The 61,355-nt window shown below is 33.3% G+C and overlaps 1 protein-coding gene across 1 annotated transcript; it reads left to right on the top strand.

Moving 5' to 3' along the window:
• Positions 1-18,908: 18,908 nt before the first annotated feature.
• LOC118070155 (uncharacterized) lies at positions 18,909-40,538 on the top strand. The gene is made up of 3 exons (XM_035088587.1): positions 18,909-19,031; positions 38,817-39,021; positions 39,136-40,538. The coding sequence occupies exons 1-3, from the start codon at positions 18,909-18,911 to the stop codon at positions 40,536-40,538; spliced, it is 1,731 nt and encodes a 576-aa protein (XP_034944478.1).
• Positions 40,539-61,355: the final 20,817 nt, after the last annotated feature.

Here is a 61,355-nt window from a genome sequence, read left to right as displayed (position 1 = left end):
AAATAATGATTTATACGTACTTTATTTTAACGTTTACTCCATTTTGTTACATCCAATAGGGTGTGTTTTCTAGTCTCGTGTTCTTTACACATGTAATCGAGAAAAGTGTAAAAAATGTAAGGAAAAAAATCCTTAATTCTTATTAACTTCTCTTTAGGAAGTTATTGAAATTGGGTCGATTGGTGAAATTTGAATTTTCATCATATCTCCACGTTTCATGATATTTGCAATATAGTGACCGATTTTTAGAATGATGTGTGTGTACGTACGTACGTATGTATGTACGTTTGTATGGACGTCAGCATTTTTTTCGTTTAAGATATCTTAAAAACGGATTGAGATATCAACTTCAACTAAAATTTATTCGGAAGATGTTATTATTAAGAAGAACTAAAAGCAATTTAAACGGATTCGGTTGAGCGGTCTTTTTTATAACAAAAAAAGTAAAAATAAATATATGAGAAGATTAACTATCTAAAATACATTTAAGCGAAAGAATAACAATTTTATTTGAAAATAAAGTCAGTATTAACTAGACATTATTGTTCACAACTAAATATAACTTTTACCAAACATGCATTGTTTACAACATTATGAATTTGTTATAAACAATTAAAAATTGTATTTTTTTGATTAACTAATGCATATATCACACTGATTTGGATGTTTTCAACAAAATAATATCATCAATGGTGAAATATGACTCGTAAAAATTACACATTGTTTATAATAATACGAATTTGTTGTAAACAATTAAAAATTGTATTTATTAATTAAGTAATGTGTATATCACATGGATTCGGATGCTTTCAATAAACATTAATGATAAATATTTAAAGTTCGTCGTGTTAGCACAAAGTGTTCTTAGACCTATTTATTGTATACAAATTTATAATGTATATGAAAATATTTCAATGTCAATTGCATGAAATATTTAAACTGTAATCAAAGTACTATTTTTTTTTCTCACATATAAGAACTCAGTGTCGTGAGTATATAAAGTACGATAGTTTGTTTAAATTATCGGATAGCGCACAAACACCAATGATTACTAAGATGAATTGAAATTAAAATTAACTCCTTTAAAAATATATCCAACTTAAAAAAAAAATAATGAGAAGAAAATATTGACAAATCACTTTTGTGAAAGAAGTTAATATTAACAGGTACAGTGAGACCTAAAAAAATGGAGAATATCTATACAAAATTAATTTCTATTAGAAGTATATATATATATATATATATCTCTTTTAAAATATTTTAAAAGCTCTATCAGTTAAGTTTTACCATACTCATAACGCGTAACTTGTAAAAATCTATATATCATGGAATCAGATATGGTAGGTTAATAAAAGATGTAATCGAGTATTATATGGCTTAAATTTAATATCATCGATACTATTTTAGTCCATCTTTCCACTTTTTTGCATTCATGACGTAATGATGAAAAAAAGAAACCCGATGAAAACATGTCTATTTATATTAGAACGTTTTTGAATAATTTGAAAATATACGTTCACAACCTGTAGTGAAAAAATTATTTTCAACTTCAATCAAATCATTATGGAATACATACATAAGTTGTATTTTTATATTTTCGTACTTCGTCATTCAGCCAGCCATCGTTATGACCATATAGCCTCAGTAAACCTGCTGTTGATATTTTTTCATTGACTGATGTTTGATAAGTGGAACCTCAAAAAATCGTTGAACAACATATTCTATAAATCAATATATCATTATATATCATCATAAGAATAAATTGACCATTTCAAATAATATATTAAAAAATATTTGTATGTCACCATCTAATGACTATTAGATTAACGACAGTTTTATAAGTTGCTGACGTTGCTTGACGATTAGTATGTTTATAGCAACGAGGGGAGAGTTTGTTTACATCTAGTTTTTAACTGAGACTTGAATTGATCGGACACCTTCTCTCTAATTTGTTGCTGCGTTTTCGGACTCTATAAGGTCATGCTGTAAAAACAATTTATCCAAATTGTCATTAGTGTCTATTATCGGCGCGGAAAGAATTGGCCCCTCACTTTAGAGGGGCATAAAAGAAAAAATAATGCCCATGAAAAATTGGACTCAGATTAAAAATATAGGTTGAGCAATTCTACGTTACCTGCTAAAATTTGACTTTAATCGGTTAAAAAGTTCACCCGCTACCTAATTTTAAAAGTCGAAAAAGGGCGTTTTTGATGTAGAAAATTTTTTAGGGCCAATATAAACGACCATAATGAGGTCAAAATTTGTCCAATCGAGTTGAAAATTTTTTGTAGTTTCCGGGAACGTTTCTCTCAAATTGCCGAATTAATTATTCAAAGAAACATTTATCAACGCTATCTCAACAACAAAACAAAATAATAAAATGATTCAAACGGGAAGATACAGAAGAAAGAAATCACATTATAATCCGCAATTGGAAATATAAGGACAAAAAAAATTCGCGAAAATATAAGACTTTTTAAAAACGCTATAGGTGTTTATAACACCGATTAACGTTAAGGCTTAACGGTCGTAAACCCATTCTTTGCGTATATGTACACAGAGGAGGATTAAAAGATGAAAAAAATTTTACGTGCGTGCAACCAGAAAACATGTGCAGATAGAAAAGCGTAGAACGTGAGAAACTTTCAGAGAGGCAAGAAATAACTAAAAGGACCAATAACGAATAATTCCAAGATCGGAACACTCGAGCGTCACAAATTCAAAATTCATAAGACCTTTATCTATAGAAATTAAGAAATAAAAATTGATCTACATATGGGATATACTTCAATGAATAATATGAAGCCATTTTTATTGAGCATCAACTTGCTCCTTAGGGTCCCAGAGCATGATTTCTGGGTCTATGAAAATTCATAACAGCTTTATTTATGAAGATAAAGGAGTAAAAATTTATCTGCGAGTTAATTTTATCTTAAAAATTTTCTACATTAAAAACGCCCTGTTTCGACTTTTAAAATTAGGTAGTGGGTGAACTTTTTAACCGACTAAAGTCAAATTTTAGCAGGCAACGTAGAATTGCTCAACCTATATTTTGAATCTGAGTCCAATTTTTCATGGGCAATATTTTTTCTTTTATGCCCCTCCAATTCTTTCCGCGCCGATAATAGATTATCCTAAAAATTACATATTACATTAACTTTAATTCTAACAATTAAAATTTCGTGTATTTTATCAATATTTTTTTGAAATATCAGTGCTCTGCAGTGGTCTGGGTGCGACCCGAAAGGTCCACACGACCAACTTTCCAGTGGAAAAAATGAAAAAACAATTTGAATAGAACCCGTTTCCATTTTTTATAACAAATGGAATTGTTATAAGCGGAATGAGTCTGTTTTTATTCATTTGATATGGTTAGTTACTTTATTTCAGTAAAAGAAAAAATTGTCCGTTAGAAGAATTCGAATGTACCTCATAGATCCTTTTTTTTCATTATTTACAACAAAATTTCATTGTTATACACGAAAAAAGTATGTTTTCATTTATGTCATACGGTTGGTAACATTTTTTTAGTTAACGAAAAAATTATGCGTTAAAAATACTCTTATACATCGAAAGGGTCCCTATTTTTATTGTTTATAACAATTTAAAACTTATTGTTTAAATATTACTATGATCAATAATCACTTGTTAGTAACAATGTTCAATTGTTATGAACACAATTCCATATTATTGACAATTATTATTGACTATTATAGCGTCTTTAATGCTGTTTTCTCAATCCTGACACGAGTTTAAAATTCTTTCATTCCTGATTTTTTTTTTTAAAATTGTTTTTTTCGATGAAATATCGTCACCATATTTTCATACAAGTATTCTAATCATTTAATATTCATATTTTTTTTAAGATTTCGAAATTTTTTCTAAAAAATGGTATAATTTATAAATTGAGAAATTCAGGTCATTTTCCATTTTTGCTAGTTTTTTGGTTCTGCAAAAAAAAATGGCTGGACCGGTTTTGCTGAAAATCTAATCAATTCTAAGTTACATAATTACGTGTCGAATGCAATTGGTCCTACATCGATATGATTGTTTGTTCTCGAGATAATCGAGGCGAAAAATAATTTTGAACGCACATACGTATATACGCACACACGCACATACGTCCACTGGAAAACGATCGTATTCGACTCTGGGGACCTTAAAACGTGGAGATATGTCACAATTCGTGATTCGCAAAATCGGACCCATTACTATAACTTCCCACTGGGAAGTTAATATATTTTACCCTATTTATGCCATCAAATTTGAGTTTCCAGCACACGTTCGTTGGAAAGCTAACTGGTGAACCCATCATTTTGTAATGAACCCTGCTTGAACATTCCTATTGAAAAAGACTAAATGGTATAGGCTTGTTCAGAATTTGAATAGGAAACATCAGATTTAGATGGGAGAGGTTGAGAAATTTTTGGCACCCGAAAAAAGTCTAATAGGATTATGCAAATCTGAATAAGGATGAAAATGGTGATCGTAAAACCTATAGGATTCCGAACTTTCTTATTCACACAACTGAATAGGACTATGAGGATTCTAACAGGTAGTCAGCAGTTCTATTGGTAACGGAGAGTTTCTACGGGAAATAATAAAAGATATTTGAATAAGAAACTAAGTAATTGAATAGGATAATGTGACTTAGAAATTTTTTTTACTATCTATTGAACCTCGTAGGATTCTGCATTATTCAATAGGTTGGACATCTCCAACATCCAATAGGAGATGAATAGATCTCAATAGGGAAACACGACTTAGAAATTATTTCGATAATTGATCATACCTCCATAGGATTTTGCACTTTTTGAATGGTTCGACTTCTCTTATATCTAATAGGATATGAATAGCTGTCAATAGGGAAATACGACTTGATAAATTTTTTCATCATACATCAAACCTCAATAGGATGTTGGAGAAGTCAAACCTATTAAACAATGCAGAATATTATTGAGGTTCGATGGATAATAAAAAGAAATAGGTCTGAGTACACTTCGTCTGCGCTAACACAACGTACTTCCCGTTAGTGATTGTTTATAACAAATTTGAATAGTTATAAACAATGCGCAATTTTTAAGAGTCACATATCATCATTGATAACTTTTTTTTCCGAAAACATTCGAATCCATGAAAATATACGCATTATTTAATCGATAAATACAATTTTCAATTGTTTATAACAAATTTTAATTGTTGTAAACAATGCGTAATTGTTAAGAGTCATATCTCATCATAAATAATATTTTTTGGACTACAACATCCGAATTCATGTGATTTACGCATGAGTTAATTCATTAATACGATTTTCAATTGTTTATTACGAATTTGAATAGTTGTAAACAATGCGTGATTGTTAAAGGTAGTATTTGGTTGTAAAAAATAATGTATAGTCAATATCGATTTAATATTTCAATGAAATTGTTATTGTTTGGTATAAAAGTATTTTTGATAGCTAATTTTTTTATCTATTTGTTCTGACTTCGAGTCGACCGGACGAGAAAACTAAAACCTAGTGGACTGTAATGATACGAGCAGAACAAAGAAAAAGGTTGGATGCTAGAAGGTTCCTTAAAAATAGTTTATTAACACCAACTTGTATAGGTTTTATAGATTTTATTAACCAATAACACTTAACTTAACCAATAGAAATTAATAATCACTAAATTTATGTGAGTTGACTGTACATTAATTGTTCATACACTTATGAATTGTCTGATGGTTATTTTTTCACCAAAAAAAGTCTCATACAGTGAATAGCAACAGGCACACTATACACCTGAGTTGTTCGAGTGTGTGATGTATGTGTGACTGTCCGTGAGGCACTATGGCGTCGACGCCAGTTCAGCTTCGCGCCCAAAGACACTACAACTGACTTTACTGGACCACTGGCACTGATGAGATTGATTATGATGATTCACTTATGTTCGTGAGAGTTGTCCGAGTCTAATTGACCATATTTGGTACTACCAAAGGTGAGCTGACTGCACAAAACCGCGATTTGACTGCGAACAATTATACAGAGATGACCGCGTGATTTGCCTGGAGCTAACTGACGCCACAAGTGCTCGGCCGCGTGCTTGTTGGCGTCACTAGGGCCGTAGAGTTGCCTTCTGGGCCATGAGGGGACTACTTCCCGATGATTGGTCCAGTGAGTTGACTGACACGCCGGTGGACAAGTCCGGCATTAACAGTTTTCAAATATTCTGAGACTTGCTGACTTGGGGCCCTCCAAGTCAGAACACTATTTATTAGTTTTATTGTAATGAAAAAAAACAGCTTGACCGAATCCGTTTGAATTTCTTTCAGATCTTCTTCATAATAATGTATTTCGAATAAATTTTGGTGAGGGTTGATATCTCGATCCTTTCTTAAGATATCAGAAATGGAAAGAATGCTGACGTCCATACAAACGTACATACATACGTACGCACGGAAAAGTCAAACCTATTAAATAATGCAGAATCGTATTGAGGTTTGATTAATTATCGAAATAATTTCTAAGTCGTGTTTTCCTTTCGAATCTATTAATTTTCTACAGAAATTGTTTTAATGGTCTCCTTTTAAATAATATAGAATCCTATCATGGGACATTGGAATAAATATATAATTTCTGAGTTGCATTTTAACTGTTATATCTTCATAAATCACAATTTTTTTTCTGCTTTAAAATCTAAAATCCTATTGAGAAGTTGAATAGGATTCAGCGTACACTCGGCGTCATTAATGCCTGGTCCATCAAAAACTTTGATACCATCCGAGCAATTATCGATGGTGTAGTTTTTTTTTCAAACAGAGATTCTACATCTAAATTAATTTAGAAAGTCTATGATTTAATACCCTTCCAAATAGTCCCTATAACAATAGAATATCCCTACTGAAAAATTTTTTAACCTTAATTTAAATAATAATAATAAATTTAAATAATGATAACTTTAATTCAATTATAAACTTAAGTTTATAATCACTATAATTAAACTAATATTAATGATCACGATTATTTTATAACTGAAGAAGTAAGTTTAAATTATAATTATTATTATTTAAATTTATTATTATTATTTAAATTAAGGTTAAAAAATTTTTCAGTAGGGATATTCTATTGTTATAGGGACTATCTGGAAGGGTATTAAATCATAGACTTTCTAAATTAATTTAGATGTAGAATCTCTGTTTGAAAAAAAAACTACTCCATCGATAATTGCTCGGATGGTATCAAAGTTTTTGATGGACCAGGCATTAATTACGCTGAGTGTACCCCAATAGGAGATCTGAACAGGATTCAAGCGATTTTTGTGGGAAAAAAAAACTATAATAGGATTCAGCGTATTTCAATAGGACAACTTTTTTGTTTAGTAGGAAAATCTAGACTAGCGGTAGGTACTCGGCGCCAAGTGCACATACACCTTTTCTCTCTCTCTCTCTCTCTCTCTCTCTCTCTCTCTGTTTCTCACTAGCATGCTCTTTCCCCCATAAGCGCCGAGGCTATCGACTACTCTATTCACGAAAAATTTTGTGTGACGTCATCAACGCATCTTTATATGCAAATATCTTTATAATTACTACATATTATGCTTTCATATTTAATAGGTAGTTATCTCATATCATAAGCCTTCGATTGAACGTTAAACGAGAATTTTCGTTGATTATTTGACAGAGTTATAAATAAGCAACGCCCCTAACAACGATATTTCTGCTATTCGAGATTTTTTCGCTCACTGTTTTACTCTACTTCATCGAGCGTTCTATCATGTGTTATCTCTTACTGAATGTGTCTTTTGTCACTCACTTTCACGTTGGGGTTCCTACAGTGCCCTCTTTCTTGCCTTTCGTATTGTTATCACTCTCTTTTACGTTTGATTTAGATAAATTTTTTTAGGAATTATTGATAGAAAAAAGTTTCAAACAATTAAATAAAGAAATAATTGTTTGTTGAATGAATGAAATGAATGAATCATAAATTCCAATATCGAGAAATTACAATTAATGGATTAGAAAACGATAATGGAAGAAGTTGTTTTGCAAATGCTACGGTGCAATCAATTATTAATTATATTTTGACATCAAATCTTCTTAGATATTTGACTAATACCTCTAAATCTCCTTTAAAACAATTATTGTTCATGTATATAAATAATCACAGTGACCTGAGTACTGAGTTCCATCCTGCTAGAAGATATTGGGAATCATTTTAATACTGATGGAGAAACAGACCCTCTATTATTATTTGATTCGTTATGTATAAAATATTATGAAATCCAATAACTATTGACTAATTATTTACAATATGTGGATCGATGCAATACTTGCGGTTATGTCGATTCGTACGCAGAAGAAACTATCCGATTATCGTTTCCGATTTCTTCAAGTATAACTAATATTAACAGTTTATTGAGAAACGCTTACTCTCATTGGCAAAAAGAAAAAAGTACTTGTCCAAAATGTAGTCAGGAAACTGAATGTCAACGTAAAATTACAATGTCTTTTACTGCGCTATTTGTTATTATTTCCTTAAATCCAGACGACTCCTGGTGCAGAGACCAGTACAAGAAAACTTACAACTTTTCTGTGATCTTCGACTCATCAGTTAACTCATCAGTGAACTCTATGTGAAATTTCAGTGGACTCAATACTGTACAGACAATTCAAAGACTTTGTTTTTCAGTGAACTCATCTCATATAATTATCAAACAGACTCTCTTCTCGCCATTTCTCTGTTACTGTTACTTTTGTAGTTAATAAAACGTTAATTGATACTGTTGAATAGTGTCAGCCAATTATTTACTCCGTTCAAAAGTCTCGACTGTTCTAACATTCAAATATCCTAAAACATACAGTCCACAAATTCCCGACTTCTCATTCAGCCGACTCAAAGTCAGAGCATCATTAATATATAAAAAAGTATTAAAAAAAATAACTTACCTGGAATAACAAAAAGAGATGAGTGGTGTATTCTGTTCGGATTCTTTGAGGCAAAATTCATAAGTCTGACAAATTTCAGTCTAAAATTGTCAACAAAAAGACCTGCTTCGCTTGGCTTTAAGTGCTATGGACCATTTTACGTTCTTTAGATTTTTTAGAAGTACAATCCCTTTTATATATTTCATGATGACGATAAGGCCTAATAAATTAATTTATAAAAAAAATTTACTGTAATATTTCAAAATAAAACACAAAAATATTATTCTTACTGCTAGGCTAACTACATAATAAATACTATCACGTACCGAAATTAAAAGCTACTACACTACATTAATATAACAAATGCTTTAAAAAATTCTAGCCATTTTTCATCAGCAGTCGATGCAATTTTCAACTCAACAGAGAGCATTTACATGTCTACTTACAGATTATATAATTTACAACTATGTTGACCGTAATTTTTTTTTATAATTTTCAATGTAAAGATTAAAACATTAAACATTTATATGATTGATTCTTTCTGCATTTATTAATTAATTAGATACATTTTATAGCCTTCAATAAATAAAAAGGAGACTATTTTCTTTGGCGGATTATTGATTTATTTATTTTTTTCTGTGAAAAAAGACATTGTGCTGATACGACTAAATTTTTCATAGGTGGGGGAAAACCAAGCATTCCCGAGTTTTTTAGTCAAACCACTCTTTTTTTGGTTCTACTACACACCTTCAGCTTAAGACTGGGCTGAAGTCACGGAGGCGACTGACTCCCCCTATCTAAATACATTGGATCATAGGTTTCTAATTTCTCCGAGAATTTATGTTTTTATTTAAAAAATTTGGCCAAATTAAAGCTTGCTTTATGATGGAAGGTCATGAAAAGAAATCGTAAATTATTTATTTTCTATTTAACTTCAGCTCCTCAATGGTGTCTAGCGCACTTCGTGCAACATTCCTAAACATAAAAAAAAATAATTTCAGGTGATGAAATTGGATTATTACGAAGAAATTAGAAACCTCTGATTTGAAATGATTATCGTTGGAAATTAGTTCAAAGAAATCCGGCAGATAGCAGCAGCACCATGATCACAGTTGATCCCAGTCATCCATATCGAAAAAATGCTCAATCCGTATCCAGAACTGATAGTGCCCTGCATTTTTGCGAGTAATTTGTGTATGGATGTGTACGGGTAATACATGTATGTGATGTAAATATAGTGTGTCACTTTACAATGCTCTATCCTTTGATGACTATTGCAGTTAAGACTGGGCTATACCGAAGAAGAGTTCCGAAGTTGACTTTGCGCCTTCGTGTTGGGTGGCGGAAGGCCGAAGCTCGATTTCAATCGAAATTAAGCACGTAACAGGAAAATTACTCAAAAAATAATAATTTTCAGGAATGCACTAAACAAAGGGCACCAAAAAATTTACAAATTCTTTAATCATCTGTTCCAAGCAAGACAGAGCATAAAGTGTAAACATTCATCTCCGTCATATTCATCAGAGAAAAGACTGCGAGTGCAGGCGCTTTACCGACAAGCTCTATGCCCACCCTCTGTACCCAAGCGAATAGCTCGTAACTTCACCACTTTAGCAGCTGCTAAGTAGAGCTGCCAACAATGAAAATATTTATGCATTCAGCGCCACCATGTCAAAGAGCGTGCTACTACTTTACCAGACCAGGATTCAGCGCGAAAGAAAGAACATCATTGTATTTGTGACATGTTGCAGTGTCGATTTTCATTTATTTTATTTTAATATTTGGGGTTTAATAAACGTTTTTTTAGTGTGGTGACCAGTGTAGGTAAGAAAATATTTCCATTGTTTTAGAAGTTATAATTACATATGTATGTATACACACTATAGACGAGTAACCCAATGATTTATTTAAATAATTACGAATTATGTTGATTAATTTATAACTATAATTAATTTATTCTTAATTGTATCTTGTTTTTAGAAATTAATACAAGTCCGACTCGACCCCGTCAATAGATAGAAACATTATCGGAAACAAAGCAACAGACCTTACTACAATAGCTTCAAGAAAATGATTGTTGGGGTGAAAATCGCGAAATTATTCAATGGAAACTCATCTGTGTTTCATATTAAAAAAATTTATAAACTTAGCAATTAGCCTTTGCTGTAAAATATCTCGAATATAAACCTTTGCAATTTTAATGGACTTCAGATAATTTTCAGGAGGTGGACAAATGGAATTAGCCTTCAATTGTGTTTAAGAAATTACATACAGTATAATTAAAACCTTAATAGAAGGTTTAAATAACCCTTATGATAATGATTCAGAATATAATATGAATAATGAACAGAATGAAAATCAACCACCAGCTGTTGATCCAGTTTTTGAAGTAAGGGATAAAGTATTTATTATAATGATGGATTATTACTTTTTCTTACAGTTCTTCTTGATTTTTTATGATTTCTATAATGAAATTTTATTTTAGCACCTCTTGAAATCCAACAGTATGACAAACTGGAACAAATGGACTCCTACCAAACTGAGAAGCCCTTTAGCTGAACCGCTGAAGAACATTATATCAAAGTCTCTTTCGAATGATCAATCCGAGCCAGTAGCGTCTACGTCAAGTGGAAAAACGTCTTAAAGTTACATGAATAATAAGTTACAAAATACTTTTTGATGTTATAGTCATTTTTTTCATTATTATTAACTCATTGCCTGACCAATATTCACTTGTTAATGTATTTTGTTGACTTTCCATAAGAAGAAAACCGTATACATCGATGAAAAACTTCTCAGTATGCGACTGTATCATGCCTAAAAAATGTAATGTTATCTCTTTGAATATAATACATCAATTTCTAATTGTGTACAATCTTTTACTACACCAGTAGATCATCAACCTTAAACGTAGCACTAGCAAAATCTCAACATATATCTTTAGAGTTTAATGGATCTATCGAATAATTATATAGACAACAAACAATTTTAATCTTGAAGAAAATTTATTGACATTTACTTCCGCAATTTTTCAATAAATTCGGATGCCCAAAACTCCGCACATACTTTCGAAATATTAATTGAAAAGTTTTGAAATTGATCTCGGTATTGCAGTAAGTGTTTTCATTTATAAACAAAGCCATGCAATACAAGATTATATTGAACTTTTCTTGACCAAGTTTCAAGCTTCCCTTCTGAACGTGTTGCAAAAAGACTATTTTTCAAGGTTCTGTAATCATAGACAGCATGTATATAAACATCGTCTTCTTTAATACAAACTTTTTTCTTATGTGTTGAAGCTACATGCTTCTGGAAGGCAATTTTAGTATTGAAATTCTCTAAATAAATTCTACATTTAAGGACTGTAGTTGTTTTCGAAATAATACTTCGATATTTAGTTGATCTTTGGATTTTTGGTGGAGTATTAGATGTAACATCAAGTACTATTTCTTCTACAATTCCAACGTCATCAACATCTTCATTTTCACTGATGTACTCTATTGCTTGTAAATCCATACTATGTGTTTTAATAAATGGTGACACTTCTTAAGCTTGTTCATCTTTTTTAACAGGATTATTAACTGAAAATTCTTATTAGAAAATTGTATTACCATTGTCAATAGCTATACATCGACGAGCTTGCAAATCTTCAACAGTCTTTGCAAGGTTATTCTCCTCATTTTTAATAGCTAGAAGTTCCCTCAGCATGCACTCTAGTTCTAATCCAACTTCTGTTGCATTTTTTTTATATTGACTGAAGAAACATTCCAAAACTTAAATTAATAAATTGAAATTTAACATTCATAATGCTAAATGAAAATAAGCAGATAAATCAAATAATTCTTCAGCCTAGTTTCCAATACTGCCGCTTCCCAACTCTGCCTGCTTAAAAATAAATAAAACAAATTATTCTGGAAGGAAAAATCCTGCAGCGGGGGAAAATCTCCAAAACAGGCCAAAATAATCTAAATTAACTAATAACGTCATTCTATACAATAAAAAATTCCTCAAAAACTAATCGTCCGTTAGTCAAATTGAAAATTTAAAAAATCTATGTTTTCATCTTCAATTTCCTTTCCTTCCTTCTTTCTCATCAGGAGAAACCGCTGGGAAGAACCAAAAGAACCCAAAGAGTAGGAAATGCCAAGAACTGGAAAGTCATGGAACTACCCGTGGAAAAACGGTTCAGATCTGATCAAATCTGATTTTTTCCTTAAATTTTCAATATAACAGTCTCATATACTGATCTGTCAATCTGAATCGAATCCATTCAATTAAGAATTAGGTGGAATGGTCACGATATCATGAGTCAATTCCCGCAAATTACCGACTCCATTCCTTCTTATTAAAATAAAATCCCGAACTCTCAAATAAATGAGTTCAAATATCATGAAAAACAAGCATTCAAGTCCACCTATGCGCAAGGATAGTTCATAAAATAGTTCATAGCGTGCTGCTCACGTCACTGTGCAACTAAATTAATGTAAACATTGGCTCACCAGTTACGCATACTACCACTGAAACCAGATGGATATACCATGGACATCTAGTCGCTCACTTGCGCTTCACTTTGTGCACCAATAAATCAAGAAAGTATGATTCCGTACAAGTGACGTCAACCGTGTTTATCTAGTACTCCACGAGAACGCTCCAGAACAGACAGTGTGGCATTGACTGCCAACAAGTGATGATCGAAGTAAGAGCCAACGTTCTCAGACTGGAAGTTACAAACCCTGAATTCAACAGAAAGGTAGGAATCCAAAAGATGCAACAATGATTTATTATCATCATAAACGGAGCGAGGCTAATCATCATCACTTAAAAACGATCAGTCAAGATTTCTGAAATTCAAAACCAACATCTTTGAGTAGATGTCAGATGCATAAAGACCTCAAATAACTAACTTCAGGCCATTCCTCACTTTTAAGAAAATGGAATCGAATCTAGGGATTTAATCTAAATAATCATGAAAGCTACGAACTATGATTGACCGACGAAGTTGAGACCGATTCAACCAAATATTAGAAATATGTTCTAATAGTATTATCATTGTTATTAGTATTAATAATAGTATTAGAGTGCCTATCTTTAATGCTAGAAATCCTCCATTTGTTCCAACGTTAATGACTGATACATAGCAACCTTACAATGGTACCAACTTCATAAATTTCAAAATTTTCGTTTTTTTCGGACGGATCACGAAAAAAATTATGGATAAAGTTTATATTGGTTGCAGGGCTTTAAATGTTTATGTAAATTCCACTCATTCATGTAGAACTGTTGATACTTTTTTTACAAGTTATCGTATGGGCTTGTTATATTTTTTATAATCTACACAAAAAAACACAAACAGATTAAAAAAAATTATATGCTAAAATGTTGATTTTTCATATTTTTGTACAATTAAAAATAATAACAACTTTTCTTAAAATTGCCGTTTCCGACATATCCATCGTTAGTGTCTCTTTATTAGTAATTATCGAAATAATGTAAATAAAAACATCTTAAATACTAATCAAGTATACAATATGAAGTATAACTTCAAAAAGTTGAAAATATGATCATTAGAAAAATGGTATCCTACTGAAATTTACTGTTGAAGAGAATTGAAATGGCGCGAGGGGCGGGGCGGGGGTAATCAAAAGCAGACCAAATGTGAAAATTTGTTATGAATTTTTGAACAACCTCATCAATCGACATTCTCTCTAATTTCATGTGTGTTTTGAATAATGATATAGGATGAGTAAAAATGCTGGGTTAACTCAATCATAGATGTACGAAAATTATTTAACACCGATAACTTTATTAAATAATAGGCAACAGTAATCACAGTTTAAAGTAAATGAGTGTGTGAGTTCACTTTAGTTCATAGAGACGATGAGCACTGATGTACAGTAGTGAATGAATGTTTGAATGCACTACGACGTGGGTTGTAAGGCCGCGTCATTAAGGATGAGTCCAGAATGTATGATTTAGTGAGTGGTATGAGTTTCTTAACACTAGATGAGTTCAGTGAGCTACAGAAGTTAATTGTTGAGGCACTATGTGATCTCGATGATTGCTTGAGTAGAATGAATGCACAAAAAATGAATGCTTGTACGACAGCTACGATCTAGCGTCGGTGAGCGCGGTTCAGCAACAACTCGTCGACAATCGAGTTTCATCGAGAAATTCGTGAAGCCTGCCCTTAGCACACATTTACCATTGATTCCCTTAAGAAAGTACCATTGATTCCATGCCATTTAGCAATGGAAATGAATGGACCTTTGCCAAGGATATTTTTTTCCATTAGTATCAACATTGGTATTACAATTGATAGTACCATTGGTATTACCATTGATAGTACCATTGGTCTACATTTGTAGTGACCCATTGGTTTTACCATTAATAGTACATTAGTCTTACGAGTGTTAGTACCATTGTTATACATGTATTTATATTATTATATAATAATATGATCATTATACGTGGTATTAACATGTTATCTGTCATGAAAGAACCGTTTATTATGCATTAATGTTCAGATTATTGCCAAATAGCTGATTCTATTTTTGAGTTTTATTTGTCGTAATGAATTTAAAATAGTGAATATTAATTGAAAAATTTGTATGAATATAATAATGAGCATGTTATTTAAGAGCTTTCTAAGAGCTGAATTACTGAATGATAGGCGTAGCTCTAGTTTAATTCTATTAGTAATAAATTTTTTTAAATCAGAAAAGTTGCTAGTCGTCTTTAACAAAGTATAAAACGTATAATCCAACTGTTCACAGAATATATAACATGTCGCTTACATCAATTGCAGTTAATTTTAAAATATTAATATTTTGTTCTTGTAAATACTAATAACGTAAAAATAATATTCCATTGCTCATGACATCATTTTTCTCCTTTTTGGTACTTTAAATTGACACCAAACTTCTTGTGCGACTCATATTTCATTTTCTTGGATTGTGGATTTTATTTTTTCCACGAGTTGCGTCAGGGGAATTTTCTGAACGTATTCTATAGAAAAAGTAGGTAAAGTATATAAGATCTTATAAATAATTCAAGGACAATTGAATATAAATATTGACTTTAAAAATACCTATAATTGCGTCCACTCTTTAAAGTCCAGTTTTTTTTTCTTTTAATTCAATCGGTCGCGCGTTTTTATGATATTTGGTATTTCACCGCTAAGAGATGACTCAGCCATCTCTTCGACTGAGACTATACGTCATTAATCAGTTACCAGCTTCGATGGTTTACTAACACAACATATTCAGTGTTTTCTTGCAATCAAAGTTCCACCAAAGTTATAAGTCCACTGTTTCCTATGTACATATAAAAGGAATATAATAAGAGTATTATTATCAACACAAAAAAGTACTAAATAAAAAACCATAAAACTTACATTTTCTGGCAGTAATTTTGTAGAGTATTGTTTAAAACTGCACATCTGTGATTACTATCTTCTTTTCATCGAAAGACTCATCTTGTGGCTCATCACCTAAGTCATTTATGTTTGATGCGGATATTTTCCACCTTTTCATTCTCATTTGTATTGTCACTATTTGCAGTATTACATAGATCATTATTATTAGATGAATTTCTTCTATCCTCAGAAGTTTCGATTACAAACCGCTATTCCTTCATGATCATTAATTTTAATCAATTTTTTTGCGTTTCGAGAAGTTCTATTATCTCGAGTCGCTGTGATTATCATTTGTGATAGTTCTTTTAATTTTTTATTAAAATTTTGCAGTATAAACTTTATCTGAGCTGTTTCTTCGACATCTGTCTGATAGCTGTAGAAAGAATAAATAGTATAGTTGTATTAAGGAAATCATAATATATTTTTATGAAATAAAATTACACATTCTAAATTATGATTTGAAATATTGTAAATAATAACTTACACTCCGAATGGTATATTATATCAAGAAGTCGTTTATTTTGATTTTTCAATAACCGGTTTTGTTTTTGCAAATGAAGTAATTATTTATTACTGAAGATTGGGTGATACATGGTTTTGAAACATTTTCAATTATATTATTTTCATTAACATTTTCCTTATTAGCCGACTCTTTCAGTAATGGTTGAACATGTTTTAACAATTCTACTTGAGCTCGTAGAACAGATTCATCTATTTTTGTTTTTTTGTTATATTTTATCACCAGAACTATCATTCAATCTTTTCTTTCTGGCTTCAAATCTCGAGCATCATTATTTTTTTTAGTGGTCTGATTGTTTGGTGTTTTTTCACTCTTAATGTTAGAACTTTCATTTTTGAATCACATTTTTTTGTTTGTTTTAACTTATTCGATTTATTTCGCAATGACGGTGTCATATTGGGTAAATGACTATTCTGACAATGCCGGTATAAAATAGGTTAAGCTTATCGAAATTGATGTTAAGTATTCCGAAAGATTAAAATTAACTAAATATAATCACTGATAATAAATTCTAAAAAATCATCATGTTATCAGTATAACATTACATGAATTTAGATAAGCATGAAAGTAACTCACTCAAAGCGTCTATTCAAGAAATATCAACGGTTAAGAAGATCTGCAGCTTGTTCAACCGTGGCGTTGGGACTCAAGCTTGAACTGCGCGTGAATTCACTGCGCATACCGGCAAAGACTACGTACGTCAACACAGTAGTATACTCAAAAACTTTGTAGCATAAAAAAAGTATTTACCAGTGTTAAAAGTTTACATCTATAAGTTTTGTGATAATTTTTGTAATTGTTTGTATGAACCCGGGGAATGATATCGAAGATTCCTGTTTGAAGATGCTCCTATTCCAAAAAGAACACGTGTTCGTCGTGAACAGGTTATGTCCACACAACTTCAAGTAAACAACATACAAAATAATGTAGAGATAATATCATTACAGAAGTAGAAATGAGTGAGTCTATCAGAAATTGTGAAGAAAAGGTAACTCAAGATCAATCCATGTAGGCGTTAATCACACAAACAGTTTTCGAGTGCTCAATAATGAAGACCATACTATCAATGGAATTCGTACAAATGACGTAAATAATTTGCTTAACACATCGATGAGGTAACAGAAATTTGCAGCAATTTATTAATTTGAAAAGTTTATACTCACTAACAATTGTTAGATACATTTACTTTTCTTATAGAGTAATAATGATGATCAAATACTGTATGAAGGAGCACAAATTACTCGAGCTGAAAGTGAAGCTCTTATAATGGCATTCGTTTGAATCAGTCAACATCTGAAAAAGGCTTAGAACTTCTTCTAAAACTAATTAACTGTCATATGCCAAATCCAGTATATACATCTGCTAAAAATTACCAACAAATTTCCAGTGCACTCTTCGAAACAAAATTTTTTTTGTATGGAATGTGAAGCAGGCTTGACTTTTAATGATCACTCTGAAATCATTTGTATGTGTGGAACGCGTAATGTTAAAAAACAATTAATTGATAAAACTAAATACTTTCTTACTCTGCCAATTGAGGAGAAATTAATAGATTATTGAACAATGAGGAACTACGTAAACAATTGAATATATCAAAAAATAATTCGAGTGATGTAACAACTGGTCGAATGTATCGAAATCTACAGGAACGTAACATTATTGGAAAGAACGATATTACTTTTCAGTTAAATACAGATGGAGTCAGTGTTTTTAGTCAACAAATGCTTCAATGTGGCCCAATTTTCTTATCTATAAACGAATTACCATTGTCAACTCGACGAGATATACTATATTAGCTGGATTGTATATTGGAAATAGTTCACCTAGAATGGATACATTTCTCACCCCAGTAATAGAAGAGTTAACAAAATTACATCAACTTGGAATTACAATAAAATTAAGAAATGACACCACTTTAAATATTAAAGTACATACAATTATTTCTCCTGTAGACTCCGTTGCCTGATGTAAAATGACATATTCCAAACAGTTCAATGGACGATATGGTTGCCTTTGATGTTTCAATGAAGAATGCAAATTTTTAAAGGAAAAGGACATTGTCGCATATATATGCCCTATGTTGGACAACTAAGAACAGCCAATGAATTAATGGAAGATGGAGCAGCAGCTATAATCGGAAGGAAAGAAAATGTTAGAGGAATCAAAGGTCTTTCACCACTACTTAAATTACCGGTATTTAATATAGTACGGTCTTTCACACCCGAATATATGCATGGGACTTAATTAGGAGTCACATGCATGTTTTTCGATTTATTTTTTGACTCCAATATTCTCAAAAACCTTGGTCATTACATGGATCATTACAAGAAATATCCATGAATGTAAAAAATATAAAACCTACATCTGAAATCACTAGACTTCCTGCTCCTATAGAAAAACGTGGCTTAAATAAAGCTTCAGATTGGAGAAGTTTATTATTATATTATTCTTTGGTTATTTTTCGAGGAGTTTGAAAAGACCATACTATGACCACTGGTTTTTTACTAGTCTATAGTTTCAGAATGTTGCTAAAGGATAAAATTTCTCTACGGATATAGATAAAGCAGAAAGATGTCTTCAAAAGTTTGTTTCTACTACTGGACTTCTTTATGGTGTAGAACACTTATCATTCAATTTACACATATTATTACATGTATCAGATTGTGTACGTGATTGGGGCGGCCTTTGGGCCACATCGACATTTTCTTTTGAACATTGCAATGGAATATTAACTAGATCTTTTAACGGTACACGTTCAGTGATTCCACAAATATGTGCTTCTATGAACGCACTGGCGTTTTAAATTATAAAAGTAAAAAAATATTTACTGAAAATACCTCTCAGCTTGCAAATGATTTATTTCATGATCTCCTGGAAAATCGAAAATTAGTAAGAAATTATTACCAAACTGGATATTTAACCATTTTAGGTGTAGGTCAGTTACATGAAATTAATGATGATCTTAAACATGCAATAGCTGCGGAATTACAGATTATCAACTCGACTAATTATGAAGTCTTTACATTTACACGTTTCATTTATAAAGGAATTGTTTATTGTGGTCAAGCATCTAGAAGATTGACAAAGAGGGATAATTCAGTGGTTTATTCGAAAAATAATCGATTTGTGGAAATCACCAGAATTATAGAGATTAGATTCGATAATGATCGATATCACTTTATTTGTGGAAAAGAATTAATTCCTTCATTTGAATTTGTTATAACAGGACGAATCCATAGGAGCCACATCATTAGATTTGTTTACAAACAGTAAAAGAAGGAGCAATAATATGTACTCTTATAAAAAATATTTCCCAAAAATATTTACGAATAACTTTGAATGAAGTTGCATATATCACACCTATAGCAAATACCTACGAAAGAGATTAAATATGTAATTTTTAAAATTCTAGTTCTTAATAAATAAATACTCATGCATTTTATAGTATGAAATGTATCTTTTCTTCAAAATAATGCTTTCCTTTTATGTTCAATATTTATTTATTTGAAACCAATGAAAAAATATTAATTAGTTTATCCATTGTATTTTCCTTTCAGTACCATTCATTCTAATGATAAAATTTCCATTTAAACTTTATCCTTTATGATATCCATTAGATTGTTAATGTCAAAAATTATCTTTGAGAATTTACCATTAAATTACTTTTGAAGTCAATGATAAATTCTATCATTAAACAATTCCCATTCTTTCTTCATTTATTCACCATTGACATTCAATGGAAATTATTATATGCCATTGATTACCAATAATGTATTAATGGCAAATGTTGCTAAGGGCGAAAGTCGGCGTCGTTGATGGGTCCTAATGGTCCGAGTGGGGTTAGCTATTCAGTAATCAATTACTGAACAATGTAAACGATTGAAATACTGAAATGGGTAATTTTTTTTGTTTTAAAAATTGCAATAATAAAAATTTTTTTTTATTTAATCTAAAATTCGATGAATTAATATTTAATAAAAACTAAATTATTCGTAAAAGTTTGTCTATATGAGTTTTTGTATTAACTGTTCAATTTCCAAGACCGTTTAAAAATGATTTTCGGAATGTTGGTAATAATGGCTTTGTTACTGTCAGTAATTATTACATTTTATCGATCGTTAATGATCGTAAAGTCATTAATCTTTTATCCACTATGTCGCTGCTATCGTAAAAATTCAGCGCACACATATTTTGAATCGATTATTTGACTGTTTGAGCGCTGTAATCAATTTTCACATTTGAGATAATGTTTGCGAGTGATATCTAATTAGAATGATAAGAAGGATATTCAATTGATTTCCTGACTGCAAGAGCGCTGCAACAGAAGTTAAGAATTTCAATAATAATTGTGTAGGCCATCTAATTAGATCACTAGAAAATATACTAATCAAAGAAAATTTCGCAATTAAAAACGTCCATGTTTCTCCGTCATAAACTTATTTCCTTTGTCATAAGTTGGAAGTACTTTGTTTTTTAAGTTGTAAAAATAAATTAAGCAATAGTTTTTATTAGTTTCGTGATTAATAAATATATATCAGTGTAATAATTAATAATGGTGTGTTCTAATTGTGAAATGACCGTTTAAGACACTTTTAATGTTCAATGACTTTAGACAAACAATACAATTTCTCATAATCATAGTGTGATGAAGTCAAAGGTATTTTGTGGAAGTTGTGGTAAATTATGTGGATTAAACTCTACGACTATGTTTTGGCAGTGCCGTAGAAAGAAAAAAGTGACTGTAAATAAACGTGCGAAACTTGAATAATGTAATTTCAAGTTGTCAGTTTGTACTCATACTCGGTTCCATATTCTTCGATGAGTTTTGAAAAAGTTTGTTCAATAATTACCCAATATTTATTCTTAAATCCATCCCACGCACAAATAAGTTTAAGATATCACCTAATACATAAAATGATTGGGCATCTTACATTAGGCTATATGTGAATAGTGGGTTTTTAAAAACTGTAGTGAGAAAATTGGTGGTCGGGGCAAAATTGTTGAAATTGATGAGGCTGAATTTGAACATAGGAAGTGAAATCGAAGTGGGCTTATTAGGAAAGATGGATTTTAGGAGGCATTAAGAGAGAGAAGGCCCCCGGGGTTGCATGGACGTTTCTGTCCTTAAGATATGTCGCGCAACAACGGGGACAGATTGAAGATTATTGTCCATAATCCGTCGTGCCCCACTTTCGTACTGCCCTATATGGTAGTCTGAATGTGGGCACGTCGAACACGCCGAGCGCGAGACGCGTTAGCGACCGCCGACCAAAGCGGATAAAGTTGGTACTACAGGAGGCCAAATTCCAACCCTGTGCCTGGGGCTGCAAAGTCAAAATATGACATGTAGGCCTAGGTACAACTGACCAATTGAGGTCGGACTCGTAGTGGTATGTTGTATGGCCTCGGACTCGTTACGTGTATCCCTGTGCCTGTTCTAGGTGCAGGTGTACGCGTCCCGGGAAATGCCATCGCAAAGAGAGTAGAGTTATCATTTCCCAGAGTTATGCCCAAAGGGGCGAGGTACTCAATTTTCGTCCTTCGGACGGGGGAAGCATGGCTATGGATTGGAGTAAAAAGTCCATTGTGGAAGTAATGAGAAGGAGAATTAAGTCAGGGACTACGATAATATCAGATTGCTGAAGGGCATATGATTGCTTGAATGATGAAGGTAATTGTCAATTTTCTGTTTTTAGTATTTTTCTGGATTTTTTGAAACAAAAATTTATTGATACGATTGTACTTACTGTTTTGTACAATTTATTAAATTTTTTATAAATATTTAGGGTTCAAACATTTAACATTGAACCACACTTATAATTTTGTTGACCCGGATAGTAGAGCTCATACTCAACACATTGAGAGAACCTGGAGAACAGCGCGAGCCAGTATTTTAAGATACGGCTGCAAGGAGGAGAATCTGTTAGGATATGTTGCAAAATTTATGTTTCAAGATTTTTTTCGGGGATAATATATGTAATCGATTCATTTGGTCATACCAGTCATCAAACTAGCCATTCTACCAATCAATTCAACTCCTGAAGCCCAACAGCAGAATCAACCAGAAGACAATCATCAACCAGTTGCTGATGGCGGGCGGCATGTTGAGAATTGATCAATTCTCAGTTTGAATTGCCAGCTGACAGGAACTTCGGCGGCCATCTTGGGACTGGGTCGATAACCAATCGACCAAATAATCAATATTTCTTAATCTAGTCACTCATTTGACTATTTTCCAGTGTCTCTTTTGACTAATGAAGTTCCTGTCACCATACTTTCTCTGTTCTCGTTCACTTGTACACGTCATACGAATTCTTTTCTAAAAAAATCTTGAAGTTTTGAGTCATCAGTCAAATTGTGAATCATCAGAAATATTCAGTTTCATTTTACGATAGAAATCAACTAACATTTCAAGACATTTCACAGTAAATTCACGAAAGTACAAGAAATTCATTTTGCATTCATTCCATTGATAGGCTAACGACACGTGCACAATCATATTCTTGCTTAACTTAAGAAGCGTACTGAGCTCGTGTGGGAGGTCAATAATACCGGACACACCGAGTTGAGCATTTTTTAGACATTCAATTAGAAATTCAGTAACCACAATTATAAATTGTTTAAAAAAAATCCTACCACTAATGTAGCTACACATAGGTATAAAGATGAGTTTTTTACACTGTTTGATTTCTTTGTTATTCTTCCGTCATTTATAGAAAAATGAATGACTTTTAAAATTCATTTTGGTATCCCAAAATTGCAATTGCCTAGAGTAGCGGTAGATACTCGGCGCCACGTCACTTGCACATTCTGCCCCTTATTTAACTATCGCCCCTCGTCAGAGTAGTGCGCTCTCACAGCTCATATTTTCAGTGCTGAGTATTACGCTACTCTGTGCTAAAAAGTTTGCGCGTGACGTCACGGCGCAATGTTTAGTTGTAAATATCTCGATAACTATTCACTATTACGAATAATTTTCAATTATGATTAATAATGACTGTTAGCTTCATTAAGATCCAAAATGAGATTCATTCATTGAGTATTAATCGAGATACAGATTAAGCTACGCCCCTACATGCCATCCAACGCGGACTCCTTTCTCGTGGCCACAATTTTTCTACGATATATATATATATGTTCTGTAAATATCATTCTCAGTTATAAATTGTTTCAAGTAAACATTAATTTACTTGCATATCGTACAAGTTTTTTCCTGTCTTTGATGAATTTTATGCTGGAATATATTATTTATGTTAAATTCTATTTTTTTACCAATTTGATATTTGATATCATGAAAAACGCATTTCTGTATTGTTAACAATTCGAATTTTTAAATTCCTAAACATATTTTTACAATACAATTAATTATCTGGCATAACTGCATGCAAAATTGCTATAGTTCTCTATTTTTTTTGGTGAATAACGTAAAATAATGTACTGAATGATATTTTTATTTAAATTATTTTTAAAATGATTTGTTTCAAAGATTTCATTAGTACAAAGCTTAAATCTTTTTTATTAAATTGATATTAGTCTTGTATAATCATCTACAACATTAAATCAATATAATTTTTATTTTACATAATTAAATATTTATTATTATTACTAATACACATTGATACAAACTAAACCTTCAAATATGCGGTTTATAATAATAACTAAATATTTATTTCGCCATTATCAAATATACCATTTGTTAACTATAAATAAATCTTATTATTCTGAATAATCTCTTTTCTCCACTAAAAAAAAACTAGTGATTGGTAGACATACCGACGGATATGATATGAGATAACGGACAAGAAATACTAAAGAGTTTTTCTTTAATTCTATTGACTTATTATTCTTCTATAAGTTGTTTACATTAACTATTTTAGTAATTTAAAAATAATATTATGATATATAATTTTACAATTCATAAATGTTATTATATACCGTTTTTTTTTTGTTTTTTAGATGAATATCAGTCATCGGTAAATGTTTTTAGTATGTGCTTGAACAATATGTTTAAAAATCTCATATTATATAAAAATCTATCGAATTGTAATTACTTATATTTTATCGTTCAGTTGACGATACCTGTCATCATGAAAATGACAATTGTTGCAAGAAATCCAACATGCTGAACAGCGCGCTATAAGATCGCGCATTGATGCATTTTTAGTTTATTATGAAACGGACTTGTGTAAATAAACTAATGAAATACTCTAGACCAGAATGAGATGTGCTTTGGTTCGAATTAGATCTGATGCGGACTGAAAAAATCTATGTAGTCTAAAAAAAAAATTTTTTGGTGAACTGTAAAATTAATTATTTTTACTCAACAGGGCATACATATAATTGTATCTACACAATTCGGTATAAATTTTGCTAATACTAAGTAGTAGGAAGGGTTATAAATTGCTCTCCGTTTTGAATACATCATATTCCACTCGATTAAATTATATCATATCATCATTTCTGAATTTTTTGTTAATTGTCAAAAAAAAAAGTTTTTTAATATAAGTGAAGCTTAGCTGATAGAAAACGCGTATTAATATTTGAGATTATATATTTTTATTTCGAGAATATATGAAACTTAAATAAAGAATGAATATTTTTCATTCTAGCAACTTGTGATCAAGAATAAAATAATTTCTGACATAGTAATATTATTTTTTCATGTTTTTAGTAATTGAGCAGATACTTTCTGATTTAATTTTCTTTCAAAAAAGACAATTCCACGATGATGACAAAATATTGATTATTATTTTTCAAATGCTTTGTCGATATTTTTATGGAAATTATGAATTTGTAATTATTTGCAATGTTCAATCGAAATAAAGCTTAGTCTTTTGGCACAATTTAGATTGCATAACATGTATGATTTTTATAGAAGATAATAACACGTTTTATCGTATAGTTAAATCTACCCGGATATTTCTTTTATTGTAAAAAATATAACATTAATAGAATATCGTATAAAATTGTGTAGGTAATTTTCAACATCAATTTCATTAAAATAGATTTGTTTTTTCTGAAAATATCGGATTTTTTTTATCGATTGTCATGACATCCTTGGATGATTTCTGTATCGATCTCAACTTCTGCTTTATTACAACAATGCAGCTATTAGAAATATAAATATTATTATACAAATATAAATGATGAACGGATGAAGATATCAAAAAATGGTGAGTATAAAAGGAAGAATAAACTGTAGTCAATCTATAGTGAATAACATTCCGAACTCCGTTCAAAAGTTGTAATCACAGCAGTTTGTTATCAATATGAAATTTTATTAACTATCTTTGGAATCATTTTAGCTCTCGCTGGCTTATTTCAGGAACAGTAAGTTAGAAGCTGATTTTTACGTATCTAAGAAATGAACTTTACTATTGAGTTTTAATTGTTGTTTAGACTGTTATTATCTGTTTTGTTTCTTTTTCAATTCATAATCATTGATGGATCGATGTATTTGTTCAGTCTATTCAACGATTAATAATAAGGGAGGCTATCCTGAAGTGCAACCGAATCCTTATGTTAAATCGATTAACGTAAAGATAAATGGAGAGTACAATGATACAGTGACAATTGAGACGCCCATTGATGAAGAGCTTCCGGATGATATGTTGTAGTCGAATTGTTCTTATAAACATTCATCAGTCATCAACAAAAACAATCTCAATTTCAAAATTTACTCTAGTATTCATCATTCTATGTTAATGCATACAAAATCCCCATATATAATTAATTTTATTATTAATTTGATATGTGTTTTTTTTATTCTTCACAGATGAATCTCAATGTCATATATAATGGTTCAAGCAATTCCAGCGTTGAAAGGTGAATTATGTGATCTATTTGATGATAAACATTTGCTCCAGACATGCTAGACACTGCAGTACCAAAAGATAAATTCAAGACATGTCCAGTCCTTCCGGTAAGATAAAAATGAATTAACTGCTATGGAAAGCCTTCAAAATATTTCATAATATATACTCTGTTTTTGTAGAACAAAATTATGCTTTTCTCAACTATACATTTCCACCAGAAAATTAGGCCCCGGTATACAGATGGAGACAAATTTATACTGAAGTGTATTGTTCACGCAGTGGTGATGATTCTAATGCTTTCTCCTCATATTCGTTCACATTTATCATTAGTTCCTGTTTACGTGTACTCGGCCGATGCATCTTCGCTCAATGGGTTTTAAAAAATTTCCTACGTCCAGAATCAGATACAAAAAAGGATCGCCTATTAAAAATCTAATTTTCATGATTGCACTTTATATTTGGACTCATAATAGTGATTCCATAACAATCTTCATACACGGTATCACTTAATACGTTTTAATAAAGATTTATCTCTGCATGCGGAAATTTCATTAATTTTATTTATTTGGATAAATAACATCTATGTATCTACGCAAATAACCCACGTCAGTACAATGGTAACATGTATGAAATACTGATACACATCGTAGCCTTTTCTACAAATGAAGGAGACTGCAAATCCAATTCATCTACAATCAACGCCCTTTCTGACGCATCGCGTTTCGAGACACAGAAGATCGTCTCTTCATCAGGCTTTAAACAATAATGCGTCTATAGAATTGTACAATATGTGATACATCTGCCATTTAATGATTGTACAGACATACGGGGACAGTTGTTTTGTAGAATGTTGACGTTTCTTAACGATTAGATTGAGTATCGCAACGAGGAAGAGTATATCTTATAGAAAGTGGAATAATCATAATATCAATAGAATAATATAATAATCATAGGTACCCAAGTTAGGGTAATTTTCTCCGCGGAAAATTACGCTCTCTGCAGAACACCTAGCTAGCGCTAACCAAGATCCTCGACCCAGGGTGGTACCAGATAGTGTAGATCTTTTGCACTCAACAATGCAGTCTAGGATGTTGGCTCGAGGCGTTACTCAGGACAGACGAACACCTGATCAATACGGAGTTATTAAGCCATGAGAAGAGCGCATCGAACAGATTGCACATTAGAGATCAAGACGGCTCGACAGGGTGCATCTCGTATTCCGAGTGTGATGCGATCACTGTAAATACTCACAGGCCCTAGATCGCCAAGAATTCGGCGTATCGTGGCGAGTATCAGACGTGACCATCACCCTGTGAATTCACGGCCGTGTTCGGATCCTAAAGGACAGGTACACATGGCCAAATAAGCTCGCTATGGCGTTAAATAAAGTCAGGAATGCTCGAAGGGGCACAAAAAACATGGGCTGCCCTGCGGCCAGATGCAATCCCAACCTCTGGTGGAAGAAATTGACCTCATCCACCAGCATCTGGCTCGTCTCTTGCTCAGAACATAGCTCGGCGGAGCGATACACCCATTCCTGGATGGCTCGTTGAAGGCGTAACTGTGCTGATCCCCAAAGTGGTGATCTGGACCACCCCGGAAACTACAGCGCCTATGCATGTCTAAATACTCTCTACACAATTGTTTTACAAAGATTTGACGAGAGTGATTTGACGCAATAGAACCGGTATGGAGACAGATAAACGAACACATCGTGGAGCAAGCGTGCTTGAACGTGTGACAAGTGAGAACAGAAAGGCATTGATACAACATCACACGGAGCTTCTCCTCTACGTGCTCGATGCTTTCAGTACACCCGCCAAATAGTGAGATGCATCGCACATATGATGCGCTCTGAGACACGTTATCACGTAACATCTGGTGCAAACAAGAGTGTCTACCAGAGCAGTGCCATTTATAGCGAGCGGCGTATTACCCGGGATATATACCCTGAGTCCTCTCCTCCCTTTGCATCTCACGCTGCCCTATCTGTCACTCTACGCGAACGCCTGGATCATTAGAAAGCCGGACAGAGTCTCGCAACGCGTACCAAAGTCACATCGATTATATATGGCTTGACTTGAAATGGTGTACGCGGCACGTCCTGAGAGACTGCGAACACGCCCTAGAGGTTGTTTCCGAGTATACCGAGTGCAATCGGCATGATGTTGGGTTGGAGCAAAGTGCGCAGTTGACCCACTTAGTAAAAGGAAAGATCGCCAGAACTGGAGTGATAATGTCGAGACTTATAGACGGAGCGAGCATAATAAACCATCTGGATGCTGGAGAGTCATACCGATATCGTGGACAGGCACAATCTCCTTTGCCGGACGTGTCTGGTCATCAAGATACTCTCCGCAGTGCGTATCCGACCAAAACAGGCATCTAGGAATGCCTGTAAAACTCGGCGACCAATTGTGTCTTTATTTTTAAGTCTGCCCATTATTCAGTTTCAAATGTTCTCTGTAACGAACTATAATCTATGGAACGTTTGAAAGATTTAAACAAATTGGGCCATAGTTTCATAGTTTTTTGGTGGTTTAAGATGAGTCACTATCGTTTTGGTACTTCAAAATTAACTGAAATTTTATAAGATCACTAGTACATGCGATAGTTCGGTAAAAACATAGATGAAAAAAGACGGCAGATCTCACTTGGCGGTTTACTTGATTCACTGTTTTTTTGCTCTTACCTGTATGTCCATTTATCACTAATTTTACATTGCAATGTGGACTGGCGCCAGTTTTACAGGCAGTCCTAGATGCCTGTTATTGTGCGGATTTCACTTCTTTTTGAAGTGAAACGTTCTTAACTTCTTCAGGCGCGTTGGAGCAATTTTTAAGTAGGGACAACTTGATAAGATTTCACATCACCAAATCCATCCGTGGTACTGCCATAGTACGTTGATAGAAATTATCTATAGTAAGCTGATGAATTGCAGCGTAGTTCTCTTGACTAACAGTAACCGTAGAGTATCTATACCTATAGATATATATATATCCATGCAAGCGGACGTTTGGTAACATTGTGCGACCAAAGTGAAGTTTGGTGACGAATATGAATCTTCGGTGACTGTCACCAACTTCCCTACACGATTAATAGGACGTATTGATGACAGTCATCAACTTCAAATAATTTTGAAATCTCTAAAAAAAGAAAGTAACAGTTGAAAATACAGATAAATGTCGATATACGGTTAACACCATATAATATAATAAGTGTCTGTTCTTCAAGAATCTAGGGAAGCAGAATAACTAGGAAAATTCAAAAGTGTTGCCGAATCGATCTTTTAGACAACCTCGGTGCACTGTCACCGAACTTCCCGATAAGTTTGAATCAATATAGAGAAAGTAGTAACAGACAGACGATAAATGTCGGATATACGGTTAAAACCATATAATATCATAAGTTCTGTTCTCAGCATCTAGGGAAGCAGAATAACTAAGGAAAAATCAAAATTTGTGCAGAAATCGATCTTTTAAAAGAACCTCGGGACTGTCAGCCGCATTCCAAATAATTGCTGAAATCTATAAGAGAGAGAAAGTACACAGAAAAATACGATAATATGTCGATATACGGTGAAAGAACCAGCTACATATACTGAGTTCTGTTCTTCATCAGAATCTAAAGGAGCAGAATAACTGAGGAAATATGTCAAATTTGTTACAAAAATAGATTTATCACAATTAGTTTTGTAATTTTGTTACTACTAACGGATATTGAGATTAAACGAATAGGAATTAGATATGGAATTTTTGTGACTGTCACATTTACATGATCGTGTGGTCACTGGGTAACTCCTCCAGGTAAGGAGCACTCTTACTGAGAATGAGAAGAAACATGATCGTAAAATCTCAATTCCTGTTCTTTACAACACATGTTGCATAGTTAGTATTACAAATAAGCAGATACATACACATATAGCAACCCACTCACTAAGTTATGTACACCAATATTATATCCAGGCAAAATAATTCAGTATCGCAGTGTCCATATAAATATGAACATAGTAGCGTAAGTTACATGATATCTGATGTATTTCATTTTGATTGATGCTATGTTACACTAGGAGAAACGGCTGGGCGACCTAACATAAACATAACATAAGCGTCACGTGTTCGTGACGTATCAAAGTACACATGTTTTTGGTCACGCGGACCATAATATAGCCGTCACATGTGTGCCGTTATACTACTATCATCAATGCTATGGAACTGATAACGTAAGATAGAGCTACAATCGTACATATCATAAAACTCACAGTTTGATATAATTGTTATGTCACCTATGTAAGTCAAAAAGTTACGTAACATTGTTACTTCCTGTTAGATCACATGTACCATTCCCGGTGTTCACTGGGTAACTCCTCCAGTTACAGGAGCACTCTTACTGATAATGAAAGGAACTGAACGTAAACTCACTGTCTGTTCTTTTACAACAAATAGATATGTAGCGAACAAAAGAAATATGTTGTTATACTATCCATTATACACTGTCGGATAACATTGTTTCAGTAAAAGTAAAAAATTTGCCTGGAAGCATCTTCAATATAGTGGATCAAGCCTGTTTATCAAGTGTTTAGTAACAATTGAAGGTTAGAAACAATTCACAGTGTACAAACAAGTAGCAGAAAACGCGCCCAGGAACAACGCGCGCGATCATATCTGTTAAATTTGGTCGCAATCGAATATAATTAAACCGTTTGGTTTGGGAGTATACCCTGACAGACAGATAGACACCAGAATTCATATCGTAGATATTTGATTTTCTATATACGTGCAAGTGGAGTTCGTACATGTCGTGCGATCAAGTGGAATTTGGAGACAGTCACCAAACTCCAAAAACATTTCTTCTTCCTCCAATAAATGATTTTTTTCAATAAGGTTACACGAAACACACGCGCGCTCTCCGAGCGCGCTGTCTCAAGACAACACGTTAAAATTGATTTAATTTTTATATTTTATTTAGTTCAAAAATTTAAAAATTTAAAAATTTTAGGTAGTTTCCTACTACAATAGGTGTATTTTCCCGGCTCTTTTAAAGACTTTGCAAGCAAGTTTTTATTTTTCGAATAGAAAAAAGTTCAACAAATAAGGTCTTATGAAAAGAGGGAAAATATGATTTTCAATAGACATTATTTTAAAGCCAACCACAAAATTTATAACAATTTTAGTAGTCTATGCTACATAGGTGGTTTTTCTGCTCTTTTAATGACTTTGGCCAAGCCGTTTTTTTTAGTTTTCGGAAATAGAAAGTTCAACAAAATAAGGTCTTTGAAAATCGTAGAAAAAATTATGATATTTACAATAAGACATTAGTTAAGCTAATCACAAAAGTTAATAACAATTTTGGATATTTATGATAATTTGTTTTTTTCTTTCAAGCATCTAAACATCATTTTATCCATGGAGTCCCAAATGAATCTATTAAAATCGATTGGCAACACGCGGGAACCGACTTTACTTGTTTTAATCATATGCGTTTGTTGTTAATTATTTCGACAAACACTTATTGTCTCATGGATCATTTAAAACTGTTCTTTACCAATAATTCCTAAAAAGAGTTTAATTTAAATCGATATACCAACACGCGGGAACTTTTTCGATTATTCAGAACATAGATGTCCTCTTGGTTAGGGCAAGAGAGAAGGAAATATTATGAGTGTCAACGTGAAAAGAGAGTGATAACAATTACGTAACGCAGAAGAGGGCAGCTGTAGGAGCCCAATTGAAAAAGTGACAAAAGACACATTCAGTAAGAGAGAACACATATGAGCGCTGCAATTGAACGTAGAGTGAAACAGCGAGCGAAAAAAATCTTGAATAGCAGAAATATCGCTGCGTAGGGGCGTGGCTTATTTTATAACTCCGTTAATAATTAATAAAAATTCGTTTAACGTTTAATTGGAAGCGCATGATATAAATAACTACCTATTAATACATATGAAATCGATGTAAGCAATATAAACGATATTTGCATATAAAGATGCAGTTAATGAACGTCACACAAATTTTCGGTGTAAGAGTAGTCGTAAGCCTCGGCGCTCAGGGGGAAAGAGCGCGCTAGTGAGAAAGAGAGAGATAAGGAAAAGGTGAATGTGCCACTGGCGCCGATATCTACCTTACCTAGACAAGTGCGACTTAGAGAAGATGGGGCCTGGAATTAATCGCCCTAACAAAGTCAAACCACGAACATGCTCGTGTCCCAAGTCCTTGCTATATAATAATACTCATTCGGAGGGTCATCAAATGGCTCCGAAAAGAGCTTAAGATCTGGACATATCAAAAACGAGGAAATTGATGACATGATAATCGAAGTCATCACCCCGTCTGCTGTCTAACGCCTATACTTTACCCGTGATCTGGGCGAGCGTGGAACTAGCGAGTTTGGAGTGGACAACATGACAGGTATAGCCATAGGAGCCGGCGTATGACGTCTATGAGAGCTCTGAATCCGCATTCTCAAGAGACCGAAGATTCATTATGCCTGCCAAGATGGTGTATGTATTCCACCACTCGCCTATCGGCGTGATGGTACGCACGAGCAACTCGAGGACACAAGAGGCGAGTTCCACGGTGATGTAGATGACGCGCTATTCCATGTATTATCGGCTTGGCCGATATTGCGCGCCTCAGCCTACATACACCGGCAATAACGCAGCTCTAGAGAGTGCTGTATTACCACCATTCGCACTGTTATGGATCAGGACGAGACACCAGTGCACGAGCCTCGATGTGCTGTGAAATTGAGTGCAGTCGTTGAGAACGGAGAGCAAAAATGCTCTGGAATGACCACTTACCCAATAAAGTCTCTACGCCTCAACGCATTGAACACAATAAGCCGGATATTACTCTTTCGACCATACCACGCAAGCACGTAATATTACATTGAGTTCGCAGCCCCGCCGAGACAAATATAACGGTGCCGAGAGAAGAGAGTAAACAGGACGCTACAGAGAGTCTCATGGAGGCTCCATGGAGAACCTGGCCTAGCCCGAACACACGGCGCACGTGATAGTCCGACGTGATATGGCGCCCTCGAGGATGAGGGATCGCTTTCCTGACAGAGCTTCGACAATACCTAGTCTTGCGGCGTAGCGGCATGAGATTCTCGCGCTCGTATGCAGAAAGCGGTCATCCTTGGTTCGTCCCGAATCCTGAGACGACTGGAAATAATGACGGACGGCTGCAGCGCCCAGGCGCACCCTCAAACCTGAGGGAGTTCGGTGCCGGCAGGATAAGCTCGTCTAGTCAGGCGCGAGGTGGGGTCGGAGCCCTGATCCCTGGCCGAGACACCTCTGACTAAATCGCAAGATGAGAGACTCAATATAAAGGTCTGGTGTGCCACTACGTTGTATGGATGGATAGTCTACCGATCGACACGCAATACCAAGATCATAGCATTAGAGAGGAGAACTAAAGACCCGCACGTAATCGATAGTACCTAACCTCTTGTACCTATCTAAAAGTGATTTCGGAATTTATAATTGATGATATCTTATAATTGTTTATTTATTTACGTTTAATTTTAATGTAGAAACATTTCATTAGCAAATGATCAAAGATTTAATTGTTTTTTCTTATTTTTCCTATGCCTTACCATTATTTATTATTAAAAACTTTTTTCAGATTTTTTCCATAACAATATCCTTCGAAAAAATTTTAGCTGAATTTCATATTTCTCAATCCGTTCTTGAGATATCGAAGTAAAAAAAAAATGCTGGAATACGTACATACATAAATACATGCGTACACATACGTATAAAATCTATTATAGATTTTTCTGAAAATTAGCTTGATGCTTGCAAATATCTTGAAATTTCGAGATATGATGGAAATTCGAATTTCACCAACCGACCCAATTTCAATAATTCTTTATGGAAAGTTTACAAGATCTATGCGAGTTATTTCAATGCGAATTTTTTTATTTTATTAAAAAAAATGTTACTAACATAAAATTTTTTTGTTTCTGTTGAGAATTAATTAATTCTCAGTTTGAATTTGCCAGCTGACAGGAACTTTCGGCGGCCATATGAGACTGGGTCGATAACAATCGACCCAATAATCAATAAATTCTTTATCTAGTCACTCATTGCTATTTTCGGTGTCCTTTTGACTAATGAAGTTCCTGTCGCTTTCTGCACGTCTCGTTCACGTGTACACGCATTCTGATTCATCTCACAATCTTACAAGTTTGAGTCATCATCAGTACTAGTGCATTGAAAACATCAGAGCCATCAGTTACAGTCTAAAACTAAATCAGAAATATTTCAAGATTTCAGTGTAATTCAAGACATTCATCAAGATTCATTTGCATTGCATTGATAGGCTAACGCCACGTGCACAATCACATTCTTGCTCAACTTGAGAAGCGTGTGAGCTCGGTGGGAGGTCAATATACCGAACACACCAGTTGAGTAGTTTTTTGAGACATTCAATTCAATCAAGAATTAAAATAGACATTCAGTGATTTTGAGCGACTTCAGTCTTCCTATGTTAACAAACTCAAATTTGTCAGTATACTTAGTGTACCTGTTAGTGCTTAAAATAAAGAACTTTATTTTTTATAAAACCTGACTCCGTTTGCCTGTTCCGCACAATCATCCCTATCCATACGGTAGGTTAATCACAAGTTGAGATTTTCTCAACATTTATGGTCCTTCGAGCCGGATCAGAGCTCTCGGTTGTGAAGTACTAAAATTTGGTGCACAAGTGAAGACGCAGACAATAAGTGTTAGTGCACAAAATGGCCGACAACAAAAGAGAGTGAGGACCAAGAGTCCAAGACCCAAAGCCTCAACCACAATCAGCGTGACTCCTGACGATGGCGTAGAGGAGTTTGGTAGTTCCACACTGATCACAAGAAGGAGCCAGATCTCCAGCCCACAACGGAGATCGAAAACTAAAGCACAATACAGACAACACACCATCAAATCCTGGTCTACCGATCAATTGACCTCAAGATCGAAGTCTCAAATGGCTCGGCTACGCTTAGCCAGTCATTCACTCAGCAAATCAAAGACCACAACAGACAATCACTAAAAGAAAGACTCTCGCTGGAGAAACAACTCACAGCGTTGCACGAGTCATTCAATTCAGAACATCAAGTGCTCGAGGAGGTTGGCCCACCATCTCAATTTCATCATCCGTACATGTGTGGATGATGTCTTTGATACATTCACACCAATCAGTCTCAGACTTCTTCATGATATCCGCTAAGTGCTTCCACGGAACCTCCAGCACAATCAACATCACCAGTGGTGCATCGACGTCGCACAAGCTTTAGCCCGACTTCCTAAGCTGTCAGTGCCCAAATTTTCATGGAACTAGTGCCTCCTGGTTGTCAGTCAGAGATCAATTCGAGTCCATGATAGCCAATCACCTGGTCTGGATGAGGTAATCAAATTCAATTATCTCAAATCAGCTCTTTTCAGGTCCAGCTCTTCTCTGGTAGAGAACCTCCTCACACGAAGATCATTCACTAAAGCATGTCGACACTCAAGTCCAGGTACGAGAATCGCAGAGGCTCATTAATGTTCACTGGAAAAACTCTTCAGCCAGTTTGCTGAGTCAAAAGAGCTCCACTACATCAGCCAAGATTCATCCTTACTCACATCGTAGACAATTCATTGGACTTACTCAAGCTATTAGGACAATCACTGAGAATTGGGATACAATTCTCATATTTCACATTCCTCAAACACATGATCAACACACTCGTGAGCTCTGGGAAACTCAGGATAATGATCTGAGCGGATACCTACTTACTCAGAGTTCCATGACTTCCTCTTGGCTCGGATTCGTAGTTGGAGAAACTGGAGCACGAATCAAATCAGACATCAACAACGCTCATCGCATTCAACTACAGTGAGCGTAGATTCATTTGATGACTGCTGCAATGGTGGTCACTTTTTATCGTAGTCTGCCCAGATACAGAGCGTGCCTCTGAGCAACGCCTGAGGACGGTAGACAACAAAAAACTTACAGGAATTGTCTTGGAAGACAAACACACCAGCCGCACCAATAACAACCGATGCAAGGAGTCAACTCAAACATCACACCATGTCTCATTCACTACTTTCAGACAATCATCACGCAACAACAATCAAGGCGTCTTCCAGGACACAATCATCACAACAGCATCATCAGACACTCAGCCTTCAACTTCACAGCAATGAGGAGGCGAAGCAGTCTTCGAAAATCAATCATCATCAACACAGACATTCAAGCTTGCTGATGGACTCTCTGGAGAGGTCAAACTGACTGATGACCTAGCACATGAGGTTTCGGGCCTCAGGAGGGTTGAGGTTCAGTTGAATGGTCCAAAGGACAAGTTCAGAAGCAGCAAATCATCTAGACATTCAAAGGTCAGAATGACCACAAGACAATCAATCAACATCCAACTAGTATGCTATCAGCACACAAAATCATCAATCAAGTGACGTTAAATCAACTCACTTAGTAGACAATCATCGACGGGAGCAATCTGCTCAGGTCAAAACAATTCCAAGTCATCTACATGATGATCATTCACGCTGTTAGCAACAGCAAAAGTCAAGCCAATTCACATTACAGGGAGTTACATTGCACGAGTGCTCATAGATCCTGGATCAGAGCTAACACTAATCACAACTCAATAGCCAATCTGCTACAACTGAAAAAACGCCATCAGACAATCACATAAGAGGATAGGAAGATCTAAATTCACTCAAAAAACAGGTGTAGTCTTCTGTGAGCTACAGTCTCTAACATTCAGTCATTCAATACACATTCGAGCTCACATAATGAAACTAGTTGACAGCATGACTTCAAAGGTGCCATGCAATTATTCTAAAATCATTGGACTCATTTCATGGATAAAACTGCAGATCCAACATCAATATTCCACAATCAATAGACATTCTACTTGGAGCTGACGTTATGGACAAATCATCAAACAACATATCATTTTCATCTCCAACAGCTTCGATAGCTCAACTTTCGATCTTGGTTGGCTAATTCTTGGTCCAGTAGCACCAAAATCATCAGTCAATCACTATTAATCATCATGCTACTACAATCAAGAACATGAAGACATTCAAGAGTTGCTAACAAAATTCTGGGTCTAAAAGAAGTTCCTATGTCAAATCAACATCAATTATCATCCTTGGACCAACAGTGTGAAGATTTCTTTAAATCAACACATTCTAGACAGTCATCAGGACGATACATTGTTTTGAATTCCACTCATTTATTCACCTGCAGCTCTTGTACTCCTATACAACTGCGTATCGATGCTTGAGGCGTCAGTTGAGGAGATCAACCAACGAGACTAAATACAACAATCTCTACAGACATTCATGAAGGATACGAAGGAGTTAATCAATGGTGCAAGGCGGGCGCGTCCCCCTTGCAAATGGCAATCAAATAGTCAATCACTTCTCCAAATAACGTCACAATCTTCAGTCATCAATAAAAAATCACCTTCGAAGACCGCACTACAAAGATTCTTGGACTTCAATGGAATCCAAGCTCAGACACATTCACATCAAAATCAGTCACCCATGAGTCAACATATTCAAAACGCCTCATTCTTTTAGAAGTAGCTCAAATTTATGATCCTTTGGGGTTTGTGTCACCAATCACAATCAGAGCTAAGATGCTCCTTCAAGAACTCTGGTTACACAACCTCAGCTAGGACGAACCAGTCCTACAATCAATCATCAATCGCTGGCTGATCATCAGAGAAGAATTTACTCAACTTCATGAGATCTCACTTCCACGATGGATTCACACAACCAGACATTCAACTGTCGAAATTCATGGATTCTCTGATGCTTCACAGCTTGCGATGGCTGCAGCAAATCTATCTCAAATTCAATTCACCGTCCACAGGGCCCAAAATCACACTCATCTGTGCGAAAACTAAAGTAGCACTAATCAAACAAATCACGATCCCCAGGCTAGAGTTAACTGCTGCGTTAATTCTAGCAAAACTCACAAAGCATGTTCGAGCTACACTTCACAGAGTGAACATACATTCAATTCACTTATGGATGGACTCTTCAATCACTCATTCATGGATCAATTCAAATGCAGGACGCTGAAAGGACTTTGTCAGGAACAGAGTAGTGCAAATTCAAGAACTAGTTGCGGACGCGCACTGGCACCACATTTCTGGCAAGGAAAATCCAGCGGACTGTGCTTCAAGAGGCATCACAGCCAATCAATTAAAAGATTACTCGCTGTGGTGGAGGGGACCCACCTGGTTAGCTGAAAATCAAGAAAACTGGCCAGTAAATTCACCACCAGCTGACGAGGCTTGTAACTTAAAAGCTCGTCCTGGAATTTCACTCATAGCAGCAATTCAAGATACAATAATGGGACTTGGTTAACAGATATTCTACGCTCAACAAGTTACTTAGAATCCCGCCTTAATCATTAAATTCACTTCAAAACTTCGACATTCACCAGTTACCAGTCCTTAAGCATCAATCACAACAGTTGACATCGAAAAAGCGAGAATCTTCTGGATAAAGTCTACTCAAGCAGCACATTTTCACCAAGAAATCAGGACTTTATCCAACAATCACCATCTTCCACCAAACCATTCATTCGACAGACTCACAGCATACGTTGACTCAGAAGGAGTTCTACGAGTAGGAGGACGACTTCAGCATGCTCAGTTGAGTCATGATTCAAAACATCAATCAATTTTACCTCGACATTCACCATTCACCACTCTTGTTATTAGACATTATCATTTAACCACACTACATGGTGGCACTCAACTTACACTCACAACAATTAGACAACATTACTGGATCATAGGTGGAAGAGCTCCAGTAAAGACATTCATTCTTCAGTGCATCGAATGTGCTCGACAAAGAGGCATAAGAGCACAACAACTCATGGGCCAATTGCCACAATCACGTATCACTCCTTCACGGCCATTCTCTCATACTGGCATAGACTATGCTGGGCCATTCATAATCAAAACATCATCAGGCAGAGGAGCCAAGACTAGAAAAGCTTGGGTCTGTGTATTTGTCTGCATGTCAACTTCTGCAGTTCATTTGGAAGCAGTTAGTGACTATTCAACTGAAGCATTCATTGCTGCCTACAGGAGATTCACCTCTAGACGAGGATTATGCCAGACAATCTATTCTGACTGTGGCAGAAATTTCATAGGAGCTGATATAGAACTCAAAAAATTATTCACACAATTCACCAGAGAGCATGAGGTCATCTCTAGATTCATCATCACCAACGGCAGTCAATGGTCATTCAACCCACCTGCAGCACCACACATCAGTGGCAAGTGGGAGTCAGTAGTGAAATCACTTAAATTTCATTCGACGAGAACAGTAAAAGAATCGCTCTTCACGTTTGAAGAGATCACCACACTACTGACACAAATAGAAGCCATTCTCAACTCAAGACCTCTAGAGCCAATCAGTGATGACCCAGAAGACATTCAAGCACTCACTCCTGGACACTTTCTTATTGGGTCAGCACTCAACACTGTTCCTGAACCATCAACCTCAGAACCTGCACATTCAATTCAAAATCGATGGTGGATGATTCAACGACAATCACAGCAGTTATGGTACAGGTGGTCACAATCTTACTTACAAAAATTACAAGCTATTTCTAAGTGGTTTTTCAGGAACAGAACAATTCAAGTTGGTGCATTAGCCTTGCTAACTGATGAAAGATTTCCCCCCACGAAATGGCCACTCGTGAGGATCATACAATTGCACCCAGGGCAAGACGGGCTGCCACGAGTAGCAACGGTGAAGACACCAACAACGACGTTGGTCAGACCAATCGTCAAGCTAGCTATTCTACCGATCAATCCAACTCCTGAAGCCCAGCAGCAGAATCAACCAGAAGACAATCATTAACCAGTTGCTTATGGCGGGCGGCATGTTGAGAATTAATTAATTCTCAGTTTGAATATGCCAGTTGACAGGAACTTCGGCGGCCATCTTGGGGCTGGGTCGATAACCAATCGACCGAACAATCAATAATTCTTAATTTAGTCAATCATTTGACTAATTTTCAGTGTCCCTGTTGACTAATGAAGTTCCTGTCGCCATTCTTTCACTGTTCTCGTTCACGTGTACACGCCATTCTTATTCATTCTTAACAAATCTCACAAGTTTGAGTCAATCATCAGTACTAGTGCTATTGTAAATCATCAGAAACATTCAGGTTTTATTCTAAATCTATAATCAAGTAATATTTCACGATATTTCATTGTATATTCAAGACATTTCATCAAATTTATTTTGCATTGCATTGATAAGCTAACGCCACGTGCACAATCACATTCTTGCTCAACTTGAGAAGCGTGCTGAGCTCGTGTGGAAGGTCAATAATACCGGACACACCAAGTTGAGTATTTTTTAGACATTCAATTCAGATTCAATAATTAAAAATAGACATTCAGTGATTTTGAGCGACATTTAGTCTTCCTAGCTAACAACACAAGTTTGTCAGTATACTTAGTGTACCTGTTAGTGCTTAAAATAAAGATACTTTATTTTTTATAACACCTGACTTCCGATTGCTCTGTTCCGGCACAATCATCCCTATCCTTAAACGGTTAGGTTAATTCACAAGTTGAGATTTTTTGATACGCGTTACTGCGTCTCGGGAGAGATTATTGTAACGACTGAAGATAGAATAAATCTTTTTTAGTTCTACGCGATGCTAGATACGCGGGCTGTCTTGACGGGTCTGTGGTCTTCGACGAAAAGCCTTGATAAGAGCTGTTTGGTCTACGAAGTGGCCGAGTGTAAACAGAGTCGCCGGAAGTAACCCTGCACCGGTTTGAATGTCAGCAGCCGACATAAACAACGACCTAACAAAATATTGCTTTGTAAGGATTGAGTCGTCATTTTATGTATGCGCGATTTCTGGTGAACTGGAAAGTTTCTCAAGCTGATTAAGCTGGGAAACTCCCAGTCCACAGAACAAAACGGAAAAAATGCGCACCGTCTGCAGTTTGGGGCCCTGGGCCCCGCCACAAGTCAAAAGGCTTGGGAAAGAGCTGACCATCGTCGACGGAAAAGAAAAATGCTGGTCAGCGGTCTAGATCCTATGCTAAAAGTAGAAGGAAAGAGGAAAGGGGGAAACAGAAAAAGAAATAAGGGACACGTGGTGAACGAATATTTAGTCGGATATAACAGATTCAAATAATTGGCGTTTAATGATTTTAGGACTTTTTTAATTTCATCATTGTCGTTATTTATGTCTGGCGCACATTTTTGTACAGGCCAGAAGGAGGGGGCTGTTTTTGATGATAATGCATGCTCTCATATAAAAAACGATCTCTGATTTCTCAGGACTCGCTTAGTAGTCTGTGAGAGTCACTGCCCTGATGATAATGTAGATGGTTCACTCGGTTTAGCTGCGGTTCAGGTCTTACACTCAGATGGGAACTCCTTATGTGTTCTCTATTGATAGAAGATTTCTGGATATAATACTTAAAAATTAAGCCACGTGTTATAACATTTTTTTTAACTAGCTACTTTTTCAGATTAAGTAAAAATTGATTGCAAAAAAAAGTTATCGTAAATTTTCATCTACAAAATGACTTTTTAAATTATTTCAAGAAAATTCGAAAAAGTATTTTTCTACACAATTCATCGAAAGTAACAAAAAAAAAGACTCAATCTTATAGATGACATTGCACTCCATTTGACTCAAACTTTTTTGGTGTTTCAAAATTTTTTTAAATGGTTATTCAAAAATGAGAATTTAGTTATTTTATTATAGAGTCATTTGGGACGTGTACATGGCGCAAAGTTTTACTTTCATCCGATGATGGCAGTTTTAGAAGGATACTTCGAACATTTGAAGAAAAATTCTGAATAAGATTTAGGCTATCATATGTTTATTAATATTTCGATTAAATATTTGATCTACAATTTCTTACGCATACTTATGTGATTTTTTTATTAAACAATTGATAAAAACAATTTTATGGTTTTGCGATTATGGCAAGTCAAATTTGGCGCACTTTAATAATTTCAAACATTTTTTGCATGTAGAATAATTTGAAAATATCAGATTTCCAAACAACAGTGAAGTGGCGCCGTTTTTTTTTACAGATATCGAACGATATTTGTTTTTGGCGGATTTCACTTACTTTTTTCAATAAGTTTTCATATTAGATTAGATAATATTGATTTTGAAAAAAACTAAAAACCTAAGATATCGCGGAATTGCCGTGGTCACTGATCTTTATATAAAAGATCAATAGATAACGAAAAATGTTTTTTAAAAATCTCTTTTCTTTCGTCGGTAACTTTAGTTCAATTAAAGCTCGTATTTACAGTGAAACAATTAAAATTTTTCGTGATGATCTCTAGTTCGATTGTTTATTACAAATTCTATTAGTTTAAATATAGACGTTTGTTCAAATTTATTTTTCATTTTTAGCAATGATTACAGCAAGGCAAGTTGATTTGAGAATAGTTGAGCGAAGTCGAAGTGATACCAATTTTTTCACACTGCAAATCCAAGTGTGTTATTCTTGTAGACACTTTTAACACGCTAAGCCTCTTCAATGTTAAATGCCGTGAAAAACTATAGATTTTTCACACACTATGAAATGTATAGAAAGTGTCTACAAATAATTTATTGTTTGTTTATGGATATTTTACATTGAATACGCTTTATGTGTGTTATTTTAACATGTTTGTGGAATCCTGGGATTTGCAGTGCACCAGGGTAAAGAAATTGAGTCTGACAAAAGATATAGGATGTATTGGTTTTTTGTTATTTATGCTACGATACGAGCTCATTCTCGCAAATTTGTCCGTGTGAATACAAACAGTATTCAAAGAGACTAGTACAAACAATAATAAATTAAAAGAATTGACGGACGGAGATTAGAAACCATTCGTTTTTTCAGCCAATGAATAGAATCTCTTATTTATTATAAATAATCGATATGGCATGATTGCGGTACATAAGATTGATTGATTAAATGAAGTTTTAAATAAGAATTGCGTCGTTCAGATGTCCCAATTCTAAGTACGTAATACTTTGTGATAACATAAAAGAAAAAGTAGTAAATTTGTGTGAATGAATTGGGTCAGTAAAAATTCGAATTTTAATGTAAGATTTGATATATGCTCATTTAGAGCGATTACAATCGTAATTAATAACATGTTCGATTACATTTATTCAACATAAGTAATAACTTTTTATCAGTTAAAAAAAGAAAAAAATCCCGTTGCAAGAATTCGAATTAATTGCATAAATTCCGTTTTTGATTATTTATAACAAATTCAGTCGTTATAAACAAATAGAGTCAATTACCATCCATGTAACATAGTTGGTAACTTTTTTTTAATTAAAGGAAAAAAAGTATTCATATTTTAAGATAATCTTCATATAAATAGCATTATTTGTATTTCTTATCAATATTAACGTAAGAAATACATAAACCATTCATTCGCTATATTTATACATTTGGAGTATACCTATGTATATCGTAGAAAAATTGTTGCCACGAGAAAAAGGTTCGCGTTAGATGGCATTTAGGTAAGACTGACAAAGAAGAGGCTAGAAATCGAGTTGAAATGTGCGAAAAACGGAATTAGGGGCGTGGCCTATTCTGTATCTCGATAAATACTCAATAAATGAAATTGATTTCGGAATCAAATGAAAGCTAATGACTATAATTGATCGTATATTAAAAATTATCTCGTACTATTAATTAGTTATCGAGATATTTACAATTAAAAATGGCGTCGTGACGTCACGCGTGATCTTTTCAGTATAGAGTAGCGTGTTATCGGCACTGTAAATATGAGCCGCGAGAGCGCGCTAGTTTGACGAGGGGGAATAGATGGATAAGGGGGGCAGAATGTGCAGGTGACGTTGCGCCGAGTATCTACCACTACTCTAGATGCCAACACAATAAAACTCAGACTACTTGAAAAATCCAGACGACTCCTGATGCAGAGACCAGTACAGAAAAACTTACAACTTTCCTGTGAACTTCGACTCTTCAGTCAACTCTTTGTGAAATTTCAATGAACACAAGATTGTACAGACAATTCAAAGTCTCTCCCATCGTTATTTTTCGGTTATTGTTACTTTAGTGTTCAATAAATCGTTAATTGTTACTGTTAAATAGTGTCAGCCGATTCATTTACACCGTCCAAAAGTCCCGACTGTTCTAGCATCCAAATATCCTCGAATATACAGTCCACAAATTTTCGACTTCTTATTCAGCCAACTCAAAGTCAGGACAACTAGACATTATTGTTCACAACTAAGAATAATTTTTATTAAACATGCATTGTTTATAACAATATGAATTGGTTACAACAATAAAAAATTGTATTTTTCGATTAAGTAATCTGTGTATGATAAGAATTCGGATGCTTTAAACAAACATTGAATGTAACTATCCATATTTTTTATGAACGATTACTAATTGAAAATTCATCGTGTTAGCACAGACAAAGTGTGCTCAGACCCATTTTTTTCAAAATATTATCATTATTATTAAGTTTTCAGTGAACAGTACCAATAAAATTATAGATTATTCGAAAAATTTTAGTCAAAAAGTGAAAAATATCAACCAGAAATCAATACAAATTAAAAAATTTTATATTAAAAAATAATGGAACATCGAAAAGTAAATTATGAGAGTTACTGATTGAGGAGCAATGAAAGATGAAAGTTTGAAAATTAGAGAATAATTTGATACTGAATGATAAAATTTTAAAATTACTAATTAATGAAAGATTAATAATTTGAGTTCTGAAATTTTAGATTACTTAATGAATGACTCATTTAAGCTCAAAAATTTTGAATTACTAAATAAACAGTGATATAAAAATCGATATCATAGCAAAAAAACATTGATTATGATTATCATTAATGATCACATATCGCGAATAACAATGAAACAGAGATGAATAACGTCAAGTTTTATTAATAACGATGAGGTATAGTCAATAACAATTAACTATTGTTAATAACAATTATCGTCGTGATTATCGACGTTTTTTTTAAAAACGCTCCTTTCCTAAGACTTGGATACCCAAATGCAAAAACGTAGCCGTGTCAGTAATTTTCTCTCATTTCTCGACTGAGTTAATTAGTCAGTAAAGAAATAAAGTTCACAAAAGAATTGATCACTTCTATAAAGGATTCGGGTGCTTCCTGATGTTCACTTTTCTTGAGCTGGACTTGTCGGTAAGTTATTTAATTACAAAATTGAAAGTCCACTACTGTAATCTGAGAATCTTCGTTAATTAAATATTTTCTCTTGATTTCAGGATTTTATAAAGATTTTCCAGATTATGAAGAAAAGAGTGAGTAGGCCTGTCACAGTCAAGCAAGCAGTTGCCTTGTTGAGGATGCTGGGGAAGATTTGTGACGCGATGCCAAAAGAGTTGCACGCAGAGGCGGATCACCTGCTGCAGTGATTAAGGGTCATGTAGAATCTATTCGGGAGAATCATGAGTAAGTGTACATTCTTTTGGATTTTTATAGTGGTTTAAAATAAGTTCGGTGTAGAGTTTGTAGGATTAAAATATTATAATATGTGCTTAGTTTGAAATAAGTTCAGTGTAAAATATTGTAATATGTGTTCATTTTTATTCAGTCTGTATAAACAAACCTAAGGTCAACTCTCATATGTTTTGCACATATTGAAGAACATATCCTGAAATTTTTTATCATTTGTAACTAACAATTGTCTCTGTTATTAATTCTCAAAAGTCAGTCGAAGAGCTCAATGCATATTGAAATATTTAAGAGTAGAAAATCTCTGACAAAATAAATATAAAAATTTAAACCTAATCCTCATTTGTTTTTTACATACAAAATAACATATCCTGCAATTTTCATCATTTTGAACTAACAATTGTTGTTGTTACTTTTTTTTAAAGGTCAGTATAAGAGCTTAATATGTACTGGATTATTTAAGAGTAGATAGACATTCAAATAACTTATATAGAAGTCTTAACTCAATCCTCATTTGTTTCTTACATACCAAAAAACGTCTCCTGCAATTCCTATCATTTCAAACTTATAGTTCTCTGTGTTCTTAATTTTTGAAAGTAAGTCTAAGAGCTCAATGCGTACTGGAATATATCAAAGATTCAAAATGCAATTCAACCCTGTTTTGACTTTTTTTTTTTGTTCGTTAAAGTTTGTATCTTTATTCTTTACTGTTCCAGCTTCAATTATTTTTTATATTTTACAATACAATTCAGCAACGAAAAATTCCAATGCTTATCTACTGTAATTCGTGGAAATTCAAAAGTAGAATGAAAGTTTTTTTTTAATTCGTTTAGAATTTTTTGTAAAGGGAGGAAATAATAAAGGCTCATTAAACTTTTACCGACTTTCAAGCAAGGCCCAGTCAATGACCTTTTGAGACATTCTTTTCGAAAAATCAGTTCCACCTACCGTAAGTATGGAGAGCAAGAATGAGAAGTTATTTCAAAATTTAAATAAGAAGGTGCAAATTTTCTTGTTTACTGCAATTTATCAAAAGTATTATTCAACGAATTTTTTTTTTTTTATTGATGTAATTGATAAAAGTTTTTACGATGTAAAATCTTCATTCCAAACATGTCAAAGCAGCAATTATTCCAAAATTCATAGTAAATAATGTAAAACCAAAAGATCCTTTTGAAAATGCCAAGTAAACATAGAAAACTCTTGAATCATTGATGATGGAATTAATTAGTTCATGTTGTAATAGTAACGGTCGTTATTTTCAGAACAGAACTGAATAAATTAAAAACTTTTTGATCAAATAAAATTTAAGCAGTAGTAAAGGAGAATAGTGACCAGTTACTCTATAATTATTACAAACTAGCTGTCACTTATTTATGTTCCCTAAAAATTTTTCGAATTTGTAAATAATTTTTTACATTTTTTATGAATAAATAAATTCTACGCACTTTTCTCGTGCGATTTGGTTTATTGTGAGTATTTTTGTATGTTTCTGCTCAACTAGAGTATTTTTAAGTTTTTTAACTTTTTTATTTTGCACGTTGCACCCGTATGTAATAATTAATTAATATATATTACGTACGTATGCATAAACAAAATAATATTTATAAAAAAAAAGATAAAAAATACTAGCGGGTAATTTCAAAGAATTTTGGCTTTTTTGTTCTCAACGACTGACTCAATTATCTAGTTAGTTTCATAGTTATCTATTAGTCTATTCCATAAGAATGCCGAATGTGGTAATACAGCACTCTTAGGGCGGCGTTATGCCTGTGAATGTAGACTAAGCGCGCTCATATCGGACAAAAGTAGAAAGACTATGAAAGTTCTACCACACTTTTTTTTTTTTAAAGTGCTGTGGTAGAACTCTCATAGCTGTGGACGCGAAAAGTGGGGGGCGAAGGTGTCTTTAAGGTTTTTGTGGAAAAAACGTCCTTCTATAATAATAAAAAAAAAAACCTCTAATCGTAAATATTTATAAGATTTTTTTAAAAAAATACAACTTTTTTTTTTTAAATTTTTTATTTGTATGTAAACATGTAAATAATTAAAATTTTTGAAATAAAACTTAAATATAAACATATAATTATACATTTTCTAAATTGATTTACGAATTTGTCGACTTAATGGTTTATATTCAACTATTCTATCATGTAAAATTAAACATTATGCAGTTGTACCCAGGGGAAACACTTAAGTAGCTTCAAATTCAAGGCGAACATCGACTGGCCCTGCTTTAATAGATTCATTTTCTCTCGAACAATCTATTACAATGAATGGTCTTCTTCTCATAAAATTTCCTTTATTTGAGTATGGTCTTTTGATGTTCTTACTATAATAGGATGAATAAAAAATCATATACATTTCATACAAAAGTGCATATTTACTATTTAAAATATTAATAGCAAAATCTTCTATTTTACAATGATCAGATATACCAGCGCGTTTTGATAATTAATTTTTACGTTCAGTTTGTAATAAAAATATAATATATCTTGGCTTCTCTAGTTAATTTGTTGTCTTCACAGACCAGATGTGTTTCGTTGTTATAGGTAAAGTTGGATATCCAAATAGCTTCCATGATATGAAGAGTATCGATATCGATGGATCTATACTGATGTAACTTAACATATCAGCTTTTTTTGAATCAGATATTGTAACATATGGCACCAACCATTCAATTTTATCAAGAGTAATTTTTACATTTTCTGCTGCTGTTGGTGCCGCATAAGCTATTCCAGTTTAATGTATTGCATTCGAGTCAGTGTTGGCTCTTATAAGTATTAGCTCATGTTTTTCAGTTAACAGTTAATTGTTTATAATCCTCAGCAAATACAAATAATAATTTTAATGGTATGATGACGTCAAAATTTCCATTGGAATCACATAGTTTTTTATTAAAAAGTACCATTCCACTGTTTTCCAAAGAATATTCTTGCTCCGGTGTAAATGATGGAAATCCCTTCATGAGTGTTGAAATGCCCACATTTTTACTACGATCACTTTCAACTCCATTCAATTCATATCTCATTTCTTCAAATAAGAAACAAGTAAACATTGTTGCAAGTGAAGATCTGTTTGATGTAGCACTCCCATTGTCTTTTGTAAATTTACCAGTGATATGAATTGAACTTTCACATGGTAAAATACATAAATCTTGATGTTGTACAGCTATACGCATCTCATCATTGTTTTTATATAATATTGAACCATGTGGCTGATGGGCGTGAATCTTATAGTGAGATATAGATTCATCTTGAACAATTTTTTTATCAATTTTTAACGCTATGGTCTCCATAGTATTAGGCACGACAAACTAGAATTAACTTTAACAATTTTTGAATTAATTCTAAACCAAGACTTTTTAGGAACTGAGGAGTCAATTGTTTCACTGTTCTCCTCTTCTTTTTCGTCTTTTTATGTTGAGATGTTGCTCGTTTGATTGTCTTTTTTAAAATATGTACATTTGCGCATGGTTGATGGTTATTATAACTTTGTTCTTCCAAATAACCACCATAAACTATTACCATCATATACTGTTTTAATGTTACCTTACTGTGACTGATTCGGATCGATTATTAATTAATTTTCCGTCTTGATCCACAACTCGTATCTGTAAATTATATATTTCCCTCACTGTGACTGGAAGATAAATGACTTTTGTAGGTGGTTCAAAAATTTTATATCCTGGTAGGACTGATGGAAGAAATGCATGGATTGTATATGCAAATTGATTATTTATGTATGAACCACTTGTAATATTACACTCTACACATATTGCATTAACACTCAATATTGATGTTGGTTTTTCTGATTTGTATACTTCTCCTGCTTTATAAATTTTTCGTTCGAATCCTAAAAATTCGCCGATAGAATCTTCAGATGTGAAGTCAATAGCTGATTTTTAACTATCTAATTCGGTGACAAGTGTACTTTTGTCAACTCCTAATAAAAGATTCAATTGAGGATCTATTGCAATAAGGAGTATGTAAATATCTTTAAGATCATAAGTACCAGTTAGAATTGTAATTGTACGCCATTCGTCTTTTATTTGATATCGAAATTTATTGTTATGATAATATATGTTTAGAATTGGAATAAATTTAAGAAAATTAACAAGTCCAAGAACATAATTTTTTGTTGGTGATAATTTAATTGGAAGAAAATATGAGATCTCCAATAATGATGAATATCCAGTAAGTGTTAATATCAAAAAATCACCCATAATGTTTACTGTATAATACTATTGAGAAAATCTCAACTTGTGAATTAACCTAACCGTTCAAGGATAGGGATGATTGTGCTGGAACAGAGCAAACGGAAGTCAGGTTTTATAAAAGAATGTAATATCTTTATTTTTGGCACCAACAATACACAAGGTGCACTGAATGACCTTTTATGTCTGAATACAAGAATTTTGAATGTCTTTAAAAAATCACAGAATGTAACTTTTGGGTACTGAATTTTTAATTGAATGTCTAAAAAATACTCACCTTGGTGTGTTCGGTATGATTGACCTCCTACACAAGCTCAGCATGCCGCTGAAGTTGAGCACGAATATGATTGTGCACGTGGTGTTAGCCTATCAATGCAATGCAAAATGAATTTAATGTATTTTCTTGAATTTACTATGAAATGTCTTGAAATATTAGTTGATTTTGATTGGAGAATGAAAATTGAATATTTCTGGTGATTCAGAATAGCACTGGCACTAATGATTGCCTAAAAAATTCAAGATTTGTCAGAAGAGAATTAGAATAGCGTGTACACGTGAACGAGAACAGTAAAAGAATGGCGACAGGAACTTCATTAGTCAAAAGGGACACTGAAAATTAGTCAAATGAGTGACTAGATTAAGAATTATTGATTATTTGGTATTGATTGGTAATCGACCCAGTCCCAAGATATCCGCCGAAGTTCCTGTCAGCTGGCAGATTCAAACTGAGAATTAATTAATTCTCAACATTTACTAATGAATATTTGCAATAACATGGGGCCAATTCGTCATATATTTCATCATCTCAGACCAGCTTAACAATGCATCTGAACATTAGACTGATTCATATTATCTCAAAATGCCAATTTGAGTGATAAAATATCACAGAAATAACTTTTTCCAATTACTTCCATTAACCCGATGACAGGATCCTTTGTAAGAATGGCTCGGAATGATAAATTACATAGTTAATTAGTCACAAGTTATGCTAACTAGTCATTAGTCCTTAATCTACTCAATAATACGTATTACTTATAACTATTTGCAATAACTTGGAACTAATTTGTCACATATTCTACCATCCTGTACAGCAAACAATAGATCTGTACATCAGATTAATGTATATCATTTGAAAATGCTAATTTAAGTGATAAAATATTACAGAACTAACTTTTCCTAATCACTTTCAACAACCTGATCTCAGAATTCCTTGTTAGAATGGCCTAGAATAATGCAAGAAAATAGTTCTAAGATATGCTAAGTACTCATTGGCCCTTAATCTACATGAGAATAATTGTTACCAATGACTATTCGCAATAACTCGGGACCAATTTGTTATATATTTTACTATCCTAGACTAGTTTAACAATGTATATCATTCAAAAATGCTGATTTGGAAATTAAATATCACAGATTCAACTCATTTCAATATCTAACAATAATCTGATCGAAAAATTCCTTGTGAAAATGGCTTAGAATGATGAAATATCCAATAAAATAGTCCCAAGGCATGCTAAGTAGTCATTGTCTCTGTAGTTTGAAAACCGAAAATTATTGATTGAGTTCATTTATTCAGAGCTCAAAGATAGATAGCGATCGAGCTACGCCGTAGGATGTGGTCAGGAGATGTGCACACACACAATAGACACTTTTCTTGAGCTTATTATCAGTTTTATTATGAAAATAAATTATTTATTACGTTAACAATTATTTTTTAACAATTTACGAGCTTAACTGAACTTTATTGAAACTGAATAAAATTTATCACGAGCTTGAAACGATTAAGATTTGCAAAATAGGAGCGAGCGATAATCGAGCGCGTTACTTGGGCGTCGCTTGAGCGTTAATGGCTGCAACCACGTTGTAGCCGGCATCGGAAGACCTAGCTCAATGATAGAGCAACTGTCGTTGGCTGGGTTGGAGAAGAAGAGCTAGGATTCGCCGTGCGCTGAAACAAGTGCTAGGATAGGGCGAGCGGATCGGGTGAGCTCGTCTGAGCACGAGCTGGGACGAAAACGAGTCCAACTGACAGGTTGCGATTAACTTCTTGCAACATACTCCCCATCTACCGCAACGTCCTTGCGGTACTTGTCCACTGGTAGATCAATGAGCTTGGTGATTAGTCGGGTTTGGTCTTTGACGTCTTGATTGAGACCACCCTCATGAGTGCATCTTGTCCAGGATGAACATCGATGACTCGAGCTAAGGGCAATTGAGCTGGAGGGAAGTTATCTCCAATGAGCAGAACTAGAGAGCCGACTGCAATGTCGTGAGCTGCTTTTCTTCACTTAGAGATTGAGAGATATAGTTGTAAGCACTCTTTGGACCACCGTTTCCAAAAGTGCTGGAGCTTTTTTTGAATCAACTCCCATAGAGCAAGTCGTGACTCAGGGAGATGAGTTAGAGCAGCTTCAGGAAGAACTCGTGGAGAAGTTCCATGAAGAACGTGAGCTGGAGTAAGAGCTCGTAGGTCGTTGGGATCATCATTAAGCGGCGAGAGCAGTCGAGAATTTAACACCGCCTCTATCTGAGCTAGTAGAGTTGTAAAGTCTTCATAGGTTAGTAAGGTTGTTTTTAAAATCCTTACTAGGTGAGTCTTCACCGACTTTACAGCAGCTTCCCACTTATCACCAAAGTGAGGAGCGCTGGGAGGTGAGTAGATCCATCTTGTCTCCACCTGAGCTAATGAGCTGACGAGCTGAGCGTTTTCTGATGAGCTTTGACAAAAGAGATCCTTTAGGAAGGAATCAGCTTCCTTGAAGTTGGTTCTACAGTTGCTTTAGAGCACTGAGCTTGCCCTTCGACGACTGACAAAGCGTCGGTAGGCTTTAATGAATGCTTCTGTGGAGTAGTCTGACACCAATTCCAAGTGAAAAGCTGAGGTCACGAAGCAGACGAAAACGGCTATCCAGCCTTTATATGTTTTGGCGCCTCTTCCCTGGAACGTCTTGAGCGTAAAGGGACCAGCACAATCTACCCCAGTAGTGAAAAATGGTCGAACTGGTACCACACGATCAGCTGGAAGGTTTGAACTGTTGAGCTGGCCAAGAAGAAAATGAGCACTTAAGCCACTCAGATCTTTTCCACCAGAGCTTGAAGCCAGTTAGTTGGTTTGGAGTAAGGCCACGAAAGGCACAATCCGCTGGATTTTATTTTCCAGGGACGTACACTGACAGAAAAAACGTGATACCTAGAAAGTATACTAACGATAAGTATAAAGTATACTAAATTCGAGTAAAGTTATTATTTAGTACAAGTTTTTTTTTTGTAGTTATGTATACTGTAAAGTGACAGACTGCGGTAAATTTACTGAACTGTAGTATACACGGTATCTTATTGCGATAATGCAGTTTACTACCTTTCAGTCGATGAATAACTTGCATATAATACACTTTTTTCTGACCGCCAATATATCATTTATTCATATTAAAAATATCATATACGAAATACAATTACATTAATTACTTGTGCTACAATCATTGATTACTATTTTCGAGTAAATTTTCAACTGTCAATAGAATATAGATCTAACAAAAGTAGATATACTTATTGTTTATATAAAGTGTACAAACTACCTGTTCTAATAACGCGCTTTGTTGCATTGTTGTAAACAGTATTTTTACGCCAAGTATAAAGTTGACTTTACAAAAATATAATGTTTACATCTTCCGATAACATAGTTTTTCTCTACCATGAGTATGATTTTCTTATCACATGTACATCAATTACTTGTTCATAGAATATTGCAAATTTTATTTCAAATTGTTGTTTTATTGCATTATGTACAAAAATTACTTGTAAGGAGAATATTAATTACTGTAGACATAATTTTTGTTTACATATCATATAAATAATTTCTACTTTTATTCGGTATACTATAGACTTGAATTATATCATTATATACTTTACTTGTTTTAAAAATATTGACGTTTTGCTTCAAGTATGCTATTTACTTAAATGCAGTATACAAATTATTTGTACATAAAATATTTTTTTCATAAATATAAAAAATTTATCACTCGCATTTAGAATATTTGTTGATAATGTATAACATCTACTTTGCCTGCTTTAAACACATTAGTAACATTTAGAATATTTATTACTTAGAAAAGAAATATGTTTTACTTGTTTCAAAAATATCATGTACTTTTCAACAACATATTATTTACTTGGTTCAAGTAAATCGACATACTATTATATTTCAGTATACTAGTTACTGGCATAGAAAAAACTTCTTACTTGTTGTAAAAATAATGCTTTTCTGACGATGACATGCTTTTTACTAATCTTTTAAACATTAATTACCATCGTAGTGAGTATTATTTTTTTAAAGAAAGTCTACTAATTATATGCAAATAGTTTACATTATACTCTTTGCAAAAATATTATTTTTTCAATAATTATCTACTAAATACTTAACTAAAGTACTTTTTTTACCTTGATCGCGTATTTTTTTTTTTATTATATTACAATTGTTACTAATCTCTTAAATATTGATTACTGGTATGAAAAGTGTAATTCTCTTAAAATCAGTTTGCTACATATTTGCAACCAGTTGAAATTGTACTATTATTAGAGAATGTCATTTTCTTAAAATGAATGTAGTAGATACTTATCTGGAGTATATTTTTTTTCTTTCAACATGTATATTGCTTTCTAACAATTACGTTACTGCTTACTTGTCGTATAAATATTATTTATTTAATTAAAACAAATTTATTGTTTATTTCTACAATATTGATTGTTGGAATGGAGAAAGTAATTTTTTTCAAATTACTTTATTAATTACTTGCAACTAGTTAAAATTCGACTATTATTCAAGAATATTATTTTTTTAAGTTCAATGTACTAAATACTCACTCGCAGTGCATTTCTTTACTTCTAATTAGAATATTGTTTTCTGAAATTTACATTACTATTTATGGAAATAAAGATTATTTTTTACTTGTAGTTTAAACATTGCTTATTAAATTTTAACATAATTAGTATCAATTTCTAGAACAGTGGTTACCGATATTAAACGTATCATTTTCTTAAAATAAGTTGACTAGATATTTGCAGCTAGTTTACATTGTACTTTTTGCAAAAATATCATCTTCTTAAACAAGACCTACTAAATATTAGAATCAAGTAAATGTTTTCTTTGAATCGAGAGTATTGTTTATATGATAATAACATGCACATTACGAATCTCCAGAAATTTAATCATTGCTGTTGAGAATACAATTCTCTTAAAAATAGTTTACTACGTACTTGCTATCAGTTAAAATTATACTATTATCTGAGAATGTTAATTTTTAGAATTTAATATACTAAAGAGTTATCTGTAGTATAATTTTTTACTTACAGCAAGAATATTGTTTTCTGAAATGTACATTTCTGTTTACGCAAATAAAGACTATTTTCTACTTGTGGTAAAAACATTATTTATTTAATTATAACATAATTAGTACTTATTTCTAAGACATAAATTACCGGCGTAAAGAATATTATTTTCTTAAAATGAGTCTACTAATTACATGCAACTAGTTAACATTGTACGTTTTTTAAGTAAAATTTTTTTTTTAATATACCCTACCTAAGTTTCGGTTAAAGTATTTTTTTCACTTTTTTTGAGTATGTTCTTTATTTTATAATATTAAAATTATCACTAATCTTCAGAAAAGTGGTTATTGATACTGAGTGTACAATTTCCTCGAAATTATTCAACTAACTACTTGTCACAAGTTAATATTATTTTTTTTTAAGAACATTTTATTTTTAAATTTCACATGTTAGATATCTACCTGTAGTTTATATCTTTTACATCATGAGTATAATGTTTCCTGAAATTGACGCTGCTGTTTACTTGCATTCTAAATTTTGTTTTTTTAAAAACAGTTTGTTCAATACTCTTTCGACATACATTACAATACAATCAAGTTTTGTTCGATGAAAACCAATTCTATTACAGGTACGAATCTGAAATTTATCAATAAAATAAAAATAATTGTACGAAAGGTAAGAATGTGATATGATGGTAAAATACAGCAATTTATATATACCATATCTCAAAAATCTAACGTATGCGCATAACGCAAGTACTTAACGTAATATTTTATGAGGCTTTAGTGAAGAAATTACAAATTTCAAATACAAATATAAACTACTATGTTTTATGAATATGACATAATAATTTTCCTTCTTTTGCGCTAAAACTATCTTTATTGTATTAATTTATCTGTTACTATTTTCACAACTTACTTTAAATAATTTTTAATATTAATTAAAATGTATAAATCATGTTAATAATATTTCTTATTGACTAATACTAATGATAGACTGTTTACTCCAAGCATGTGACGATCAATGATCTTTCTAAAGTATGTTTTACAATAGTTTGAGTTCTTTTTTCAAAAAATATGTGTAAATAATAATTCAATGAGTGTGGATTTATATAAAAAAATAATACAAAAAACACTTCTAGCCAGTGGATTGTTCCAAAAAATTTTAAGTTGACATTGAAAAGCAACTTCTCCACTTTTGTTGATGTTTCTTCTTATCATGTATTACGATTACCACTAATTGAATTACCGCTTGAAATATTATCTTCAGTAGCAAAAATGAATATATGTGTATCTGCAAAAAAAAAATCATCAGTATTTATCATTTATGAAGCTTTGTATTGTATAAAAAATTATAAAACAATACAAATCCATTTTGATGTCTACAACAAAACCTACAACAATTATCCATATATCTGATGAAATGTTTTATACATTACAACAAGTGGATATGCCAGGCTTAATTCATAATTATGTTAGAAATAGCAAACCTTAAAATTGAACAAAATAAAATCAACCCACCTTATTCTTTCTGTACTCCTTGCATTGTTGTATGGCAATAAACATAATGACGAGCATCAGTTTCGACGAATTCATAAAACTTGTGATCTTAAAACTCATTCCGAGAGTGATTTTGTTATTTATGCTTGTCTATCGAACTTTGATTGCGCCACCCGCAACTCCCTCTCTACCTATAAGTTGATAAAAATAATGATAATGAATCATCGGATTCTAAGATGGAATTGGTTATTGACGGAAGTTTTTTGAATCTACATGATATCTTTTGCATTTATTATCATGTCAATATTTGATCAAGTAAAACTTCTGGTGATACCAGATTTCTAATTAATGCAGCAAACAATGAGATAAACAGTTTAAATTTATAAAGGGAAAATAGTACGAAAACTATCAACGATAAAACTTACACTTTGCTGTCCCAACATACTTCTGGCTTTTCCTACATAGTTTTTACGAGCATTCAAGTCGAGTCTAAATAAGTCATAAAAAAAAAAAGAATCACTACAAATACTTTGTTATAACCAATCGCTTTATTTCGAACAGTTCATTTTTTCATTTTTTTGTTTTTAAAATTAACAATTCTCTGGTAATTGTTTTCATTTCACCATATAAGAATTTCTCTAACGATTGAATATTGCAACTTGCAGCAGTACCAATCAAATCTCATTCAATTTGTTAAAATTTTAGTTGACACTTTTCGACTTTTCTTATAAGCACTACCTGTAATTCAAAAATGTTAATCAATTAAAAATTTCCCTTTTACATTAATTAAAAAAAAAAAACAATAATTAAAATTGAAACTTTACTGAAAGATCAGGTTGTCGGTACTTTTTAAATTTCCTTGAGAAACGTTATGTTCGTCTTGACTTCTAGCGGCTATACATCATGTAATCGATCTTTGCTTAATTGAAGTGAAAATATCATTAGCACAAACAGTGCATTAAACATTAAAAATACTAATACACTTTCCATTCCATTTCATAGTTTAGTTAGGTATGCGTCGATTCCGGCCTATTTTCTTTCATTGATAAAAGAAAAAAAGATAATTAAAAACAAATATGTATAAGTGATATTTAACGTCGAGTAAATCTGCGTATGATTGAAGGAGAAAGACATTGAAGATAAAGAGTGCATTTATCATAAAGAATGCACAAACACACTCTGATTTCGCTAATCCTTTAGATTTATTACTATATCGATTACTAATTCGATAACTTTTTAATAAATTTTAACAAACTTACAAGATATAGATAGAGTTTTGTAATAATAAACATCTTTTTGCATCTATTTATATTCGAAGAATTTAGATTTTACCTTCTCAGTTTTGTTTTCATCTATATTTTTCCAATAAAATTAGTTTTCCAATAAATTTTCCTTTTCTCATCAATTTTACGTTTCTTAAGACCTTCATCAAACAACCAATGTGGACGATGATTGTAATTATCACGAGGCGGTTCGTCAAATTGACAAAGCTTTTGATTTAGTTTCACTTTCATATCGAGACGTATCATGACCTCCTTCTTCGATAGATCCAAGCTGAAGTATTCCAGAGTTTGTAGACGATGCTCGTCTTTTGCTTGATAAATGGCCATAAGAATTCAAAGTGCTTAAAAAAAAATGAATTTAAACTTCGTATTCTTTGAATATTTTTTCTTAATTACTTTACGATCGTTAATTACCTCTCAATACTTTCCCAGAAATTTCCCAGTTGTTGAACGATGGCAACGAGCTGTGGTTTTTTATCAGAAGGTTTGCCAATATATTACCAAGATATCTTAATGTAACCTTGATCAGCATCATTATTTCTAGCATCATTTTGGAGGAATTTATTAGTGATAAATAGTTCTAAATAGTAAAAAGGCTAACATTACATCATTAAAATTAGGTAGTTAACATCCACATTTTAGTTGTATTTGTATATTCAGTAAGGTCTTAAGGATGTGCATCAAGTTTGGTTTTTTCTAAAGTTTAACGACAATGTTAATCAAAACAATTTATAGAAATCAAAGTTTTTCTTTAATTTCTTATTAATAGCGGCTGCATTTAATTTAAAAATTATCGTTACAAATCATATAGTCATTCTGTGTAAAAAGTTATTTGATAATTATAAAAAAAAAAATTATTATTATTTTGACTAACAATATGTGGATGCCAAACTACCTTGATTTCAAAATTTCATCAAAATTATGAGAGAGGGCTTTAAAAATTACGAATGTGAAGAACATTCTTACAATTATTATCTTAAACTAATTACTAGCATTCACCTGTAAGTCGAAATGATTAAATAGTCGAGGTGAATTCAAATGTGAGCGATTTTCTCTCTTATGGCAAATAACTTGTAATTCGTCAGTTGACTTTTTTTGTAGTTGGGTGTGGTTAGAGCAAGCTCCAGACCAGTGACCCATCAGAAAGAGCCACCACCCTGATGGTGATTGGGTGATGCTCAACTTTGTCATTATCAACTTAGCTCATCATTACGGTAAAACATTATTCAGTAGCAGAATCTGTTATTGAATTGACGATAATTCTCAAAATTTCTTCAATGGCAACAATGATTGACGTTTCAAAGAGTTGTTCTGTTGAAAGAAATGGAGTATGTGGATTCCTAACAGAGTATAACCTTGTTCATTTATTTGCGACGTATATCTTCACCTTCTCCAAGAATCTTTGGGCCGGCAAATTTGTAAGCAGGATACTTGTGTGTTAAAAAAACTCCTCGTGCTGCTCTTTTTCACTGACTCCCGTGGAGCTTGTCTGCGTTTACGTCTTGTACTGATGAGGCCTCACTTTCCTCCGGGGCTTGCCGTGGGGTTTTGGAACTGCTGAGGTGCCGTCAAATGGCCGTGGAGCCCGCAGATCCAGAACAGAAAGTAAGCTAAATAGTGTGGATCGTTAGGTCCCGTCTTGCTATGACGCAGTGGTTGACGTTGTTGCTGGGGGTTGTTACGCCACCACCCCTCCTTCAATTATTACCTTTAATGTAACATATATCTCATTCTATTGATCATAATTTTACCTACATGTGCTCTTGTTCTTTGCTACTTGCTTTTATTAGGAATGCAGACCGCGCCACGAAATCTATTTCTAACTGCGTTTATGACTCAGCTCATATGGCCCCGTTTTTGTGGTGCGGTCACGGGAGAGGTCTAGCGAACGCGGGGGGTATCAGATGGTGTTGTTGGTTCTCGTTTCCAGGTATGTGTAGGGCGGATGACCGTTTACATTTCCCTTATCATCACTTTTTACAATTGTAACCTTTTAACAAAATTGCCGTTACTTGTGTTTTTCTGGTTGTTGGATGTCCGTACCGACTTCCTCAGTTTGGCTGCTTCCCTACCTCCACCTATGCATATAAGACTGAACTTTAAACTGTGTGTCAGTCAGATATCTCTATATTATTGGTTTTTCACTCCTATACCCTTTTGTGCACTACCTCTCTTCTCCTTTTATTTTCTTCATTTTACTATTTTTTTCGCTTTTTCTCACTTCACTGTCTCTCATTTACATACTATTTATTAATTTTTACCTATTCTTCAGGTAATACCAATTCTCACATGATTTTTGTCGGGGATCTCGTATTGATATATTTAAGTCGCAAAACGTCTTTTTATTTAATTGTTTTTTGCTATCTTTAAATGATATAGGGACGATGAATTGTTCATTTCTTATAAATAAATTGCTCAGTCTTAGTTGCTCTTTACTAACAATTGTCTTACACAAGTTCTTCCAATTACTACTTCTTATTGCGAAATGTTTTAAACATGAATGTTTAGCTTCGAAGCGCATACACCAAATATTTCTTAAAGGGCCAATTTTAGACATTACAAGAGGGTAGTGAAGTAACAAGTGATGTTTTGGTATCAATTTTATATTTAATTTTTTAAGTAATTTATGATGCTGCTCTATTAATTTTATTATTTGTTTGGTATCTTCTTGTGTTACACGAGTCTGTAATGTTATACATAGTATTTTACGTAAATAAATATATAATTGCCAATATCGACAATACTTTGATGGTGATTTGATTAAGTTTCCAATTATTACAGACAATGTAGAATTAAACATTGCATTTCTGCAGCGCTTTTTTAATCATTTTTTTTTAAATTTATTTTTTGTTATATTAGGAGGTTTATTGAATTGATCATCGTACGGAAAGTCTCGCA

This window comes from Chelonus insularis, unplaced genomic scaffold (assembly GCF_013357705.1).
Source record: "Chelonus insularis isolate UGA/USDA-ARS -01 unplaced genomic scaffold, ASM1335770v1 contig_53_pilon, whole genome shotgun sequence".
Taxonomy (NCBI): domain Eukaryota; kingdom Metazoa; phylum Arthropoda; class Insecta; order Hymenoptera; family Braconidae; genus Chelonus; species Chelonus insularis.
The sequence above is the reverse complement of the archived record's forward strand: the minus strand, read 5'-3'. Positions and strand labels throughout refer to the sequence as shown.

Bases quoted from the DNA above. Each gene is read 5' to 3' on its own strand.
- LOC118070155 (XM_035088587.1), top strand. From the start codon at position 18,909: ATGCCCTATGTTGGACAACTAAGAACAGCCAATGAATTAATGGAAGAT. The intron at 19,032-38,816 runs GTATTTAATATA...ATTTCTGGCAAG, and splicing joins CACCACTACTTAAATTACCG to GAAAATCCAGCGGACTGTGC. The intron at 39,022-39,135 runs GTTAACAGATAT...CAATCACAACAG, and splicing joins AGATACAATAATGGGACTTG to TTGACATCGAAAAAGCGAGA.